At 44.8% G+C, this 72089-nt stretch overlaps 1 protein-coding gene across 1 annotated transcript; it reads left to right on the top strand.

Annotated features, from left to right (window-relative positions):
* Positions 1-28834: 28834 nt before the first annotated feature.
* On the top strand, positions 28835-57795 carry LOC118785725 (Krueppel-like factor 7). The gene is made up of 4 exons (XM_036540624.1): positions 28835-29321; positions 50938-51520; positions 55034-55157; positions 57352-57795. Exons 1-4 carry the CDS (start codon positions 29220-29222, stop codon positions 57401-57403), a joined length of 861 nt encoding a protein of 286 aa, XP_036396517.1. The 5' UTR covers positions 28835-29219; the 3' UTR covers positions 57404-57795.
* The last annotated feature ends 14294 nt before the right edge of the window (positions 57796-72089 follow it).

Below are 72089 nucleotides of genomic sequence, written 5' to 3'. Positions count from 1 at the left end.
GAGTGTGGTGCATCACTGGGAAAATTAGGTCAGGAGAGTGGGCTCCCTAGAAGGGGATGTGAACTTCTCACCTTGGATTCCATTAGAGCTGCCGAGCCTGAGGCGTGTGTGTAGGGGGGGGTGGTCTGAGGGGTGGTACTGCGGGTGGGGGGGGGTCCATGGGAGCTCTGGGCACAAGGCCCTCCAAAACAGTCTGACCCACAACACTCCCCATATCTGTGTGAGGAAAACAGAACTCACACACAGACAGAGCCTCAGACACACCAGCCTGCTGTGATCTACCTGCTATCATGTTTTATTGCTCTCTACACTTTTGCAGCACACAGTTATGCCAAATAACTTCATTGAAGTTAAAATAAGGTAAATTAAAGTAAGAGGGGTGGCAGCATTTCTTATTTATGCTGAAGACTGTTGTGCCTGTTCTGTGGCTTATGGTTGTGCTTGTGCTTAAGTATTGCTAAGTATTTTGTCAATTGTCAGTCCAGGATCCCCCCACAATGGAGTTCTTAATTGTAGCGGGGTTCTTATATTGCAGGTTCTTATTCTGCCACTGGAGTCAGACGTCACACCAGATCATAGCTCTTTTGCAGCTCAGTGGGAAATTCCAGTTAACTCAACACTATTGTTATTATTATGTTATTATCATGTATATTAACATTGTGTAGCAGATTAACATTAGCAGATAACATTATCCACTGTGATGTAGGGCATGATTCACTCAACACTTCCTCCCTTTACCACTGTGGTTTTGGAATTGCCGGTTGCGCATTTGTATGCACAAGGGTGTGTGTTGCACTTCAGCTGAAAAGCTTCGCAATCTGGCCCACCCTTATTCTCTGCATTTTCTCTTCTCTTGGATAGTGACACCTTTTGACATCTCATAATCCAACTACCTGCTCCTTGGAACCAAGCCACTCTCCTTTTCTCCAGTCTCAACCAACTTTATCCCATTCATTACAACTCTGATCATCCCCTCCTTGACTACCACCTATGTCCTGTTTGTGTTCAAGCAGGCCCATTTCACAGCCTTGATCAAGGCATGAATGGTTGACTAGTCTGCCGTACAGTACTACTCCCCCTTTACCCTCCAAACCCTTGAATACCCTATTTTTAATCAGTTGTCCCATTTTCTTACTTAGAATAACCAGCAAGCAAGACCCCAAAATGTCTAGCTGCAAGGCTACTCACTCTACCAAAACAGCTCCTCTCTCCATGACAGATGCACCTCACTCTGCAAGACCTACCACCGACTCTGCTGCCCTGATTCTTCTTGACCTCTCTGTGGCCTTTGATACAGTAAACCATCATGTCCTTCTGTCAAACCTGGCAGTGATGGACGTCACTGGCACTGTTTTTATCTGGGTCTCATTCTACCTCTCTGGGTGTTTCTCCTCGGTGGCTTGGAAAGGGGCCATATCAACCCTTTGTAAACTTTCAACAGGAGTTCCCCCAGGGCTCGGTTCTCAGGTCCATTCTGTTGTCACTGTACATAAGATCATTTAATGCCATTATTTCTTCCCATGGTTTCTTATAACACGGTTATGCTGATCACACTCAGCTGTTTCTTTCTTTTCCCAAATCTGAAACTAAGGGCTCACCACACATCTTGGCTTTCCTAGCTGATGTCTCCTCATGCATGCCATTACCTGTGGCTAAACTTGCTCAGCTAAGATTGACCTTCGCCACACTTTACATCCCTGTCTTCTCCCCTTTATGACGTCAACATCACACAAGAAAAAAACATAGTGTCAGCCTTCCAGACTGCCAAGAGTCTTGAGGTGACACTTGAGAATGGACTTGAGCTCCTGCTCAAGGCTCTGGACTTCCCCTGCCTACACTACTGCAAGTCCCTACTTTTTGGCCTCCCTGTATGTGTCATCAGACCGCTGCAGCTCATCCAGAATGTCTGAGCACAATCTTCCCAAAATCTCTGATGGCTCACCCCTCCTGATCACCCTCCTCTGACTAGCAGTATTGGGTCACATCCATTTCAATGAATTGGTATTATTCCACCAGGCAGCCAAGAGAAGGGATTCCCCTTGTCTTCAATCCAACATTAGACCAGACAAACCAGCTAAGTTGCTCCGGTCTGGAACAGCACAATGCCTGGCTGTCCCACCCTTTCATAGTTAGACAAAAGGAGCTTCACACAGCAGTCTAGACAGTGGAGTTTCTAGCCATCTTGAATGACAGATTGAAGACCCACCTTTTCAGACTGCACCTTCACATCCCTACATATGACACACCTTCTTTGTGTAGTTTTATAGTAGGGTATGCTGTACTGCTGCTATTGCATACGTGCTATAAGCACGTATGCAATATTTATCACAACTGGGTATAAGGGGATGATACATGTTCGCACACGATCAGTTGCATCTTGTATGTACAATGTACATGCAATGTACATTTTCATGCACTTTGTACTTACCCTTTAAAACAGTGTTTCTCAAACCTCTCCTGGAGTACCCCTTGTCCTGCATGTTTTACATCTCTCCCTGCTCCAACACAGCTGATTCAAATGATCAGTTTGTTATTAAGCAGCTTCAGGAGTTCATAACGAGTTGATCATTTGAATCAGCTGTGTTGGAGCAGGGAGAAATCTAAAACATGCAGGACAAGGGGTACTCCAGGAGAGGTTTGAGAAACACTGCTTTAAAAGATGCTTTGAATAAGAGTGTCTGCTAAATAACAAAATGCAAATGCAAGTTCATAAAGCTCACTTTGCCATCAGATGGCAATTGGAGGATAAGCACATCTCTCATTAATATCACCTGATCATCTCATAGGCACCTTTTGAATTGCTAGAGGGTGCTGATGGGTAGTGTGACAAGGGAACCTTGACTGGGGAAACCCATCTTACGCTCGTGAAATACATCCAGCTATGTTACATCTATGTGGATTCCAAGTCATTGTCAGCTAATGAGGTTGTAGGGCTGTTGGAATGAATGCCTTAACCAACAGAATCATTTAGGAGGCATCAGACAATATTAGTCCCCTACTTTGACTCAGTTAAATGCAAGTGGCAATCTTCCTCACAAAAACTGTTCGGCAAGCTCAACAAAAATAAAGAATTTGTTGACTATTGGAAAAAAACTTATATTTGCAAGACCATAACTTCAATGGTAAACAAAATCTGAACATATATTATATATCAATCCTATAGGGTTCAGTACATAACCCAGGGCACAGAATGGGCAACGGCAAAGTGTAAAGCGGGAACCCAGGAAAATCCCCCCACCCCCAACCTCATCCCGCCCTCCGGCCACCACCACCCATTCACCAAGTAGACATTAGTGCAGGCCTGTACAAATGCAGAAATGCACACTTTTCCCTTCATTTTCATATCCTCTCAGATAGGACAATGAATCAGAACCCATGTGGGCCCCACAAAGGGAAATGTAATCCCTGCATGTTCAGTAGAAATGTTAACATGCTTTTTAGTTCTACTCTACAGCTCTACAGGGCATCATCACTCAGACGGTTTCATACGGAGCTGAGGGAAGGTTTCGTCATGCACAGCCATATGCATTATCGTAGTGAATATATTTTCAGTCCAGGAGAAAATGCACACAGTCTCATGGATGAAACCAGAATGAGATTTTATGGATTTCCAGCCTGGAACAGGAATTTCGGTTGGCTGCAAAAAGATGTGATCATGAGGTGGGGCAAGGATGGTGGAGAAGAAGGAACTGGATGCCTGTTGTTGGATGTTTTTGATATAGTCCCCACAGAAGGGTGGGTCAAGGAGAACAGGGAATGTTAGGGAGAGGCTCCATTAGCTGTCTAATGGATCACAGCAAATGCTGCCACATAAGCACTAGTAATGAGCCAGCTACAACTTAACGAGCCAGGAGTCAAGCAATCACACATATGTCCTGCCTTCCATTGAGCTATATGAGGTTAACATTTTCAGCCAGCTGACAACAGTGTACAACAGTGTGGAGTATATATACAATTGATTAATTGATTAATGTACATAGAAGCCTGTCCCTTAAAACTTGCACCGACCACATTCACTTACATGCAGTTACTTTAATTTGTCAGAGGATGCTGCTGTGGAGGAGGAGGCATTTCTAATAATACTGCATGGAACATATCCCTAACCAAATCTCTTTTTTTTTCTTATATATTACCCCAAGCAGGTCCAAACAGCGAGATTGGTGACAGTATCTCACCAAGAGGGATATTCCAATGACGCTGCACAATCATAATAAGGTACCGTAAGCTGTAATGTTCAGCTATGGTTCACACACTCTTACATTTTCATTTCCACCATATAAAAGGTATGCTGGATTTCATCAAGAAGAGGGCAACCAGCGCAGGGACGCTGTACCCTTCTGTCTTCCATTTGATTAAGCTACTTTGACCCTCGGACTGCAGAATGATAGCAACCAATGTCATCAGAAAGATTAGGCAAGGATAGAATTCATTACTGCACTCTGAAGTTGTGGTTATTACTTTGATTGTTCTGGCTATCAAAACAGACAGCAGTTGGTGGAAAAAAGTTACCTAAATGTCATGGAATAAGTAGGCTCAAGCCACTAGAAAGGACATGGTATCCTCTCTGACAATACACACACATTGAAAAGCTCATTTAAGCCATCAGGGTTGACTGAGACAAGCTAGAGCGATTATTCCAGGCAACTGTCCAACCATGTATCACACTGACATTAGATGCCTGATTAAATGCATAAACCTTCCAGCTGAAGACCTGAAAGTCTTTCTGATGAAGTTCTTTTGAAGTGAAGCCGCTGTGCACAGGCTCAAAGGCAAGTAGTGACCAAAGTTCAAAATTGTATGTGAACTGCTGGAGAAAACTGTCACTCTCCTGTCACCTTTCAGCCTCACTGTGCCTTGGACAAAGCTGTCCCAGAGATTCTGGAGCACTCTAATAGCTAGGGTGCAGGTCGAAGGCGCTGACATAGCATGTCCGAATGCATCACCTGGAGCTGATAGGGACCGAAAGAGAGAAAGAAGGAGAGAGCTGACATTCAGTTTGCTGGAAGTGAGGCAAGAGAGCAGAGAGCTGACATTCAGTTACTGGAAGGAAGGAGAGCGAGAGAGAGAGAGAGAGAGAGAGAGAGAGAGAGAGAGAGAGCAGGTGTCTGAATTTCTTAGTGTCGAGTGAGTTGTACGCTGGGTAAGCTCCAACTGCATCTTCAGTTCCTCTAGGAATGACACTGCAGACAGTAACAGCTGGTGATTTACCATCTCGCACAGCAAATGTTTCTGTCAGAATCAGCAGAAGAGAGTTATGTAACCCTTTGAACCCTGTGCTAAGTGGCACTGCCATTCCCTGCTGATATTCCCCACTATTTCAAACCCTAGAAGGACCATTCCCTTTACTCTGGCAGACAGTGATGTTAATTACAATTTGAAATGCTCCTCTGCCTTAAGTCTTATACACATTTGCATTGATTTTTACTTCTGTTGTCAACAAAAATATGAAATTATATTTGTATGTACAGTTTTGTATTTGTATGTATGTATGTGATTTGCAGTTTTATGTAAATTTTGCAGATTATGTACGTATGTACTGAATAACATCACAGTTAGTGATAACTCCTTAAATGAAATTTGTTATGGGTTCTTTATACACCTTGAAATTTATATTTCAAATTGTTTTATAAGCTGAAGCAACCTTTGAATGCACATTTTAAAAAAATAATTTTTCATTATATTGTATTTGTTTTTTTAAGTTGGTCAGTATAATCATTCCTTTCAGCTAATTCAAATCATAGCAAAACATAACTGTTGGGGTTGTGTGCAAGGCTACAAAGGACAATCTGTAAAAAGGTAATAAAAAAGAGTTAACACAGTGAGATTTTTTTCTCTTCTTTTTTCTGGTCTTGTAAAGCAGTCTTGTAACCATTGCATTTTTATACACATGTCAGTGATTATTCTATCAAAGCACTGTCCTTGGAAATTTTTTTGTCACTGTTAAATGTATTCGTTTTATTTATTTGTTGCTCCTCTATTTCTTTTATGTTTGTTATAAGGCCTGAAGTTGTTGACATTTATGATTAAGAATGTTACTGACTTGTAACTTATTAAATACTGCATGTCACAATTCTTCACTGTCACAGTGTTTGTCAAAATATAATTGCATACAAATGTTTTTATATGTTTCCAATAAACTCAATTGCTGCTGTTGACTTGAAAATAATTGGGCTGACAAAAAAACTAATTTATTCAGATTGTTACAAAAGGCTGCCCTGGATAAACTCAAGGTTTTTTCAATTACCTGTGATTTTTCTCAAACATTGAAGGCAAAACATTATGGGTTTAGAACTATATTTTTGAAAAACAAAAACAGCTTTGGTGAGAGATGGCTGGTTAGGGCTAAAAGAAAACCCAACCCAATACAAACCAATCATACAACTTAAAGATAGTTATGTTCAGTTATGTTCAAACACCCAGTAACTACTCATTAATCACCAACCTGATGTCAGAACAAGTTTTTTCTTTCAGTCTAGCCCCAGATTCAGTGGGATGTGTTACAAATCGAGCATACAGCTGCAAGAAGTCTCTTACTGTCACCCAAAACCCCCCAGGAGGTGTCTGAAGGTGAGGGCTTGTATGGATGCATAGTGGGCATGATGACTCATTCAGATCAGTAAGTCTCTGTTCCACAGGCCCGTGCAATGCAGATTACTCAATCAACTCCTGAGTGGATCAGAGTTCAGAAAGGTCCTGTTTGTGCTGGGAAGGCTCTTTGCATCAGCAAATGGCCTCTAATTACATACCTTTTGTAATGCTCTAGTGTTGTCACTTAACCTTTAAACACAGGCCACAGCCATCCTGAAGTGTCTCAAATCCATAGTGACTAATATCTCTCAGACCCTTTTGTCACTGATGTTAAAAGCTGCAACCTGATAGCCTTTGATCCTGTCACTTCCTGGAGTTCTCCAACAATAATCTTCACAATCTCCTACCAAATAAGTCCTTATCTAAGCAGCTGCAGGTGTTTTTTTACCTGGTTCCCACTGAATCATTGCCAAGTCATCAACCACTGTGCTACACCTCTGAAGCGTGTGAATGTAAGCATGGCTCCCCTCATGGAAAAAAGTACTGTCAGCTGTATGAGGACACCCATTGTTTCACTTCAAAAGAAAGAAGATGTTTACAGGTATGAGAACCATTCATTTCCATTCCAAAATAAGCTGTCAGTCTGTGTATGAAGGGTACTGTATTTAGGGTAGTTCTGCGAGATGTTATCAATACTTCCTTTAATCAATGTGTTTTTTCTTTTAATTTTGCCAAGTAGGCTCTTTAAATTACTTTTACATTTCAGTTTCATCCAGAAAAAGGACTTAGCACATTTCCCTTACAAAGTGGTTCTCATATATGCTTGGCAAGTGCAAATAAATACTTCCCCAACTTCCCTATGTCCTTAAGAAAAAACCCTTTATAAGTGGCATGGAAATGAGTGACTCCATTCTACTGGAAATGAGGGGAGATGGCCTGAAGCCATACCCTTCTATAAGTGAATTGTTGATGATATGAATTTAATGAGTTTGCCACTGTTCACTAAGTGGGGTGACATTACCTCCTCGCCAAAACTTTTTACTGTCTATACAGTAGAAAACTGTATCCCACTGGAAGACTCATTACTCTATAATGATGCGCATTCTGCACTATGGAAAAAAAAAAAAAAGATGTGAGGTGAATGTAGAGGTGGAAGCAACGCTCACTCTCCCCACCTTCCCAATATGTGAGAATAAAAGAGGAACAAAACAAATTTGCTCCCTTCTCGTCTTGCTCTGATATTCGCTGAGAGTCCTTTTGACAGATTCCTCTGACAGAAGGCTGTCACGTTCCATCGCTCCAGACCTGGCAGATCCTTCCGTCTGATTCTGAGGAGGCGCTTTATATGGAAGCCAAGGCAGACGCCTCAGCCACACTGCAAACACACTGATAAGTGTGACATCTGCGCTATGTTATTTGGAAAGTGGTGGTGGTGGTGGTGATGTGAGGCTCCCTCTCTGTCTCCCCTCTCTCTCTGACTCGCTGTCAATTCACTTCAGCTCAGTGGTTCTTTATTGGCAGGACAAACCAAAGCAGTGTTGCCAAATCAGTCACATGCAATATGGAACAGTGCCGTGTAAAACAAAAACGGTTGTATACATACATATATGTATACATACATTTACTGTATGTATGAGCAAAATATAAAAAAGAATGATATTAATGATATGTGAAAACCATGGAAATTCCATGTCATTAAAGGTCAACAACCATTATGCTACTCATTATCATGCTGACCCCTTCCGAACCTCCTGTTCCAGCAGAGAAGAAATCTTCACTGTGTGTTCCCAGGACTATAGCAAGTGGCTAATACTGGACTGCTTTGGGTCCCTCTGAAAACATGACTGACATGATGTTCTCTGCATTAGCCATGCTTGAACAATGGGGAAAGATAATAGTAATCCGTGTAAATATTTACCTTCTCATCAGTATGTGTTATGAGGTATTAGAAAGGCCTCTATTTCTAATACCAGCTGCTGTTGCTATGCCATAATGACAGAGCCTGTCTACCCTAGATAGCTTATTCTTTATTTTTCCAACAGTACTCAACTTTATTTTGTATTTTAAGCTTTGTATTGCAATAGCCCAGATTGGAGAACGTTGGAGATGTTACATTATTTGCTTTACTCTAATTGGAAGTGCTCTGGCAGTGCTGTCCTGAAGCTTGATAATTTCAAAATGGTTTTGCAGAATTCTACACACAGTTATTTCTCGGGGTTATGTTAGAAGTGCAGCACCTACCCCTGGGCCTGGAACTTACAAATCTCTGTATGGAGATATTGAAAAAAAATGTATCTCTGTAATAAAGGGAGTCAGTATTGGAATGTATTTTGCACAAGGGAAAATTATGATATGGAGTTGCTGTATTTCCCCCATCACAGAACATGCTAGGCTCCTTGATTTTGCTCTGACAGCATCACAGCTCTGCTAGATTGGGTGTATTTGGCTGAGCTGTACTGTGCTGGTTTGGGTTCCGTTCCGGCTGGGGAGGTGTGGAAGGACGCTGTGTGTGCTGTCTTTGTCTTGGCTCTGGAGACTGGTTACTTAGGCGGGGCTCCCCTGACTTTGGGAGGTGCGGGTGGGGTCTCAGCCAAGTTCCGTTCTTCAAGTTTCTGGTAAATACCCTGACGCTGTCTTGGTCCAGTTGCACATGTGAGTACAAGTGGGTCAAGTAGGGGAAGTGTGCCAGGTACACAGTGTAGAGGTGGGCACAGTTTCGGGTGAAGTCATTTTCTTTTTTATTTTGTTGATATTGTCTAGGAGACGTCCTCTCTCGGCAAGCGGGGTGGAGATTGTGTTCTTGGCCCTCCCAAAACCTCTTGTGGCCTTGTGCTGCCCTCCTTACTGAGTCACAAGCATCCCTCTGTGATCACAGGTTATTGGTCCCTGTGCGGACGTGGATTTCCTTTCACACTCTCTCTCTCTTTTCTCTTTTTCTCTCTCTCTCGTCCCTATAATTCTTTTCACTCCCTCTGTCAGTGGAGCTTCCTAATGCAGAAGAAGTGGAGTCTACGAAGTGACGCTCATTATTCATGATGTGCTGTAGAGGTCCTCTGGGCACGGGGGCAAGTGAGATGATGGAAGCGACGAACAATTTAATCAGTTGAAATTTATGAACCGCCCCCCCTCCCCCCAACTCTCCCATCTCTCCTTAACCCCCTATAGGGAGTGCAGAGACAGGAGGGTGGTGTCGCCGTGGGGGTTAAGAGTAGCAATTACATCTTTAATGGCTTCGATGATGTCATGTGGAGACACTTCTGAAAGGCCTTGGGGGTGGAGGAGATACGAGGGGGGCTTTTGATCTTGGGATGTGATCCCATGATGCTCATGTTCTCTGCTCGCAAGAAATGAGGGGCTGCATTTGACACTCAGTCTCTTCAGTCTTGAACCGCCTAAAGGGTTAAACTCAGTTTGCAGGCGCATATTCAATTTTTAAAAGGCGAGTCCACCTGGGACCACCTGAGCACTCTGCAAAAACAGACTGAAACTGGAACAAGGCAGTTGTTACATGTAGTTTTATTGTGCCAGCACTATAGCTTTACTTTTTTCTATAATCTTGCCACATTCCATTCATTGTCATCATGGTTTCCCCCATATATAGTTCCACTACAACCTTTCTGCTGTGTTTCAACATTGTAGCAAAATGGGATACGGTGTGTGACAACAGTTTTGTGAGGCCAGTTTTGCATCATCAGGAGATGCATCTGTGGTTCATCTGCATAATGCAGGATTCGGAGGGGGTTTTCAGAGGGACTAAGGTCTGAAAGGGCAGAGGGTGTCCCTTCCTATACCACTATGATAAGTGATGGCTGTTCCTGATGTGTCAGTTCATACGCCTGTCAGCCATTCAGTACTAATTTCTGCCGTATTCATCTGTGGGAATCTGACGCTATTAAAGCAGCGGGGGGTTTATCCCTCTGGCCTTTAATCCACATCTTCTCCAGCTGGGCTCCGGGTTTTATTTCCACTTTAAAGGCATTAACTTCCCTAATTTGAATGGCTTTAACATATTGCTTCACAAGCTTGCCCTCATCAGCTTTCATTGTAGAGCCATGCGGTATTGTGTACATTGACTCACGATGCAGAGAGGAATTTAATAGGCAGAATTAGCATTCTCCCAGGGAAAGCAAGCTGTGAAACGTATTTTACTCTGACAGGTGGGTAAATTCGTCAAGAGGGGAAGTATGTTGTGGTGGTTTCATATAGATTTTATCCTTGAAAGGCAGCGAGCATTGAAAGTAGATGGTCTTGATAATCAGCAGTTTATCCTTTGGTCTCATCAGTACTACCAGAGGAAGACCAGAGAAATGTTAACGATTAAATAGCAGTTTCTGATCTGGATCATACATGTTAGATTATGTTGATCCTGATCAAAACTATGTGGATACAATCTGACAGTTAAATGTTCCTGTTCATCTGTATTCCATGGCTGTATAGACTCTGTTTGAGTCAATGGCCTGATGGGAAACTTGAGCCCAATGGCCATCCGTAATCAGGATCCAAATACATTATGATGTCATGTTGCTGCAGAGCTGATCAGGATCCAAATGCATTGTGATGTCACCCTTCTGTGGATTTTATCAGGGTCAAAATGCAGTATGATATCATCTACTTAAATCAGCAGTCGAAAGAAATTCAATTTCCCTGACCTAATGTTACTACAATAAAGAGCATGTTAAAATTGGACAGCATTCATTCACAATGTATGTTACTCTCTCCCTTTTGTTTTTAATATAGTATCACAATTCCAAATGAATTTTGACAGCTGTATGTGCTTTCTTTAGTGTGAACATGAATTATGCATTATGTATAGAGTCTGATCTGCATTTTGCAGACCTGATTAGCAGACGTGTGTCTACTTCGGCACAGAATGATGAATCCAATATGCGAATGGGCCCAGATTAAATCTAACTGCAATGCCCTTTAATTTAACTTCATTTATTTAATTATTTTTGGTCATGTTTTTACATTATTAGTTTTGGCAGTTGCCGAAGTGAAAATAAAACCCCAGAGATGAGTGAAGGACTGAGGTCTAATTTTAAAGCTGCACTCCTTTTCCAGCAGAGAGCGGGGCAGGGAGCAGCTCTCTGTCACACTGCAGGGGGCGTCGGCTGACCTTGATCCTTTTTTTGGAGAATGGCAGGTTTGGGGGGGTAGCACCCGGGTAGGGGAGTGTTGGGGGGGGTGTTCATGATACATCTATGTGCATTTTTGTGACCCATATTTATCTGGCCTGGGGTGAGAAACTAAAGTAAAGAATTACCAGCCCATCCTCATCCCAACCCCACCCCGGTGGGCTCCTGTCTATCAGTGTTGTCCTCTTTCCGCCTGGCTTCACCCTAGTAGCAGGGAGCTTCGGTGGAATAAATTATTCAGGAGGAGTTGTTTTTCCTTTCCTTTGCAGGTCTGGTGGAGAGACAGAGGCGAATGGAAAGTTAAGGAGGGGGGTGAGGGGGGTCCCAGAATCCTCCGTACCTCCTGTCCGATATGTCTTTGTTTCTTGCCCTGTTTCTCGCTAAGCTTACCGGGGCTCCCTCTCTCTCTTCCTCTGTCCTGTCTTCATCCTTTCATCTTCATCCCTCTCATTCTCTTTCTCTCTCTCTCTCCCTCTCTTTCTCTTATTCTTTCTGTCTCTCTCTTGCTCTGCCCTTATCTCTCTCTTTCCCTTTCATTCTCCTTTTCATTCTCTCTTTCCGAGCTCAGTTCACAGATATGGTTCACTGGAATCACTGTGCACAGTAAAGTGTTATGAAAGCAACAGAAAGTTATTAAAACAAAAAGACTGCAATAATAATATTACAACAACAATGTTAATAACAATAATAACTCTATCTCTCTCTACAAGCCCCCTGTGGTTCTGCTTTCCCCAGAGAGCCCTTGTTATTTCAGTGTGTGTTGCCTCCTGGGTGAGACTGAGCCGTCTGTCCCTGGGTACAGACGACAGACTTGTGTCTGGTCAGGACTCCACATGTCAGGTGATCCTACAGCATGTCCAGGCCATTTCCACATAAGTAAAGAAAAACAGGTAATGCCAAGAATTGTATAACATATAGTATTTTTTACTGCTTGCTGCTTCCTCTCTCCAGCAGGGTTGATCCGACCATGGGTACCACCACAGAAATCCATTAAACCCAAATCTCTGTTCTATGGAATAATCTGATTAATACTTACTATCATATGGGCTGGAAACACCTTTGGCACACACAGAAGGCTCAGACTGGTCTTCAATTGTGCTATTAAATGTGTGGGTGTGCCAAGTGCTATTCTTTAATGGCAATAATCAGGAGCAAAATGAACTTTTTTTTCAGATCACCTCATTATTTGAAAAGTAACATTTAAAATTGCTTGTTTAAATTTCCAAAAACAGTCAATTTATTTGTAAATGAATAACTGACTGTAAATGGCACGTTAAATGACTTTCAGATATGATCAGATCTATTGTGGTGCGAGCTTTATGTTGCAGGCAATACAAATTCCCTGCAATCCTGAGTCACCGTGTGTTCAGACGGACAGGTAAACACTGATAACCTGTGCCTTCAGACTTCCTCCAGGCCATAACATTTCTCACGTGTTTACTCTCGGAAAAAAACAGCCCCGGATTGTGTTCCGACATGCCCAGATCAGCTCTCTCAACTCCTCCAGCCACACCAGGAGAGATAGGATCTGGACAAAGACAATGCCCTCAGCCACAGAATTTATATTAAAAAACAGAGATAACAGATGAATGAGAAGGACTCAGAGGGGAGGGAGAGGAGAAGTCGGGGTGTGGGAATGGCCTGATGGACAGAGAGGTAAAACATTGTAAGAAACTCTGTGGCTGAGGCTGGGGCTGTTAGAAGTAGGGATCATAGGGGCCATACACACACACACACACACACACACACACACACGCGCGCACACACACACACACACACACACACACACACATTAAAGACTACTGCGTTTGTTCCTCATGCTGTTCCTCCTTCCTCCAATAACAGGAAAGCTGAGCAGTATTTAAAGCTGCACTCTAACATGCAGACACACACACACACACACAAATGCACATGCGCGTACACAACCTCCAAATCTCTGTCCGCCTCCTCACCGCCTGCTCTGTGCATTTCTGTGCTACTGGTGGAGAATAAGAAATTGCTACTGAATCTCTCCTGGGAGCTGAAAGTTGTGAGAATCTTTCTGTCGGCCCTGGAGAAGAGAGAGACGAACAGACTGGGAGCCTGTGAGCTGTTCAAAGCTGCCAGAAGCAGGGAGGAGGGACAGAAGCCCAAACTGGCCCCTGCCGGTTCGGGTTGGTGTATGGTATGATTGCACTTAAACATGTGTTACAAGCCCCTCACGCTGGTTGTGGAAACAGCAGGGAGAGAGAATGGGACCTTGTGATCTGTGATCTGTGCTCCATTTGGTGTTTCCCCGTGGGACACTTCAGACTACCTGCCCTTCCAAAATGTAGTACACCACCCGTACACACACCTGCTGGTCAAACTGACAAGCAAAACATAGTTCACTCTTGGTACTCCTGGTGTTTGATAGTGATTTCATGGCCAGGTGTTCAGCAATGATCTGTTCTGTGGACCATGTGGTTAGTATCAGTAGATTCACTGAGCTGGGTGTCTGGTAACAATCGATTTTTTGGTTGGGCGTTTCATATTGATCAGTTCAGAGAATCAGAATTCTGTTTCCAGGCAGGTCATAAGGTCAGTCATTTCTTGGCATCGTGCAAATGTATATTGGTGGGACACATATCTCTATTCTGTCCTAATACTCATTGGTGGGACACTTGCCTCTAGTCTGTCCTAATGCTGATTGGTGGAACACATGTGTTTAGTTTGTCCTAATGCTGATTGGTGGAATACACATCTCTAGTCTGTCCTAATGCTGATTGGTGGAACACACATCTCTACTCTGTCCTAACACTGATTAGCAGGACAGCAGGACAGTGCCACCTGCCTGGCCATCCCACCCTGGAATGAGACGCAGGGATGGAAATTTAGAGAGAGGGAGAGGAGGGAGATTTGGACAAGTCTGTCAAAGTCAGCGGGGTTATGACATCTGTGTAATCTGAAGATGCAGTAAGCATGCAAATGCATTGTTGTCTTTCTGCTTTTATTGTATTTTCTTCCCATAATGGTCATTTTTTTCCATCTGTTGTTCCAACTCAACACAAAATATGTGCTGTGAAATTGCTTTGCAGCTTGTTAATACCGAGCGCTCCAGTGGCAAAATGTTATTAAGGAACACACAGTGGCATACAGGGTGATGTTTAGCACGATGTCATCCTGTACCATCAGTCATTCTTCCGACATTGATCTGTGTGTGAACACAAGCTAACATTGTCTGATACCTGCGGTGCACAGCACGCAATAAGGACACAGTACGACAAATGGATTGAGCCATTCTGGGCGGTGATATTGCGGTAATGATAATGTCTCTGAGCAAGCACTTTCTCTTATGATTTGAAATCAATAGCGGGCTGATCTGAAGATGAGAGCATTTCAGATAAGTGACCCGCACGCAAGCTCAATCCATTTCTATAATTGTAACGTCAAAGTAAAATATTGAAACACTGAAGATGTGCATTGCTTTGATCCTGGGGGACCACAATATGCTGATAAGGGTTTTGTGGGAAGACAGTAAGAGTCATATTGGTCTTTCTTTGGATCCTCTGGCTATGACTCTCTGTGAAGATTGGATCCAAGCTGGCTTCATCCTTAATAGTGCATGAGAAGTGAAGATTTGTTTCAACCTGTTTTTTTTTTCTTTCATATTTTTAAAAATTCTAACATAAGAAATAAAAATGTTTTTGGAGAACTACATGGTACAGGCAATCAGAGAATTTTTCAACATCTGAAAAATCACATATGTTTCTTATTGTAGGAGAAATAATCCTAAAATGTGAAACATGTGCCAGAAATGAGTGTGCCTTTGGGCACTTGTGGTCCATGGTGGAGTATGTGGTTTTATCTGTCAGAGACAGTGAAAACGAATGGCAACAGCTTCTGAGAAGATCCTATTCAAACCAAGGTTAAACTGTTATTGTTCCATCAACATAGTTCACTTTCTGTGTTCGCGTGATTAAAGGCACCTTAAATGACCTAGTCGGATATTACCATGATGAATGGACTGGAACACAGTGATTATTTAAAAATCTTTCTAAACTGAGGAGGGGTTACTAGGCTATGCTAGGGGAATATATACTTTTGTATTAACAGCTGTGAAAATGTACATAAATCAACCTTCTGCTCACAGCAGTCTGTTTACTCTGTATATTATGAGTGGGTAAGAAGAACCGCCTGCTCCAAAGTGAGCGGAGTTCAGATTAAGGTTAGACCCATTCTTCAAAGATGCAATGGGATTTTTTTTTTTCCTGGAGACGTTTTCCTTCGCTGTGTCTTTTGTCAATGTGACATGTGAGTTCCTGGTAAATGTGTCAAGGTAAGACATTAAGTTTCAACAGCAGCGAAGCTTTGAAGACACAACAGTGTTGTTGCAGTTTCTTTTCATGGTGGTGACTTAAGTTTAAATGTCCATGAGATTAGTGTCCTTAGAATCCTGACCGTGTGAACCAACCTACTATGTCTTTTTCCTGTTTGTGCCACATTCTTTTAATAACAAATGAATTATGACAGGATACAGGGAAAATTTGCATCACTGCTTAAACAAATGTCTCTGGATTGAGGACATGGTCACAGCTGGAGTGTTCCAAAAGGATTGTCAGAAACACATAACAGGAAACATCTATCCAATAAGTTGTTGAAAAAAGTCTACAATTTAACAGATATTAAGAACTTCAGGAACCTAAGAAGAAAAATCCACAATAGGAAATCATCTCATTTACAAAATGTCCTCTAAGATGACTGAAAATCCTACCTTACCTTGGCCTCTTAATATTATAAAGAACTGATCTAACCCTACAGTCAAATAGTTTCTCCCACCTGGGGATTTTTTATGCATTTTAGTCATCTAACACTAGGGTGAAAGTGCTATGCTCTGGAGAGGTAAAAAACAACATTTGTTTTATAAGTTCTAGCTATGCTTGGCACAGTCGACTCCTGAAGTTGCTTGCAGGAGCCCTGACTGTGGAAGTGCCTATGTAAGTCTTTCTAGATAAGAGCATCTGTTAAATGACAATAATGTAACGTAATGTAATGTAACCAGTGGAGTTGCAATGCTAAGAGGACTCCCTGGTGACCATGGTGACATCCGTGGACTCCTGTGGTTCCAGTCCTGATTAGGTCACTGACTGGCAAGACTCAAAAGTCATCAGGGTCAATACCAAAGAAGCTGGCGAGAATGACATCACACCCCCCATCATGCCACTGAAGAAAGACCCCACCCCTGTCTGTTCTTGTGGCTGGTGTGTCTTTCAGTGTGTGTAATGTCAAGCTTCCCAATGTTTCAATGACTGTGTTCACAGCGAACACAATCACATTGACTGTCCACTTGTCAAGTGAAAATAGTCAATTAATAATGGAGGATATTAGCAAGGGTTATGTCCATATAGGACACCATCCGCTAAAAAGGCTGTATGCACTCAGAATTGCTCCAGCCTCATGCACTTAACCAGAGTATGCTCATAAAAGGAAGAAGTAAAGTCAGTGGGATTAAAATGGAACCAGAAGCATTTTGTGTCTCTTACTCTCATTTACGCTGTTGTGAGCTCTGACCACATACATCATCCATACTTTCCAAGATAGCAGAATGTGGGGGTGCCTCTGTGCCAATCACATATCGGCCTGCTTTTCAGGCCTGTTCCAGGCAGTCATACCCAGAGTTCCCTCCACCACCCAAGCATTGTGCATCATACCTTGCTGCCAGGATTGATTTGTTTCCCACTTCACCAGTTCATCTCATTCTCCCAGCTAGACTGCTCACCTGATAGGTATGCACAGGTAGCTACTGAGTCAGATGAAGCCATGCTGTCGGCCTGGAACAGAGCGACCGCTGGAGCCCTCTCATGCCAGGGAAGGGGTGTTAGAATAGGCTGCCATTCACCTGACAGACAAGCAGTAGACATGACGCTAACTGAATTCTTATAGCATTAATAAGTGATGCGTGGCCACAGGCAAATTTATACTCCCTCAGGTCTGAGAGAGTATTATTCATGAACACACTGTGGGCAATTATTAGAAATCTGTTTAGTTTAATAAAGACTGATATTATGAATATATATTACACAAATAATGAAATGCACTTATTTTTTCTCAATATAGAAAATACACAAAACTGTATAGGGAGGAATACACTGCAAAAGCCTATGTTACAAAAGAAAGCATTTGTTTAGCAACTAAGAATAAGAATATATTAGATTGATTATGGCTGTTTGGTAAGAAAAATGGGCTCTTATGAAAAAATTTGAGCTGTGAAAGGCAGTTCATTTTTTATGATTGCAGAATTATAATGAAGATCAAGCTATTCTCAAGCCAAGATAAATAGCAGTCAATAATGTTCAAGGACTTTGCAGGCTTGTTAAAAATGAACCCACAAACATATGGTCTGACCATGTTTTTATTAAAGGCGTGTTTTATTTAACAGCTTTTTGGAAAAGCTCAATAAGTTGGTGCTCAGCAGGAAGTAATTTGTTAGAGTTCTCCTCAGTGCTGTACACCCCTGCAGTAGAATCCAGCACGCAGTCCCAGGATGGGCCGTAAATGAATAAGTAAAGAAGTAAACAGCTGCTTGCTCGTCTGTGAACAATCAGGCAGCCATAAAGCCCTGCTGAAGGATCTACAGCATCCATATGGTTAGCCTGTCAGTGCAATCTCTGCTCCTCAGCAACCTTCAACAGTTCTCACAGTCATTAGGTGCCAGTGCGGAAAATAAACAGCATACATATCACCAGTACAGCACCTGCCCTCTGTGTGGTGCACCCTGTGTGAGTCAATGCAGTTTCTGTAGCGAAGACCAAAGAGAGGGGTAGAAAATGGGTCAGAACTCAGAACACGGGGTGTGAAGAATAGACCCCGAAAGGCAGCCTCTGTTCATTCACCCTGCCCTCAGCGTGTCATGAGGACACACAAAGGCACTGCTGGGGCTATCACAGCCTTTCCACGACACATCTCTCTAACAATGACCGCCACTTCAGCCTGAGTGCTAGTCAACACTCAGGCTCCCCCCCCCCCCAGCAGGGCTGGACAGATAAATCTCTCACTTAGCAGGCACACTGATTCCAGGCACTTCCAGCTCATGAGGTTAACAGCAGTAAATAGGGTGAAGCAAGTAATGAGGCAGAGCACTGTACACTACGTGAGTCACATGAAGCAAAGCAGCCAATCTCATGGACTTAAGATGGTGCAATCAGGTGGTCGGTAGTCCTGTGGAGAGAAGTGCCGGAGTAGTGGTCCTGAGAGTGTAACGTATTCATCGATCAAAAGAAAACTTTATTAGAGGCATCAGTTTATTAGAAAACAGGAGCAGTGCTCCCAGCTGACCCTCTGTGAATCAACCGTGGAATGAAATCACTCATCATAATGATGGCCCTTCATCATCCCCCATAATGCACTGGGATTGTGACTGCAGGATCTCTGTGACCACTGGAAGAGTCAATAATATAAGGAAGCAGCACCTGTTTCACCATTATTGCATGCACACACAAGCGTGCACGCGCGTGCACACACACACACACACACACACACACAAGCACACACACAACATACTCAAGGTTCATCATCTTAGATCTTCCTCTGTCCCTGTGTTCACTGGGCTGGATCATACATGCGTCACGAACACGGAATTTTAATAGAACTCTGCTCCTCGATCCCCTACAGCTCTGACAACAGGGCTTTTTTAATCTAAAGGGATAAACACTGCTGTGGGGAGGCTGGAGTCTGGCGGGGACCGGGAGGTTGTGAGGGGCGTGTATGGTTGTGACGCGTGGCAGGCACAGCGAGCGAGGAGTGTGATTTTCCCTGTCTTCTCTGCCTCTCTTTCCTGGGGAGCTGTTTATCCGCCCAGCGCGCGCTTTGATCCCCCGGGGCCCTGTGTAGTTCTGAGACGCGCGCTGTCTCCAGCTAATGTCAATGCTAATGATACCAGTGCCGTTCCCTGACTGCTGCTGCACTTACGGAGAGCAGCAAAGGAGTCGGTGGCGGTTGGTTGGGGAGCATTCGACAGGGTGGGGGGTTCGGGGTGGGGAGGGGGGACGGGGCTCCGGAGACAATAGCTTTTATTATTTTCTGTGTCTCTGTGCGCATGTATGAATATATTCATGACAAGGAGAAGGGAAAACAAAAAGAATCTTAAAAAACTTAAAATAAACCCAGCCATTGTGACGTTCTGGAGTCTGTGAGAAGTCGCAGCATCTTCCTTTGTCTAATGGGCCTCTAATTCTGCTCAGCTGCTCTGAGATTCCCCCTCCTGACACATACCATGAGATGGCGCATGGGGGTCACATGACAGAGGCAGACCAAGTCAGTTGGAGGTCATGTAATCAGCAGTCTCATGATATGAGATGATTTTGTAACCTACTCTGGCCACTTCTCATTGAAGAAAGCCACAGATCTGCCTGTTTTCTGAGCCTTGCATCCAGTTAGTATATAAAGGAACAGTTACCAGACCTCTACTCCACTCTTCCTCTCTCTACAGTTTTTGTACAAGGCTGTTCAAAGAGCAGGGCCAGTCATTTAAGTCAAGCACATTATATCAGTAACACTGATATGTTTAGGAAATAGGGCTTACAACCAGAGGGCTTTAGTTTTGAATTCTGGTTGGATCAGCTGTGCAAATGAATATGCAAAATGCAGATTATGTAAAATGCCCTGGATAAGGTGGTCTCCTATGCAAATACAACAATATAATGGTAATTTCGGGCACAGTCTTGTGCACAAATTAATGGATGATGTTATAGTTGATGTTTGAGTAGTCAGTAGTCATTAGCAATGGTTCCTACAATGAATAACTGTTGCAACACAAACATTCCGACATGGATCACAACTTGGAAGCCTGTGGCACTTCAGTGGTTTTGATCTAAACCCCTGTTGGCATCTTTGTCAGTTCCGTGTAATTTTCTTACATTCCCCGTGGCTGAGAAAACCAGAGGAACAAGGTGACATCTCGTTGCTTACCTCCTTATTCTCTTCCCTGTACCGCATTGTATGGTTATTAACAACACTAAAAAGAACCATTATGGAAATAACATAAATCCCCCATTATGGTTTAAGTACTGCCTGCTTTCTTTGTACACACATATAAACAAATGTCACTCTTTTTTCTCAAGCGAGTAATTTTTTTCACTCTTCAGACACAATAATAATTTACAATGAAAGCAGCTGCAAGAAATATGAAAAAAAAAATTCTGTAAACCATTTTAAAAGAGGAGCAGTTTTTGCCTTTTTCTTCACATTCTCCATGCCCACAACAGGAACATTTCCTTACCCTAAAAGCGTGCTGTTTATACAGGCATTGTGCTTTCGATAAGAGTAGCATGCTGTCGATACAAGCTGTGTGCTGTAAACACGGGCTGCATGCTGTCGATATAAGCAGCACTCTGTCAATATAAGCAGCACACTGCCTGTATAGGCAACATGCTGTCAATATAAGCGGCATGCTGCCTTTATAAGCAATGTGCTGTCAATATAAGGTGCACACTGTCTATATAGGCAACATGCTGTCAATAGAAGCAGTACGCTGCCTATATAAGCAATATGCTGTTAATATAAGCAGCATGATGTCTATATAGGCAACATGATGTCAATATAAGCAACATGCTGCCTATATAAGCAATGTGCTGTCAATATAAGCTGCATACTTTCTATATAAGCAATGTGCTGTCAATATAAGCTGCATACTTTCTATATAGGCAATGTGCTGTTGATGAGAGCAGTGTGCTGTCAGTGTACCAGCTCAGCTGCAGGTCTGTGAAGCTCCACTCATATGGATCATATGAGCAGACTGGAGCTACTGTAGAATAGTTCCACATTTTCCCCTGAAACTGATTCAAATTAATCTCTCTGCAGTGGAGCTATCCAGGCTGGAAACTGTTGTGCCTGTAGGTTTAAAAGAATCACGCCTCTGTACTGCACTGCTTTGGGTTTTCTCCGTCTCTGATGGAGCGGCTGCAGTAACCAGGGGCGATACATGACAGCTGTCACACTAGGTGCTGTTGCCATGGTTCCCTAGAAACTGTCTCAGCAGCCCCTTGACCTCTCCTCTTGATTTCCTGATACAGGCCAGTTCCACAGGCCTGGGTCTGATTTCCCCATCGCTCGCCTTGACAGGATCACCAGGCAGTGATTGATATATTGTAGAGTATATCCACTATGTTTCTGAAGTATACTGACAACATATTAATAATGTAACTTATGTTTTGGTATGGGAGGATGCTGAGGAAACATGATAGAATGGGTTTGCAGGATTTAATCACCATTCATGGCACAATGGAGACTGCATTAGCATCAAATTAACCTTTCAGAAAGGCATGGGGGCCAGAGGAGAGGAGGTCAAACTCTGTCTCTGTTCTCCCTCTCTCAGGCCCATTTAATTCCCTTTAAACGGCTGCCCTCCTGGGCCCTACTTATGCTGTTTGCTCTGTTTATTGGCACAGGAAGCACCAACACAGCATTTAAACTGACCGAGCCGACAGCGCGCTTCTCTCTCTCTCTCTCTCTCTCTCTCTCTCTCTCTCTCTCTCTCCCTCTCTCTCTCTCTCTCCCTCTCTCTTCCTCATATCTCTCACTCCTCCTCATCTCTCTCTGGATCTCTTTCTCTCTCTTCCCCTGTCTTGCTTTATTGGCATTATAAACACACATTGATTCTGTCAAAGCATATACATGTCAATCAGAGAAAACAATATTATACACTATCGCAAGAAACCAATAGCAATAACTATAAATAAACATATATATGTTCTATATATAGATATAAAAAATATACACTATAACTCTAAATCTCTCTCCCTCTTTTTCTCTTCCTCATTTCTCTCTGCCCCTCCTTGTTTCTGTCCCTCATTATGCCTCTTTATGCCCCCCTTCATTCACACAGAAAGCCATATGCTCAAAAAATATACATGTAGTCGTTTAAGATAAAGAATCAGTGCATGTTTTATGCCTATATACACACACTACCAACATGCAGGCTTTTGTGGATTCTATGCACACTTTTGGGTTGCTGTAACAGCTGTAAATGTATGTTAGTGCTATGTAATACCCATGTAGAGTGTTCACAATATCATTCCTTTATCGGTAAAGAGTACAGCTTCTTAGTATTCACTCTAATTTGCTACTGAGTTATGCAATTACGTTTTATTAAAATTTAAACATTGAATCAAATTAGCAGGAATGCAGTTGACCTGCCTCATCCTTCCATAGCAATAGGATGCATTGCCTGTGTTCCATTATTAATAAGAGTGCTATCAGTCAGAGGTATAGTGAGGTCAGGGTTATGCTGTGAGGGAATGAGGAGTCACGAGGTGAGAGGTGTGTGTTCTTCTTGTTGGTACCCACTCCCACAGATGCACGAGCTTCCTGCTCACTGGGGAACCAGAGTTCTGATCTGGGGCAAGGCGGGGTGGGGGGGGATAGGGTGTCGGGGGGGGGGGGGGGGGGGGGGGGGGGTGTTGGGGGGGGGTTGGGAGGGGCCATCACAGTGCTTTAAGAAACCTGTGAACGTTTCTGCTCAGTGTTGTGAAATTTAACTTGAATTAAATTTGGCAGAGACAGAGAGGGAATGACTAAGTACAGTCTAAATGACCACAGCCTGGCCTTAGAGAAACGCCAGCATAAGAAAACACAGCTACCAAAAAACAGAAGGCTATATAATTGCTGCAAGATAGGTGAGGTGGAAACAGAGATGCACTTCCTCCTTCATTGTAATAAATTCCAACTAAATTCCAACTTAAATATACTTACATACATACACACACACATACACACACACAAATAATGTATATTTGTCCTTGGCAGTACTGTACACTAGTGTGATCTTGCTAATAAACCTCATTTCAATTTCAATTTGATAGAAAGAGAGGGGGGTGGAGAGGGGAGGCCTGGATGTGTCAGATGGATGGATGTCTGCGGGTACTGCATCAGCAGCCAAACTCCCACTTCCTGACTGCCATGTGCGCGGCGCACAGTGAGGCCTGGCGGCCAGAGAGGGATAATGAGATTACAGCTCTCCGTGTCGCTGCGCCCGAGAGCAGACATCGAGCCCCGAGCAGACTTACGCACTGGGAGCGAGTCAGGCCGCGTTACGCGCCCTGAATGGGGGGGAAAGACTTGTACTCTCAGATTAGGGCAGCCTCCGCTGGAGCGCTTATCCTGCGCATTCGTTCAGCGGGGGGAAACCCCGGCTAACTTCGATTTACAGCGGATTTCCCCTCATTCTGTGAAATCACTCTTTCCAGCGGCAGGGGATGTGACATTTGTAAAGCCTGGAGATTAAAGGGAAAATGTTTTGGGGTTTTTTTTTCAGCATTTCTTAAGCATGCGGCGAACCCGAAGGAACAGATATGAAGGCAGGCCCATTGAAGCATTTCTCCTTTTTTTCTCTCTCTTTTCACTCGATTTTTAATTCCTCAAATTCTCCACATAGCCGTTTCCTGAGCCATGCACGCAAAGAGGGAGATCGTAGATGTTAGGGGAAAAAAAGACAGATGTATTCCCTTTGTCATTCAAAGAATTCTTTGTAGCGCTAAATTAAAAAATCATTCTCTTCTGCTGACTTCCTAATCCTCCAGTACTTTTCCGCAGAATATTTTGCCTTTTAATGCCCTCCTCTGAGTTTAAAGAATCGTCTTGTCACAGCAAGCCAAAACGTCAGGAGGTCAGGGGTCAGGGGTCAGGGGTCATTCTTAAGATGTCAGCCCCGAGGATGTCATAAATTATGACCACGTATTTGGCTCCTGAATTTCTTCTCTCCTCCACCCTTCCTTGTCTAACAGGTTCTGGTTGCCAGTAGGAGGCTCCAATGCTGTCTGCATTGCTGTGTTAGCTATGGATGTTCTGTTTTGTTCACAACCATCCTACAAATCATGTAACTCCAACAATGGCAGAGACAGAGCCTTCAACATTAAGCACAGAGTTGACTACCTGGTCAATATATAGAATATCTGCTGTTGCCCCGGAGATGAGTTGCACCCTGCATCTGCCAGGCACATACCCTGATCCCATCAGTCAAAGCTCTGGTGAGCTGCGCCCTGCTCCAGAGTAACTAGGCCAGCTCCCAATTGGAATATGATATCATTCTTACCTCAGCGTGATTTTATGATCTCATCCCATCCTCCGACCACCGCCCCCCCCCCCCCCCCATAACTCACTCCCACCCCTCCACTGGTGCAACGCCCTCCGAAGGAGAATTCCCCCCAGTTGCAAAACAAGGGCTCTTACCCAGCACAGAGGCACTGATGTGGAAATGCACATGCACTGCACACATCCCTATTGGTTTCCTATTATGCCAGCGTGTCAGACGTGACTGTGTGGCTTCGGGATGTGCAGGTCGGTCGGAGCGTCAAAGGACCCGAGGGGCGGCGTAACCCACAGGGGAGGTGTATTTCCCTGAGTCGTGGGACGTGCTGCATAAGTATTGACGTGTTGGGTAGGCAGATGTCGCTGGTGTGACAAGTCGTGTGTTTGCGGACCGCGTCAGATGCAGATCAGTATTCCATTAGCCGCTCAGTCAAGACTGATTGATTGAGAGGCCAGCTGGAATGAAAGCCGGCAGAGCGGGTCCCCTGAGAGAATCGGTGCTGTTGATGTGTGCATCTTTTTGGGGGTGCTTGTGCGTTTGTTTAGAGTGTTTGTGTGTGTCCATATGGGGTGTTTTTATGTCTGTATGGGGTGATGGTGTGTGTCTGTTTGGGGTGTTTGTCAATCCATGTTTCTGATACACTCTGTGGGATGATGGGATGAATTACAGCATGTGCAAATGTTGCAAATATGTTTGAATATTACCTTATATGCAAATGCTATAGATACACATAAATGGTACTTGTGTGTGAATGATATTGAGATGTTTGAACATTACATGCATGAATGGTACCTATGTGATTAATCATTACTTGTGTGTAAATGACAGAGATGTGTGTGAACATTACTAATGTTTGTACTCATTGCAAGGCTTGGAAGAAGATCCCCGAGTGACCACTTGCTTTAGCTACAACTATTCAGATAAGACTACTTTGTGTCATACTCAAACTGATAAACTGATGATAGCTATCAGTGTCATAGCAATGTCTCCCTGCTGATTGGATGAGACCCAGCATTACAGACAACTAAATGTGCAATTCCACAATCATGCTTTTAATCAAAGGTACTGCAATGCATGTGTCAGTATGATGACAGCAAACCAAACAGGAAAACATAATCTCTATCTACTACACCATTCCTTCAGCATACTCCACCCTTCCCTTCTCTGTAATGCAATCCCCTGTTATCTACAGTGACTCTGGTATGTCAATGCCATCTCCGAACGTATTGTACTTTTGTCTGTTCCCATTATAAACAATAACAAAACTAATAATATTACTATTTGCAGTTAAAGAATTAGTAAATACTGTGAAGGCATCCAGTATCAGAAAAGATTGGGTGTTCTGGGTATGAAAGAACCTTTTGTCAGTTTGGTGGCCACACCTGCCCTTTACTCCCTACCTGAATCACCTTACCTCCCCTCCTCCTTTTAGGTATTCCCCCTACAAATATACATATGAAAACGCTACTGCAAGGTAACTCACCAAAACAAAGAAGAGAGCACATATCACCCCAATACTCAAGCCTATCCACTGGTTACCCATATGTTTTGGAATAGATTTTTAAACCCTTTTTAAGCCCTAGTTATTTTTAAAGCACAAAATGAGCAAATGCCACAATACTATTCCCACAAAATAAAAGCCAAGATGAACCCTTACATCCTCAGAGGATGGTCCGCTCTTAATACCCAAAGTTAATTTTAAAAGAAAGATGCCTTTAGTTTTTATGCCCACAGACACTGGAATTTATTACCACAAGCTATCAGTTCCTATCAATTGAATTTTTAAAAAGTTTTAAAATTATTTTTTGAATAGCATATTGTTGAGTCCTTTTACATTCCATTTTAAGTAACAAGTACAATGTAAATATTAAAAACAAGTAACAATACACTGGTAATGAGTAACCTGAAAAAAGAACATTGTAGATATTATTGCAGTTTGCCTTCTATTACCTTTTTCGCATTATTTACTGTTTTACATTTACATTTACATATGTTTAACTCTGCATTTATTTATTTTATTCATACTTGTGCTGTGTTTGTTCAAACTGCCTTCTTACTCTATTTACATTGAACATTTCATACACATACAGTACAGCAGGGTGTAATGTACAGCGCTTTGGGTTACAATCCACGGTATCAAATGTGCTATGTAAATAACTAAAGTTTTTTTTTTTTATGTCAGACAGCAAAAGGCTTATTTACCATTCAAAATCACCTCCCCCTACCCACTACTCCTGTCATGCATAATTCTCTTCACCAGAAAGACCTGCAAAAGTCAATAGGAGAAATGTCCTGAAAAAGGCAATCTAGCAGCCATCTGCTCCTGTAATCTCCCTGGATAAGAACCATGGAAGTAATAAAGGACCAATATGACCATGACGCCATGCATAATTTAAAAGAATGTAAAGCTATAAGAATATTACACCATTGGTAATACAGTTTTCCTCAACTGTTAACACTAATTTCTTGAAATGATATCTCATGTTCTCAAAACTATTATCTCAATGTTCAGCACAGTTTGTTGACTCAACAAAACCTCACAAAATCTGTGCAAGATGAAACACTCGTCCAAAATCAAAAACAAAACAGAATGTTACATGTTTGTTCTATTCTTCTTCAGGATGTGTTCAGATTGCAGTCTCTTGCACACTGGAGAGACTAGCACAAGTGGTTTACCATTTTCATACATGAGCTTTAACTTTTGATCTTAGTGCATATACTTGTGTGTAAGCAGTTGAGGGGGGAAAAACTCTGTACACTGATATCAATGTAAGAAGTGATGCAAACAATTATAAATATATATTGTTTGTATAAATATATATTCTAAATATTATTGGTTATAAATAGTTCTAGTTGTAGCATCAGTACTATATTGATTTTTTACCATTGCTGTATGAACATCAACTAGGCAGTTTACATATTACTATCTTTGCTACATTACTTTAGCAAACCCTTAGCTAGTCCAGGGAAACTTACATGGTTTACAGATCATTTACAGAGGCAATTTGGGGGAAGTAGGCCTACCTTGCTCAAAGATGCAACAGCACTGCTCCACCTGGCAAATGAGCCAGTACCTTCACCACCATACCACGTGTTGCAATTTTTAGGACTTTTATCCTTTAACCCTGCCACAGATGAGCTACATGAAGCTAGCAACAGTTAAGTTGGATTGGCTTTTATTCAATGATACAAAGGAAAAAATCTGTCTAAATAAAAAGAATGAATACACAATGCTTGATAGTAAAAGCTAAAATAAATACATGTTAGAGTTTTGGTTTTTGTCAGGATGTAAAAAATACTTTTTCCTTCCAGCTCATATAATCAAATGCTGCGTTGAACTAATTTGTCCAGCAAATCATCAGGAGAGAAGCATCCAATGCTGTTGCTTCATGAAAGCTGGAAATTTTACGTCACGAAAGCTATCCGTGCTCCTCTCAAAGCTGGCTATTACCTCTGACTACGCTCCATGGTCTGGTTACCATGGCACTGTCGGGTAAACAGCTCTTGGCAGCAGCATGTGTTTACGTTTCTGTTTCGTTCTTGATAGAGGGGGATTTCAGGGAGTCATGGCAAAGACCGTAATGGACATTTCCGTCAGCGTAGTGCCAAACATCCCTTACATGCGGTCAGTTTATACAATAACTGACTATGCAGAATTCGTGTGCGTCACACCACAGCAATTAAACTTTTCTGTTACAACTACATGTTGACTGAAGTTGTAGGCTGCAGCAATGGTGACAAAAATAGACAATAACTCAAACGCTTTTCAATATTTGCTTCTTTGACCAGAGCTCCAGATACTGTCTCCATTCTCGTGAACTTCTCTTCTGAAACTGTGCTAGAGCGCGTCCGCACGGTTTATATAGCCCTCTAAAAATAGCTCACCTTTCACTGCCATGTACAGTTAGAGTGACAGCTACAAGCAGCCAATCGTGTTCATTTATTCATTGTATCTCCTCCCCCAAGGTCCATTTTAGCACCGCCCTAGTTGGTCGCTTACGAGATCCTCAACCCTATTTACCTTATATGGAAACGCATCGAATTGATTGACAAACACTTCCACACCCCCCTTTTCCCTCCTTTCCCCCGCCCCTTGGCTCCCTGCGCTCAGTAGACAGCTAGTCCAACTACTCGCTTGCTGTTGCAAAGCAGCCAAAGAAAAAAACCAACCTGGAATTTAAAGAGCAAAGATTTCAGTCTTGCAATGCGGATATAGATGGACGTTTCATGCCGTCAAACTTGCATCTTAGTTCTGGGCTGAAGACCTAATCGTTCACAGCAGAGAGAGGGCTTGCACTTTAGTGACACAAGCTTTAAATGTTGTTTTCTTCCTCTTTACGCTCATATCTGTCTATTTTGGTACACATGCATATATCTTTCCTTCAGAGAGCACAACGCACTCGGATCTGAAGGGTATCGCGTTGTTGTTCCCGACAGTGAAATAAAGTGGCATTTTTTGCTTTTCTTTTTTCCCTTGGTGGATCAAAGTAAATTGTTTCATACGAAGCATCAACATGGACGTGTTGGCAAATTACAGTATTTTTCAGGAACTCCAGCTCGTACATGACACCGGCTACTTCTCTGCGATGCCCTCCCTGGAAGAGAACTGGCAGCAGGTGACTAGTTTTACATTACTCTAATCGTGCTACTGTAATAAATATTGTGGGTCACAGACGGGTTCGAGCTGGCGCTGCTAACACATGCTGCTCTGCTGTCAAACCAAAACAGTATCAACTCCACGCTACTGTGGAGGCAGCGCTGGTAGTCTGACACCCTCGGCTGCAAGGAAGCGCACTTTTCGTCAAAAAGCTCATTAGTTCATCTTACTTTTTTACAGTTTTCGCGCACTTATTTCTATGGTGACGACAGCACTGGGACTCTTAAATAGAATTTAGTTGTAAATAACTCAGGAGTGTCTTACATATGGTTGGCTAGCAGCTTATATTTTTAGATACGAAGGAGAAGTAACATATAATCGGTTTCTGTAGAAGAGAACATTTATTTGTACGTAATTGCTAAGATGAATAAACGAGTGGTGTTGCGTTGATTACTGATTGCAGAGCGAAGATCGATCCGCCGTCCGTCAGTCGTTCTGTTTTGCGTCAGTTTTAAAGAACGGAAAATCTGACCGCGTGGTCTAATTGGGATATTCTGTCTGTGGCACTTTTGACAAAGCGCAAAGTAATTTAGGCAGAGAAGATGATGGCATGACAAATAACAACAGACTAGCTCTTAAATAATACATCCTCATCTGTCTTGTTACTTGGTGTTTCCAGCTTCGCGGTACGAAGAGCTGCTCCCAGTTCTAATGCATTATGTATCAACGCCGATGCCAGGATGAAAACGTTAAGCGGCGCTGAAAGAAGTGTTCCGAATTGGAACAAAGCTGGATCACAAATAATAGTTGTGTTAATTAAGCTTTAAGACTGTGTGTCATACCAGAAACGTAAAAAAAAACTCCATCCCCTCTGTCCGACTGCACACAGCGAGAGGGCACTTTCGCCAAGCACCCATTCATTAAAATGAAAGTTGTCCGCAGGGATGGCAGACAGAAGCACGCGGGCATGCACATGGCCAAACAAATCTTCACTCTGTCGAGGCTGCGGCTGGCATATTCCCTGTAATGCCAGTGGCTCGCGTCTAAAAGGAGCAATTTGCGATTAATATTTTATGGCGTGTGTTTTTCCAACGATGTCGCTAAGCTCTCGGAATTATTTTGAGAGATGCGAGTCAGAGCTGCTGCGTAGGTCCGATTCGGTGCGCAGGGAGTGAGTAGCGCAGCGCAGCGCAGCTCTGCACCCCGCACGTACGCCGCTGTGCGCACGTACCAGCTCATTGCTATTCCATGTGCTCGCGTGCGGGTAAGTGCGCGTCGGGCAGTTATTTAACGGTGGTGTGCAAAGTGCAGAGGTTCCAGTACCCAGCACCCCCCCCCCCCTTCCCCGCCCCAGCCTGGCGTCCACTAATGGAAATCTGGGGTCTGGCGGGGTTTATCTCCGCCACAGCCACTTTTCGCAGTAATTGGCCTCTCGCTGTCAGAGACAGCCAGACCACTGCCTTAAGCTCCATCCATCTTTCCTGGCCATGCCTCATTCATTCCACCTCTCTGTGGTCTGAAATTATGTAGTGTTTTTTTTTTTCTTTAATCTGTCCTGTTTTGGTTTGCACTCGTACACATCTGAGCATTGTGTTTTATAAGGGGGTTGGGGGGGGGGGGGGGGGGTCTGTAGCCTCAAATGTGTTTGTTGGGGGGTGTGGCACATCTCACTGTTTCTGCTGGCTTGTGAGTTTAACCCTTTCTGTTTGCCCAGCCACCTGCCATGGTGGCACGCTGTTGCCCTGTTTTGGTAATGGTCGTTAAATTCACCCCCTTACGGGTCTGTGGAAAATAAAGTCTGGGGAACTGGAGCTGAGATGCAGCTTTTTTTCAAGAACATATTCTCCATATTTAAGTGCCTGAGCATGCACCCTTCATCTCAAAACCCCAAGCAAGCGTTCTCCATCTCAGAGCCCCCAGGCAAGCATCCCCCATTTCAAAGCCCCAAGCACACATCCTCTGTCGTAGAGCCCTCAAGCATGCATCCCCCCATCTCAACGTTTCGAGCACACATTCTCCATCTCGAAGCTCCTATATGCACATCCAGCAGCACAAGGCACAGGAAGTGGAGAAGAGGGGTAGGGAGCGTTATAAATTAAAGGGAAATGTTTGCTGAGGACCAGAAGGTTGTCATGTTATTGAATACTATTTCTTACAGGAAAAGGACTGGACAGGAAAATGGTAATGCTGGGGCCTGGGGAAAATGTTGTTAGTTAAGGACCATTTTGACAAGTGAGAACAGGTAAAAGTAGAGGTTTTTGTTCAGGAGTATGGCAATAAAGTTGTTTTTTTGTTCTGCTCCCCAGCATGTGTATGTGTGTCTGTGGCAGGAAGGGAGTCTCTGCTGAGTCTCTAACCATAGGTCACGGTTGTGTGTGCGCCCCTCTTTTCTGCCTGCCTCTGTCGTCTCGGTTTACTGAACAGCCTATGTCAAAAAATGGGTCACTCTGCACCTCTTTGTTCTGCCAGTCCCTGCATTCTGGTCATGCTTTCTGTCCACCACAGGTTTTTAAGTTGTTTTTTTTTTTTTTGTATTTTTAAGGGTTTATTCTGGGACTTTGTGGAAGCTGAGGCGTCCTCTCTTACCGACTTCTCTTTTTAGCAGAGTTTAAATTTAGATCGCAGGCAGCGCCAGGCTGAATCTTGGGTCACTGCCATGGTAACTGAGGGGCATCAGGAAGGACGGGGCAGTGAGGGCAGTTTTGAGGGGGGCAAGGGTACACGTGCTCTTTGTTTAGAAAGATGGAGAAAACCGCTAACTGAGCCCGCAGAAATTATGTCCCAGCTGAGGGGAGTGACAGGCAGGTGTCCTGTCGTCTTTGTCTTGGTTCCCGGTTCTGGCTAGCATTGCACACGCCCACGCAGCACTTCACATTGATTAATAGGAAGGTGTTGGATGCAAGCATCTCACAGGTGGAAGGGCTCCGTATGGGAGAGAGTTGAAAGAGTTTATCAGCTTGTGTCTAGGATATGTGAATAGTATATGTCTTCACCTGCAGCTCCTTGCCCCCACACTCCCAAGGGTGTGATACTAAACCCCCAGTCATGCAGTACTACTCCCCAGTCATATAGTACTACACCCTCAGGGGTGAGATACTACACCATCAGTCATGCAGAACTATACCTCCAGGGCTGCAGAGTCACCCAGAGACTGCACCCAGGTCCAGCTCTGACTGCTGCACCAGCTGCCAGTGGACATAGCATGCACAGGGGGCTCCATCCTCTCTGGGGTTTGAGGGGGAGAGCCATGGATGCTCACTCTGTGCCGTGGCACTCCAGATTTCACAGCCCAGTTGCCTCAGAATAAAAGAGGTGGCAGGAGGAGGGAAAGAAAGGCACCGCATCATTAATAATGGAGACGCGTTTGCATATCTGGGCTGTGTTGAAGTCCTTGCTCCAGAATAGCCCCTGTGCCCCACAAGCTATGAACTTCACAGCAGCCTGCTCCAGATTTAAGGCGCTGGTGTACACCTTTGTCGTCGCCCCCCCCCCCATCAGTGTGGAGCTATATCCAGCCGAACGCGGCTTCTGTTACTGTGATGGCCGCGCCTCTTATGTAATCTTCAGTGAAGTGCAGCGGCGGCTGGTTACTCACACAGCAGTGTCTGGCTGCAGAGCCCTGAATGCACTGTGAGAAAATATCGGATGCGGAGATCGGACAGTATCACATGCACATGAGGAGATAGAGGGAGAGAGGGAGGGAGGATGGAAATCTCACAGAGTCCCAGAGGAGAGTGAGAGAGTGAGGCAGAGGGATATAAAGAGAGAATAAGAGTGTAAGAGTAAGTATGAGAGAGAGGAAGAATGAATGTATTTCCATGTATGTATAAATGTATGTTTAGTAGCTTTACATATATATACATACATACTGTACTGTATCTGTTTGGTCAAGTTTGTTTGAAATTGAATGTGAGAGGAGAAAACAAGAGAAGGAGAGACACAGAGTCAGATGGAACATACCTGGTTGGTTTCGTGTGAAACCCTCTCTCTTTTCCTTTGTGGTCATGTAGTTCGTTGTGTCTCTAGGGGGTTACAGTCTGTTGTCTCTTGTGGATTATGTCTCATTTTCATTCTGCCACTGCCACTGCCACCCCTCCACCCACCTCTGCATTCTCTAGCAGAATCCAGGCTGAAGCTGTCTTGAGAAACTAGCATTGTGGCCAGCTCACAGTCTGCACAAAACCAGTTGAACAAGTTTCACTCCTTGAAATGAAAACACCGCTGTTACAGGCCCAATGATAAGACTCCCAAACATGACATGTATTCCAACATGAGACATCCCCTAAATCTGCCTACCCCCCAAATCTACCATCAACAATTTTGGCATAGTGTAACTTTCCACATCTATGGTAAGACAGTATGGCATTACTGAACCAAGCACTTGCCAGCTTTTGGCTGTGATTTTGGGCCTGACCTTTCTAGAGCGTCCCTGCACACACCCATAGTTTCCTGGGAAAATGCAGTCTCTTCCACTGTGTTTCTCATCCCAAGCCAGGGAACTCAATTACGTTTTACTGAGCTGTTAAATCACTGGATACTGATATTTATTTGACTCTCTATATCCAATCCACTTTTGAATGTGTTTTTGTACTAATATAAAGGAAATAGAAATGTTTATTTAAGATATTTTTGTTAATATCTGCCTCTCAAACAAGTATTGTTCTGCTGTCTCAGTTGAATTGAACTAGTTGTTAAATTGATTTGTTATAGCCATACATTAAGGTTTTTACATCCTTTTTATCCTTGCTACACAGCAATAATAACAATATACATCTGTTGTCTGTTATAAATCTGTCATCTATCTATTATAAATTTGGATTAATTAAGAAATTCAAATCAATAGCAATAAATTACAGGCACACTTGCTTGTATCCCTCTGTTTAAACAGACACATTTCCAACAACTGATATTTTGTAACTAACAGCAGATAGTGAACTGAAATCACATTCAAATCAGGATTCAATTAAAGCTGCAGTCAAACCTGATTGAACTGATGGGAACACGGATAGGGGCTACATACTGTTCTCTCAAAGCTGTTCTTTCAGTGATGCTCACTGTTCTTCCCTCAGTGTTGTTTTTGAGGTATTGTGTCTACTTCAGCTGTGCAGGAGAGACAGATGCGCAGCCTTAATGGTGCAAAAGGCTGAAATGCGCATGTGAATAAAAGCCTGATTCTTCGCAACAGAGGTGCAGAATCCTGGGTGCTTTGATACGGTTCTACGGTAGCAGTCAATTTGCTGCCCAAATATGTTACATGAAGCAACTGTAAACCAAATCAATGTTGACAGCTGTTTTTTTGGCAGCTGGGCCTTTTCCGCGCCCGCTGCTATACTCCAGAGGTATAAAGCATCATAATCCATAAGCATGGCCACAGTGCGTAGGAAAGTCAGAGCGAACATGTGCAGCAGCTCCCATAAGGCTGGGGTTTTCATTGTTGCTTGTGATAAACAGACGGATGCAGCATGTAGACTCCTGTGGCCTTTGCCCTCCCTCCTGGGCATCAGCAGATGTGAGTTTGTGTTCTGCTTGACTGTCTGCATTTTGGCACTGATGCCCATTATGGAGTCAGCGAAACCTGAATGAAATGTGCCGTAGAGGCCATGCGACCTGCAGTAGTGGTTAGAGGACAAAGCACGCAGACGCGGTCGTATCTGAGCTGGCAGCTTAGCCAAGTAAAGACTGCAGACCACAGACTTTAGCTGGGGCATCAGAAGTGCAGTCAGGCAGGGGCCATCATAGCGGCGACCGGCCTCTCCAGATTCCAGCCCGGAGCGATTGGTCAAAGCTTGGTGACCTGCTCATGAAAGGGGCTTGACTCTGGGAAACACAAGAGTGGCCCAGGCAATGACGGCGAAGCAGCAGTGTCATCATCATATCTCAGATGCTTTGAGAAGGAGGAGGGGGGAGGAGGGGGTGTTATCTGTCAGTGACTTCTCCAGTCGCTGTTGGCTCTGCGCCTGAGAGAGCAGGGCAAGAGCTCTGAGACCCAAATCTTTATGCATGAGGCTGTCTCTGGAGGCTCTGACACTCAAGACTTTGATTAACAGGGCCCGTCGTTTTCTGTTGCACGGCGGCGGTGGCACACACATGACTTGGCAATAACTCGCGCGTCATTTGAGAGGCGATAGAGAGCCGTCGCAATGCTTTACAGCGCTAGAACATGCCGTAGCTGCTGATATTTGCCACGGAAATGGTGGCTTTTGATGGCTCTGAAAATATTTGGAATTTGCCTTTGGCCTTTCTCAGTATCTCTCTCGCCCCTCTCTCTTTCTCTTTCGTTCTTCCCTGCTGCATCTCTTTGCTGGTTTGCTTTAATATCTTTTTTGCCCTGCTTTTTTATAGACAAGCATGTGCTGTTCAAACAGTAATAATAATCATCCCTCATAAATAAAAGATGGTGTGATTATTGTGGTCTTATTTGGCTCAGGGAGGCTGTCTGTAAAAAGCCTCAGGAGGTGGTTTCCATGAGCAGGGCCCAGCGGGTAAAGAAGTGAAGTATCTCTGTATGGAGAGGAATTATCTTTATTTAACAGCTCCTGGGCTTCCGCAGAATGAAGTGACTCCCACACTGGATAAACCTTATTGAAATTCCCTCACAAAGCCGTCTAAATCTAATCTATCTAAAACAACTTCAACACGTCTTCAGCGCCTTAGGGAAAGTATGTACGAAACAGAGGGGATTAGTGGATTCAGGCCTTTTCAGCATTTTATTCAAAGGGCCTTGGCTACAAAGACAAATGTTGACCTCAGACTGCTTAAATAAAAGGTCAAAAAGATTGCTCTGTCTTCAGAGCAGTTTCTACTCTCTGCCTTGTACTGTGGTCTATGGTGAAGAGCGATCTGGTGGTGTTCATTTCGATCACATATATGCACATGCACATTCCATACTACAAGGTTTCAGCAGGGCTGCCACCGATACCTGTTGCTAGGCAGCAAGGCTGACAGCCAGACAGGTGTGACCTCACCTGTTTGTTTTGTGTCAGTTGAGAATGGTAAATACAGATAGGGGGATGGTACACAATGTCAGTGATTATGCTGGTTTTCCCAGGCAGAATGACCCTCAGAGAGAGAGACAGCTTCCTCTCTTAGTCTGTGGGAGAATATATGAAGGTTATTCATCCATCACACTCATTCATCATCTTTATACCCTTACAGAGGCAGTAGGACACAGTGACCAGAGGGGGACAATGGAGTACAGGGCCTGTAAAGTCACACATGCACACACACGTATGCACACACACACACACGCACACACACACACACACACTCTCTCTCTCTCTCTCTCTCTCTCTCTCTCTCTCCCTCTTTCTCTCTCTCTCTTGTTCTGTTTCTCTGTCACACACACAGAAACAGACAGTCTGGCTGCGCTGGTCTGCTCTCTCAGGTATTGCCAGCAACATCACTGATTAAAATAGCTCCCGACCCACATAGCTCTGCCAAGTCTCCGCATCTACTTCCGACTCCTTACCCGCCTCTGCGCCCAGCACTGGCACTGTGGACTTCAGGCCAGAGCCAGGGTACACACATGATCCTTGGATCACTTTAGTCCAATGGCTGAGACATGCTCTTGGGTCAGGTTATGTGGATCAGTTGAAGGAAAGAGAGTTGAAAAGATTAGTTGCAACACTCATGTTCCTGGACTGATTACAGTTACCAAATTCTGTCTGAGGGAAGTGAGGAGAGTCTGATGTGCAATCTGATGTGTGTGTGTGTGTGTGTGTGTACATGTGAGTATGACTGTATGGCATAGTGGTAAGGATCAGGGCTTGTAACCAAAAGGTTGCTGGTTCAGTTACCCACAGGAGTACTGCTGCTGTACCCTTGGGCAAGGTAGTTAACCTAGAATTGCCTCAGTAAATATGCAGCTGTATAAATGGGTAACGTAAAAACTGTAATCTACATAAGTTGCTCTGGATAAGAGTGTCCGCTAAGTGACAATAATGTAATATAATATAATGTGACTGTGTTTCTGTGTGTGTGTGTGTGTGTGTGTGTGTGTGTGTGTGTGTAGATTAGTTCCTGGTGGTGTGCTGTGTTTGTTGGAGGTTCAGTAGAGCAGGCCATGTGTACGCACGAATTTGCAACCTGTCTGAATTATTTAAGCCTGAACTGCAGGGATAGAGAAACTCCAGGTGGATGTTTGGTTTTTTCAGCCTTACACTAAACAGCCGTCTCCTGATTTCCAGTCAGTGACAGAATAACTCAGTACGCTTCTCACCAGCTGTAATTCATGCACTTAAGTTATTCAGCACAGCAAGTGAGATGGGAGTAAAGAAAATTGGTCTGTACTTACTATGAGCTGGTGAGCTGTATGTGCCTGTATGTGCGTGTGAGTGCACATGCGGTGTGCCTGTGTGTGTGAGTGCTTGTGACTGTGTATGTGTGTGTGTGTGTGTGTGTGTGCGTGTGTGCATGTGCCAGTGTGTGTGTCTGTCTTTCTGTGTGTCTGTGTATCTGTATGCGTGAGTGCATGTGTGTGTGTGTGTGTCTGTCTGTCTGTCTGTGTGTCTTTATGTGTGTGTCTCAGCCTTGGCTAGTCTCTTGATGCAGTGTTGCAGCTGAGCGCTGATACGTTGTGTCACCTTGTCAAACCGACATGATCAGGGTCAGACAGGAGGCCGGACCAGGTGTGCGGGCAGCAGGGGTCTGCCCAGAGCAGCCCACCTTGACGGCTTGTGTGTGGGAAGGTGGACAGGACAGATTCAGCTTCTGCTGTTGAGCACAACAGTTTAGACAATGTCACATTATCAATCACGATTCAGCTGTGAGGATCTCAAAAGCAGATGTACCTAGCAGTATCCTGGGTTGCTGCAGGAGCTCTCTGTTAATTCTTCCTTTTGAGCTGCAGTGTGTTGTGGGCTGCACGAGTGGGGTTTTGGTGCCTTTTCCAGGTCAGTGATAAGAGTGCAGTGAGAGGATGAGGGAGTGACTCAGGACAAGCGGGCCAGACACTGCCTCTGATGGGTCTGTCCTCAGTGACCTCATGCTCTCAGACAGCTGCCTTAGAGAGAGAGAGAGAGAGAGAGAGGCAGAGAGGCATAGAGAGGCAGAGAGAGATGAGGTCACTGTCTCATTGACAATATGCAGGAGGGATGGAGACTATGTGTGTGTGTGTGTGTGTGTGTGTGTGTGTGTGTGTGTGTGTGTGTGTGTGTGTGTGTGCGCATGCGTGCGTGTGTGTGTGTGAGAGAGAGAGAGATAGAGAGAGAAAGAGGGATAGAGATAGAGGTGTGTGTGTGTGTGTTTGCAAGTGAGAGAGAGAGAAAGAGACCCACAGACAGGGTTAGAGATAGCAAGACTGTGTGCATGTAAATATTCAATTCAGTTCATTGGTGCTTTATTGGCAGGATAAACAAGTGCTCTGTTGCAAAAGCAGTAATATGAACATTAAAATAAATCAGTGAAATACAACAATATAAAGTCAGAGAAAATATATGTACATACAAGGTAAATTGATGCGTAACCAACAATACTTACTAAAATACTTTGTGTATGTTGCGTATATGTGTTTGTGTCAGTGAGAGATTGAGGGAGGTCGAGTGATGGTGGTGATTCACAGCTGTGTGTTCCCTTAACCATCAGACTTTATTTGGGTTGGTGTTTAGTGCATGACTTGAGTCAGAGAAGGCCTTTGTGTTTCACTGAAAGCACCCCCCCACACACACACACACACCCACACACCCCACCCCAGCCTCCACCTCAGAGGCACAGTGTACAGGGCCAGACTCACTGTGTATGAGATGTACGGGGCCAGTCTCAGTGTGCCAGTGAGCTGTATTTGTAGTTTGAAAGATGAGCCGGGCAGATATCCTGTGAGTGAGTAAAGGACAGAGTGTGCAGCTTGAATTGGCCACTGTAACCACAGCAAACGTGACCTAACTGGAGCTCTGCTTGGCTCAGCACTTGCCTTGTTCTTTCCCACCTGGAGTCGAAGTTTTTCTAGTAAACACGGACATGTGGACCCATGGTAACCAGCCAAATGTCAGGGTGCCCTGTTAAAGCTGTAAGGTCCTAATGGTACCAGTGTGGAAATCTACACAGGCCCTCTGAGAACTGTCCAAAATGAATCCATACCATAAAAATGTACCCATACAGTGGAAATGGACCTGTATGACAGGAATGCACCTATTCCACAGAAATTCACACATGTCATAGAAATACACCCTATACCATACTTTGCTGGAAGTCGCTCTGGATAAGAGCGTCTGCTAAATGAATGCAATGTAATGTGTAGCCACACAATGGGCAGGCCCCTTTGAATCCTGGTCTCATTAGACCACTGATGTGTAGCCTGGCTTTTGACAATGGCCATATAGGTATGATAGGTACGAAAACCTCCAATAAAGGCTCACTGGAGGCTGAAATATTTTGGGATGCTTCCTCGTTTCTGTTAACTGCATTTGTCAGGCGCTCGGATTTCTGTCGTGATCCTTGCAGGCCCCCCCCCCCCCCGGAGTCACTGCTGCGGTTTTGTGTGGGGTGTACTGTGGCTCTGCGTGTGCAGACAGATAAGAAAGGAACAGAAACAGCTGTGCGCAAGTGATCAGGTGCGCCTTTGTTCCTCCATCGCTCGCGGGCGAAATCGGGAGGCGGGCGAAATCGGGAGCCGGGGTCTAAAGGTTTCACTCCGCCGCCGCTCGGGCTTCCGTGACCGTCTCCTGTTATGCCCTCGGGCGCTGGACTGGGAGCCACCTGCTGAGCAAGAACAAAGATCAGGTGGCGGTATTCCATGTTATGATTCACGCTTCCTATTGTTCGCGTAGGTATGGTGCCTGTGGTAGCCGCGCAGACACGCAGCGTAAATGCGGCCTCCCTGCAGACGCCCGTCTCACAGAAACGCACAGCGTAAGTGCGGTGTCTTTGCAGAAAGCCTCTTTAAGCGTCTTTACGGAGAGCCGTCTCACAGAAATGCAGCGCCACTATGACGTGCACAGATAGCCAGTACACGGAAACCCAGTACAGGTGTGACGTCTCTGCAGACGGCGAGCTCACAGAAACTGAGAGAGGAATGTGAAGCATGTTACGCCAGACAACTGAGAACGCTTCAGGGCGAGGAATTCAGAGCAGACTGTTTTCTGCAGCCTTTCCACAGCAGTGCTTACCTCCGTAAAGCAGAAACAAAACAGGTGGAAGGAGCGAGTGAGAGTGCTTACTAGCCGGAGACCAGCAGCTGTAGCCCCTGTAATTACCGCGCCAGAGGATAATTGAAGGGGACGGAGAAAGGATAAAAAAGCCACACTTGAGCTGCAGTGCTGGTTCAACCGAGGAGAAACGGGCCAGCTCAAGAACGCTCCTATCGCGCGGAACAGAAACAGCGAGTCTCTCCTATCTCGCGCCCGTGGAGCAGCAGGCTCAGGTTGTTTAAGTTTTAAGCGGCTTTGCTAATCTGCTCTCCGTTCTGTTGTGAGAAGTTTCAGGTCTGAATGACCCATACACAAAGAATGGGGGGGTGGGGGGTGCAGGGCAGCAGGTGGGAGTGGTGGTGGTGGGGGGCGGGGGGGGTTCTGTTTTTGTTCACATCCTGTCCACCAAAGGAGGACATATGAGATGGGAAATGCATGGAATCTGCTGCCCATTCCTCAGTCTCCCTCTGGAGGCTCTCTCGTCTAATCTCACCCCTTCCCAGAATTCTCTGCCGCCTATCTTTGTTTTCACATTCGAGTGATAAATCAGAATGGGGCTTTGTGGAGTTGCGCAACTTGGAAACGTTAACACTGAGACCAAGGTGTTAAAACAGGCACCATGATACAAAACTGCAGACGTTTCAGCTTTTATCAGTGTGTTTCACTGTAACATTGCTGTGTCCTGAATCGGTGTGCCGAATGGCGCTGTTCTGAGGTAACATGTTGTGCTGTCAGGGAGCTGGAATTCTGACTGTCAGGCAGGGAGCTCTCGCTTCCTGTCTGTCCAGCCTGTCTGCAGTTTCCTGTCCCATTTCCTGCCAGCAGCGGGGTGAGGAGCTCCAGTTGGGTCAGATGGGAGGGCGCAGGAAAGACACGCAGAGCAGGGGAATGCATTTGGTCACACTCATCCTGAGGTCATTATTGTCACTCTGGACTGGGTGCTTTGGAAACTCACTTCCTGCTCTGAGCGGAAAGGACAAGGGGGGATTTTGGGGGCATTTCCAGTGGAGGGGCACTGCAGTTAAACAAAATAACTCCTCTACCCCTGCCATTCAACACACGCTCACTGTTAAAGTAAGAGTGCCGATACCTTTTGCTTTCCCTTTCAGTCAAGACTTTAGATGTAGGATTTGCTCCGTAGGTCTCCCTGTTCAATAGGGACAGGACACCCTGAGGACTCACACTGTGGGGAGGTCTAGCTCCTGCAGACACTGAGGGGGTGGCGGGGAGCAGTGCTGGGAGAGTGAGCAGGGGAGGAGTAGGCAGGCAGAGCCTCTGACAGGCCACACACCGACCAGCAGGCCTTGTAATCTGAGCCCTTTGTGCAGGCACTGTGTGATGACATAACAGAGTGCGGGAATGCTGCCCCCCCCCCCCCCCCCCCCCCCCCCTACCCCTGTCATCACGGCAGAGTAACTTTAGGACCTCACGTCCCTTCCCACATCTGATGCAGAGAGTGAAAGGGGAGACATCTGAAGAGAAGCAGGGAGGGGGTTGTCAGAGGGTCGGGCAGGCTGTTCCCGACACCGCTTTGAATGAAACACTGCCTGAGTCTCAGACCTTGAGCGCTAAAGCAGAACTGAGAGGAATCCATGGGTTCTGTGATCCCCTCCAGACCACACAGTAAATGTACCTCCACAGCCTTAAAACCTGACTCTCTGACACAGTATCTGCAGTGCAAGCTGTATGATATTAAAACTTGCTGTTCATCTCACGATCTGGCAGCATACAAAAATAATTAATATGTGAACAAAAGCAGAAGCTGTGGTTATGAAGATTGCCATGGTGGGTGAGCGGGAGGCTGTTTGCCCAGAGAGAAAAAGCTGTCTGAGAAGGAGCTGACAGGGGTGCAGAGCCAGGGGAGGACACAGTTCATATGCATTGTGCTTATCCAGGTGTGTCTCCCTGCTGTACAAGAGGCCTGTCTCTCTTTTCCTTTCACTTTCTCCCTCTCACCCCAGTTCTTACTGTCATCCCACCATCTCTCTTACTCCTCCAGCATTCTGTTTAGTGTGGCCTCTCGCCTCGGCCGACCTAACCTCTGTTCATGACCAGCAAAGAACAGGCGGGCGCATGTCACAAAGTATCACCGTTATTCCTCTCCCAGATCACGTAAGGAGATGACCCGTGTAAAAAAATGTTACCTTCCTGCCGCCTTGTGCAGGGGAGAAGTTCCTGACCAGGGGACTCAGCAAAAACACTTGCCAGCTGAATTGGTTTTCCAGGGCTGTCATTTGCCTGCTGCTGGTCATCAGTAGCCAGTCCCTGTGGGTCGACAAAAATCTTATTTGGGGGAGATGGGATCCTCTCTCTGAAACATGTTGTGCTGCCTCTATCAAATTTATGCTCGGAAACATTGCAGCTTAAATTTTGAAAAGTAGCAATTACTTAAATGTTGATTTTGAAGCTAGCGGTCGATTCAAAATGACCCAAGAGACAAAGAGAGCACTGATTGGGGGGGAAGGTTTTTGCTCTGTTTTTGCTCTCTCCGAAGCAGAAAAAGACTAGCGGGACACAGGGTGACGGAGTCAGCAGGGTCATTCGTGGTCCCGTATCCTCAGAGCCACATCAGTTTTGCACTCTCTCTCCCAAACCGCGGCTCTCGGGAATGAGGGGCAGAGTGGGGAGGGAGGGGTGGGGTGCAGCCCACTGCAGGCCAAAGGGGGCATTGTGCACTTGACACCCGCCTGCTGATTAAGCGTCTGTGTGGAGTTAACGGTCAGTGCTCGCCTCAGTCCAGCTCTCTGTCCTTGCGCTGACCTCTGACACATGCCGATTTAGCAGCCCCAGGCAGAATCAAGCGCCCCCCTGGCACTCAAAACAGCAGGCCAATGCGCCCCTCGGCCAACCCCATCCCCCCCTCAAGTGCCTAGTGGCCAAGTGACACAATCCTCTGGACTTAGTTTATTCATTAGCAGCAGCTGCACAGCCATCATCAAGGATAAAGTCACCACAGACAGAGTTCAGAAGGCAGGATTAAAGACAATGAGGGTCCTGTTCCGTCTTCATTTCCACTTGTGTGTGTGCTCTTGGCTGGTCTGGTTGTCTGTCCCTGATGTTAGATATCAGGACGAAGGAGGCAGGGCCTAGAGGTCACTAAGAAAGGTTCAGATTGACTGTTGGGCTTACAGTGAATGAATGCTTCTCACAGGGCCCAACTGCAGGCACACTGTTTCACAGGTGTTTATTAAAGGAACGCTGCTTTATATCTCATTATGAATATGCATAATGTGTTCTTCCACAGGTTATCACTAGGCAGTATTCTGTGGAGAGGTATGACCACGTGGATTTTTTTATTGAGTTCAGCACGTATAGATCTGCAAATACGAATGTGATTCTGTTTAGCTGCCGTAGCTGCTGCAGAGCTACGTAATGTCCAGTTCTGTATGCATACATACACTGTATGATAAAGAAGAGAGCAGTTCTCCTAAATAGTGGACTGAATGGCATGGGTTGCTGACAGCTCTAGAAGAATGACCAGGTCCTTATATCGATGACTCCACCACGCGTTTTGTTGCCTGCATCATTTAAGCCCATTTCTGCTTTGTTTTCGCTTGCACTGCAGGGCAGGTGCAAGGCTGTGTAAGTGCTTATGTCATAATAAACCTTGCTGACTTTATGTCATGTAGCTGAGCACTGGCCAAATGTTCTTTTTAAACGTGCCACGGGACAGTTTATGCTGAGCAAACCTCTACTCCATTTTTCTACCGCGCGAGAAGTGCTAGCTTTTATTTTGTTGTTTTTCTCCCAGATCAAAATAGCCATGAGCAGCACAGAACTCCATAAAAATATACAATAATATCCTCTAAAATGTTAAATGCACTTCATAAGAAATATAGATGTAAAATATTTTAAAATGGATGGGGTCTATTACTAAATAATATTTGTATATTATATTATATTATATTATACAATACGTGTCTCACTTTCATTCAGACCACATCAATCAATGCTGTTATGTCTCATAACTTAGTTATGAATACATTCTAAGTCTTTTTCTAATCTATTTCCAGGGTCTTGAGAACTCCCTTTACATTTTGAGGGAGGCTCCATTTTGGAGGCCTCGAGTAGTCAATACCGTATTAACCCTGTTCAAAAGAGGCGCAGAATTAGATGTCTCAGAACCATGGCCAGAAAATGGAAAAAAGAGTGAATGTCTCTCTGTCTGAGACACAGTCTGGACTTGTCTGTGTTTCGAATGCAACTGCAATAATGATGCTGCCATAGAAACAGCCCGCAAGCACTGGGACAGTCCAGGCAAGCTGTGTGTCTCATTTCTGTCTGATTTCATGACTGCTAAAGTCCTGGACTCTTTTGGTGCTGCTGAGCACAAGGTGGCATAGAGGATGGGAAGAGGAAGTCAAGAGTATACAAGTGTATGCTGGGACATAAATGTGAGGGAGGTCATTTTGGTGTAGCTGATGTGGTGGGTGATGGTGTGTGGGGGAGGGCTGAAATAATGCCTCACAGTTAACAGTAGATGGGAAATTGTCACTGCACAACCTGTTCAGTGTCCCTTGAATGAAGAGCAGACACAGAAACAACAGTCGAATGAGACTTAATGTTTTGTGTAATTACACACCGTCTTGAACTTGAAATTTTATCTCGACACAAACCTTCACTGATTGTGAGAGTGAGTCAGATTCAGTGGTGTTACTGCTCTTTTTGAAGTCAGAACTCTGAGGCGTGACCCTTAGCAAACCTTTTCCTCTCCTTGTGCTAAAGTCAATGCTGCTTCTTCACACCTGATTTATCTCCTTTGAGCCATTTTCCCTCAATTTCCTCCTTCAGCACAATAAAATAGCTGGTAAAGGCAAGCAGACCACCTGATGTTAAGGAGACTTCATCCGATCACATAAAGCGCAGCGGGGCAGTGGGAACAGATCAGCCGATTCCAGACACATCTAAGCATCTTTTTCAACCTCACCACACCGTGTAGAAGGTATCTATTCTGTATATAATGGATAAACAGTCACAAACTACATAACTGAAATCTTACCGTGTAAATGGTGGTCCCACTGTGTACTGCTTGCAGTTAGAGAGCCCTTATTCACTGTGTACTTACTGGTCAATGCACTCACAGACATGCAGCGCATTTGCTCGTAGCCTTGCTGTGTATGTTTGGTTCACTTACTGTGTGTTTTTAGTGCGACTAAGCAAGGATTGGTAATATGCCCCCCTCAGGGCAGGAATGTTCTTCTCTGTGAGTCAGGAGGAAAATTGGAATCCCCTGCAGAACTACTGTCTACTGTGTGATTCCCCGTACAGAGCAGACATGTTAGCACACTGTCGGCACAGCAGAACAGAGCTGGGGTGCAGACACTGAACAGACGTAATAGAGCTGGTGTACAGACAGCCTTCTTCAGCTCTTTTAAATCAAGCGCCTTCAAGACTGAAAACTGGGTATTTTCAGTCCCTAATACTCGGCACTGTCATTTGAAGTGTTGGGTAACAGGCCTACGTCCTCATAACGCCTGTGGCCTTCATCTTCTCAGGGATCAGGTGTTTTGAGATGAATGACTGTATTTATAGTCTTGGGTCGCATTTTTGAATGTCACCCCTTGAGGTCATGAAATTCCTGCCTCTCCCGGTAGCAAATTAAACAAACAATCAGGCCATTCTTCAGATCTCCTTCCTGTTCCTCTTCCTGTTCCCCATCTTCTTCTTCCTGTTCTCCATCTGCAGTTCTTCTTCAGCGAACAACAGCGGGACAGATGCTTCAAACAAAGTGTGGCTGTGAGGTGGCTTTGTCTCACCTGAATAGGCCACAGCGTCTACAGGCTTTTGCTCCAGCCAAGCACTTGACCTGAAACACCCGATTCAATCAATTGTTGATTCAACTAATTTATCTTCCTTCCTCATTTCTGAGAGAGCTGACAACTTAGAAAGAGTAGGTATAGCAGGATAGCCTGTATCACTTCAGGACCTGGCCTGGGGACCCTTGGCTTATTGCAGAGCGAAGGGCAAATGGGCACTGTAAGAGTCAACCCCCCTCCTTCTGTGTGTCAACATGTGAGGGTGTCTGCATATTTGCATACCGTTCTTACACTTCAAGGGCGCATAGATACACAGCAACATAAACATACATCAACTGAAGGGCATAAGAGGCTGGCATACAATGCAGTCTGTGTGAGCAGCAAAAACATGCTTTATGAGGTGCTCCAGCATTCAGGTCAGGGAATCACTACACACATATCCTCAGCACAGAGATGGAACAGAGACAGACTTGTCTGACGTGCTTCAGCAGTTAGCTCTTCAGCACAGAGATGGATCATGGACAACCAGAGCTTTATTTATCACCATTGATGGGTACTGCATGTTTGGAGAGCAGGCACCAGGCTTGACAAATAACCCCACCGTGTCTTCTCTTTTCCGAGGCATTGCCACTCACTGCCAAGGGAAGCGGAATTAAATCATCTCAAAATTAAAAGGCCATATTTGCCTTGTCTCTGCTAACAGCTGTTTGCATTTTTATGCAGTGTTTATTGCGCCGTTCATTTATGTTTATAACCTGATTTTATTGGCCTGGACGGGTGGCAGGTGGATGAGTTTAGGGGGGCAGGCGGTGTTTTGGTGCTAATTGCTTTGCTATGTGAGGGAGGTGTACCGGGCTGAGAAGGGGGTGGTGGCCTACTGTAATGGGAGGAGGCGGAGGGGAGGAGGCAGAGAGACTGGGGGGGGGGGGGGGGGGAGAGAGGGGAAATTGCGCAGCAGGAGTAGCAGAGTGCGGCTGCTTTATCACAGGCTGATTATGAAAATTTTATCAGAGAGGGACGGAGTACGAGGGGAAGGGTGGAGGGGTGCACTTTCTAATTAACCTCATAGAGTCTCTGAAAATGTGTGTGTGTGTGTGTGTGTGTGTGTATGTGTGAGTGTGAGTGTGTGTGTGTATGTAATACATACTCCCTCTCTCTCACATGGTTGAACTCAGTATTTTTAATATCACAGGTATGTGCTGTTCAAACAGTAAAAATAATCATCTCTCATAAATAAAAGATGGTGTGATTATTGTGGTCTTCAGGAGGTGGTTTCCATGAGCAGGGCCCAGCGGGTAAAGAAGTGAGGTATCTCTGTATGGAGAGGAATTACCTTTATTTAACAGCTCCCGGGCTTCCGCATAATGAAGCGACTCCCTCTCTGAAAAATCTCTTTCTCTCTCAATCCTCTGTGATTGGCTCTTGTACAGCCACAGTAATTGTTGTGTCATTTTTGAGCTGATGATGCAGCAGGTAGTGGTTACCCCTAACTGATTTTACAATCCTGCAGAAAGCATGGACACCCCAAAGCAGAGGGGTGAGGATATGAGGATAACTTATCTCTTATATAAATGATGGGTATGGTCCTAATTTTATAAGGCGACAGTTATGGTCCTGTGAATGTGCCAGAGATGATAAGCCCGAGTGAGTTCCAGAAGTCTGGGCGATTTTTATGAGCGCCAGAGCATCTTTATTCAGATGCATCAGTGGTTTCAGTGACTCTGTGAACCAGGCATGCTATCATTTCATGCGACCCATCAATCTGTGCTACTAGACAAGCATACCTGAGAAGAACAGCAAAGCGTCACTCCAAGTTATTCTTTGCAATTAAAAATTTTCCACATATGCTGTATATTAAGTCAACAAACCATTATAATAAATATTCTCAGTATGTTATAATATTAATACAAATGGTATTTTGAAAAAGAAGCAAAATTTAATGAAGTAGCAAAAGGCTCTCTTGTTCTCTCTCTCTCTCTCTGTCTCACACACACACCCATACACATACACACAAAGGCTTCCTCAACAACAAATTAGCTGGAAAAAAGAGTCTCTCTTTACCCGGTTGTTTGAGTGGCTAATTACTCTTCCTTGCATGCCAGGCCTAGAGAGAAAGAGAGAGAGAGAGATCAGTTTTGTAGCAAGAGGTGGAGTTTAAAACAAGCCTGTGGTGTATGCCAAAGCACTTTAATTATAGCCAATTTCAGGATTTAAAAAAATAATAATCTGAACCCTTAAATGGGAAAAAGCACACATAGCTTTATGGAGATGGGGGTGGAGATGTAGGCGGGGATGTCAGTTCATTATTTTGGATAACAAGCTGACTTAAGCGTCCGATGCAGAATGCGGAGAATAGTACAGAGTAAGCGTCTGGGTTACATTTTTGCGCCACAGCCCTGTTTGCTCCAATTACCATTTTGTGATTTTCCCTGTCATCATGTCTTTATCCGTCCTCTGGCCTCTTACAGCTTAAGTTAAATTCTAAGCTTTTCTGACAACCCCTGAGGACCTGCATTTGTTATTGTTAGAATTCAGGACACACAATATGGGAAATGACCAGGGCCTTAATCACACAAGAAGGGAAATGACCAGGACCTTAATTACGCAGGATGGGAAATGACCAGGAACGGGTCATGTCTCACCCTTCACTGAGCTAATTTACAGCAGAGTTCCCAGAGTTGCAGTGAAAAGTCCCTGCCTGCAGCTCGCCCACCTCTCTGTCTGTCTCTGTCTCTCTGTCTCTGTCTCTGTCTCTGTCTCTCTCTCTCCCTCTGTCTCTTTCTCTCTCTCTGTCTCTCTCTCTCTCTCTCACACACACACAGAGTCTCTCTCTTTCTCTCGCACTCTCTCCTGCTTCCTCTGTCTCTTTGTCTCTCTGTCTCTCTCCCTCTCTTGCTCTCTCTGTCTCTCTCTCTCTCCACACAGTTTAGTGCTGGGTCACTAAACATTGTGGAGGGTCACAAGCCAACACATTTTCCAATTCTCTTCAAACCACTGACACTCAGAACTAATTCCAACTCTTTTTTTCCTGTGTTAAACTCACACTTACTTCAGAGGAAGCCATTTCTTGTGAAATGTACAAGTTCTGAAATATCATAAACTGACGATGCAATAAATGTTAGTAAGGGCACAGGAGAAGTGGAGTCATTGACAAACATGCCTGCTGCACAGCTAATGAGCGGCACACAGTTTTTAGGAAAGAAGGCAAGAAGAAGACTCAAACAAGGGTACCATAGCAATGATCAACTTGATATCAGGGGATGAATTATTGATTTCCTTTGTTCACACTATCACAAAAGTGTATATTGTAATGCGTAAGTTGTTCGTTGAAATTAACTCATGAATTCAGGCGTTCACGTGTCACACCATCGACTCAGACAGCAACAACGCCAGGGGCCTCCGTTTGCAAAAATGCCGTTGTTATAAAAGACTTCCTTGTTTGCGTATTGTGCTTTATTTCACCAATGCTTATCGACAGTGTTTATTTGAAACAGCGGCCTGCAGAAAGCTTCTGATTTACGGTCATATGCAAATGATTTTCTCCGTGGGGGGGGGGGGGGGGGGGGGAGGCAGACGTTATTTTAAAAATGAAATGCAAAGCTTATCGCCGGGCGACAGATGGTGCGCTAAGTGTTCGCTACTTATTTCCTTGGGAATAACGAGGGAGGAGACGGAGCCGGGTAAGTGCTCGAGATGCATTCTGCCGTGTTTAAAGTTGCGGCCAAACTGCGGTGGCTTCGGTTTACACCGACGGAGTGGATAAGCAGGCCAGGGGCAGTTCGGTTCCACTCTGTGCTATGGCTGCCACTGTGTCAGAGTCAGCAGGTCCAAACCATGCCAACGTGACAAAAGAGACAACCTTATCGGGTCTGTAAAGAAAGTGCTGAGATGCCATTTAGTGAATGCTGTTTGGCTTTATAGTGAAGCATTCCTCAGACTAAACTGCAGCACCTGCCATACAGAAGAGAGCCCCTATCTGATGTTTCTATAATGACGGTGATGCTTATATACAGGACGGCTTTTTTATCGCTTGAGAAGTAAGGTGATTTAGAGGATGAGAGACCGTCACAAATGAAATAATCTATAGTGTCCCTATCGGAGCATAAATAAAGCCGGTGGATGGTTTTATTTTGCCGTCTCGAGAAGCAGGGAGGAGCTAAATTCAGGCCAGCTCAGTTTGCAGCTCTCTGCTGATCTCAGAACAGCAGGTGTGATAAATCACTTTGTTCTTCTTCTTCCTCACAGAAGGCCTGGGGTGGCGGGTAGCTCGGTCCAGGTGGCTTGTCTTGAGTCATGTGGTCTTTACACAGAGGGCCTTTTAAAGTGCAATACAGGGATGGAATTTATGAAGCCGCTGGATCAGAGCTTTTGGATGGGTGGCAAATCTCTCCAGGCTCCTTGTAATGCCCTTCTCCAATGGTGGAGGCCATTACTAAAGGGACAGGATTGTGGTGCATTTGGCAACATTTAAATTGTTGATTGTTCATTTAAATTCATTGGTCATCCTTTACTATTGCTATTGTTATTATTCATGATATTACATTACATTACATTCATTTAGCAGATGCTCTTATCCAGAACGACTTCCAGCACAATAGAACATAAATGTATCCATTCAAGTTGAATGAGCAACACTCCCAGACCAGTGAGTCTGAGCATCATGGATATGTCAGCATTGATATGTCATTAAATGAACATAAAAAAAAAATAAGTAGGTTTATTCAAATGTTGAACCCCACTTTTCCCTTTTCCACAGACGTGTCTGGAGTTGGAGCGATACCTGCAGACGGAACCCAGGCGGCTGTCAGACCTCTTCGACGAGGAACTGGACTGTCTCCTCACGCCGGCCTTCCTCCATGTGGACAGCGAGGAGGATGACCTGGCTGACCCCTTGCTGCCCCACCTCACAGACCGGCCCAGCACCACCCTCCAGCCCCTGCTGTCCGCATCTTCCGCCAAGCCCCCGCCTGCCGCCGCCAAGACGCCCGAACCCGGGGCCAACGCCGCCCAGCTGAGCGCTGCCGTCACCTCCCTGACCCCACCCTCATCCCCGGAGCTGGGGCGTCACCTGGTCAAGCCCCCCGTGCAGACATTGACCACGGGCACCCTCACACTTAAGCTCGTGGCCAGGAAGACAGGGGGGCTGGCGGCCGCGTATGCGTTGCCCTCACTGCCCTGCAGGGGGCAGCAGAGTGACGGGGAGCAGGGGAGCGGGGGGGCGCTCGCTGGGGCAGACATCCCTGAGAACAAGAAGAGGGTCCACCGTTGCCAGTTTAATGGCTGTAGGAAGGTCTACACCAAGAGCTCACACCTGAAGGCACACCAGAGGACACACACAGGTAAGGTGACTCCCAGCCAAACTGGGGTCCAAGGGTTATGGGTTCAAATTCCAGTCCAATGCGGAACTTTACAAAAGTACCTGATTTCTATAATGCTCCAGATATATAAGTGGGGTATATTGTGAGCCAAATAGAAATGTGATCTGTTGTATGGGTCAAGCATGTACTGGAAGTTGATCTGCCTTGCGAGGACTTTTTGAGTTTCAGTATCAGTTCAATTCAGTTCATCTGGGGTTATTTTCAAATGCTTACCGACTTTTTCCAGAAAACGTCAAACTCATTTTTCTCAACAATAATGGGTAATAGCTTAATGGTAACTGGAAGCCAAACTGTTTGCTATTACATAGAAAATTGAGAAACATTTTATGTAATACCTATTACATAGAAAATAGCCCTAAGTCATCCTTTAAGGGTGAGTTGAATCTGTGTATATATACTATAGTCCTAGTTCCTTAGGCAGGTCTCCTTTAAGTTCTGGCGGGCAGTGAGTTTTTCCAGGAAAAGAGAAACACAGACTGTCAGTCTGTCCTCCAAAGATGTGGACCCACAAGTCCCCCTGTCTGGACCCCATCCTGTGGAGCACAGAGAGTTCCCAGAAGAACAGAACTTGGCTCTGACCTCAGTCCAAACCCACTGAGCCCATTAAAGGAGAACAATTCCCAGATGATTGATAAGATGAATGGAATGTCTTCTGTTTTCTGTTATTTTAGTAATCTCCTGTTTTAAATGCCTTTGAGTCCCTAACCACTACACCCCACCTGTGGTGAAAGCACGCCATGTCTTAATATGACCTTTTGAACCTGTGGTGACATGCCCAGGTGCTCTCTCCAGTGGCTCCAAGTTGTCGTGACGGACGCCAGTAAACAGCATTAGCAGTATGGATTGCTTCTGCGCTGACGCAAACGCTCAGACAGGGCCCCGCTTCTGAGCAGAGACACCCCCCGAAGACGTAGCTCCTGTTCGTTTGATGACGAGACCACTTCAGAGATGTAATTAGTGTAATCCTCTTTTTTGGTTGTTATTTCCGTAATTTACTGACACAGTAAGATTAAGATTAGCGCAAGACTTAAGCAGTCTGTGCGTGGAAATGACATGGTCCTGCCTGGTTTTATGAATGGCATTTTACAGCAGATAAGAATGTGTACTTTTTTTCATTTTGGAGGGGTGGGGAGGGGAGAGTAGAGGATGTGCTCTGTCTGTCTTTCTCTGTTTTCCATATTCACCCAAAATGGTATAACTCTGGGACCTATAATGGGCATGAGCATGACTTTTAACTCACAATTTGAACAGTCACAGAGATTAGACTGCTTAGTTCTGTCTCCAGTTTAACTGTTTCCCAGATACTGGTGAGGCAGGATGGCAGGGGGAGGGGCAGTTGCTAAGAGACCACACCAGCACCAGGGGACAGCCAGTAATTAGGTGATTATTTGCTGCTTCGCTTGGTACCAGCCAGCATCACCGGTGTTCAGTTTGACCAGTCCCACACCCCCTCCCCAATTCAAAACAGGCTGCGTTGACTTTGGTTGCCAGACAACAGCATCACAGTCAGCCAGTGTGCACCGTAATTGGCTGCTGGCGCTGCACTGCCGTCGCATCTCTCTCTCTCTCTCTCTCTCTCTCTCTCTCTCTCTCTCTCTCTCGCAGTGGTTGCTAGGTGGCCACATCATGCATTCCTGCCTAGCCAAAGCATTTTGGCAAGCAGTTGGCCGCAGCAGAGCAAATCCCATCACCGGTGTTGCACACACAGATGAAAGACTTGCACTGTATCTGCTGTAGGTTTACAAAGAGTAGGACCCAAAATACCAGGCAATGAAACCTGGCCATAGCCTCTCCCTCTTCCTTCCTCCAGGTAGCCACATGTTTCAGGCATTATGCCGAAGGTAGCTGCTCCTGTCTCCCCCAAAAGAGTGCAAAAGAGGGTAACAACACAGGATTCTATTTCTAATTTCGGGTCGAAACGAACAAAGTGAAGCCGAAATCCTTTACCTTAACTGCCAGAGAGAGACTGTAGGGTATCTTGTCACTGTGCAGCTACCCTATACCTTGAGAGCAGCATGCACACCAATTGCCCATCTTTTTAAAAGCGGACTGTTATCAAAGCATTTCCACTCTGCTAAGAAACAACCATCCATCTCAAAGTAGCGATGGGCATTTTTGGTGCTCTGTGCCTTCACAGCATCGTGGCCTGTCCCATCTTTGCCACATGGTGCCACATCTTGCAGGTTAAACCCACCCCACTGTAGCACAGCTTACTCAGACTCAAGGCCTCTCTGCTGGAATCTATCAACATTTGTCCATCATTTTTGATGTATGAGCAAGTGAGAGCATTACATTTTTGCCGTACACCCAATTTAATAAATTAATTGTGGTGATCGCCAGCAGCACAAATCTGTGTTTGCACAGAGCAAAAGTAACACATGTATTTACTTGTAGTTAAGGATGAAATATTGATCGAATCTGGTCCTCAGTCCGATTGCAGGGCAGAGAGATATCTGGAGGCAGGCTGGGGTGAGGATCTCAGTGTTACACTCACACCCCAGTGTGTGAACATCTGTCACAGCTGGAGTGACAGAGGGAACAAACCTGCCAAGACCCACAGCAACACCCACAATCCAACGGGTTTACTGTGAGAAAAGAGCACCGGAACAAATCACAGAATTTACAATCAACTGATCTTACATTTCACAGCACATTTGTCTAATTAGGTTTGTTGTTGTTGCTGAATTAAGGGTTTGCCATCTTGGTTACCACTTTTGCAAAAATGCACTTGATTGTATGGTCAATTAAGCATTTCCACCTGTGAAGGATTATTTTCCCCCTAGACGAGAGGAGAGGACCCTTTTATCAGAAAATCTCAGGACCCATTCACACTCTCTAAGTACGGCAGACATTATTAGATGGCTGCCTTGTTAAATGGGTCACCTCCATGCTGCTCCCACATCGCAACACCCTCTTCGCTGCACCATTTGTCGCCCTGTAGTTTCAGGTGGACTTGTTTGATTGCTGTCTAACGAGGCTTTGGTGTCATTAGGGAGATTGGTGGACAAAGCAATCAGGAGAGACAGAGGCAGCTGGCCCACTGTAAGCAAGGTAGCACTGCCCATTAAGTATAATTATCATCCTAATTACTATTTCCTTCTCCTCCCCCTGTTTCACATCCACTCTGGAAAATCAGGAAAGCAACAAGCTGATGCAGAACAATAGATATCTCCTCCCCATCTGTTTAAGTGGTGCAACATACTCTATTTGATTTGCAGACTTCACTTTAATTGGATGGCTAATTCAAGATGGTGAAGTGAATGGGTCAATTAAGTCAGACGGTGTGTGTTCTGTGTGCCCAAACAGCTTTTGGATGGCAGATTATCAACCAGTGTTGTTTTGAAACAAGCATCTTAAAGGAGTGATAGCTGTTAGAGATAAAATGAGTGTGACGTTTTAGAGCGCTGGAAGACCGTAGTCGTGGGTGCGATCGGTGGATCTGCGGTGACGCTGATGGGGTGCGTCTCTTCTCAGGTGAGAAGCCCTACAAATGTTCGTGGGAGGGCTGCGAGTGGCGCTTCGCCCGGAGCGACGAGCTGACCAGGCACTACCGCAAACACACCGGCGCCAAGCCCTTCAAGTGCAACCATTGTGACAGGTGAGAAACACACACGAGCATGCACATACAACACATACACACACACACGGGCATGCAGTAGCTGTAGCTGTAAACAAAGAGACACTGGCACAAACACACACGTTCACAAAATACACATACAACACGCATACTAATCCACTACCGCACACACCTGCACGCAATACACAAACACACATGCACAGACATGCACGCGCTAGCACGCTCAGACTGCACACACATACAGCGCAAACTTACACCCACAAATACTAATGGGACACAAAGCCCCTCTATTGTGTGAGGAGGGAACAGCAGTGACAGGGCAGGATGCGCAGTTGTGTGACAGCCCCCTGCCTCGAACATTGGGCAGCAGTTACACTGCAGCGCTCAGACACACACTGAGTACGCTCCAGGCGGGCTCAAGCTGCACACAATGGAGGAGCTTCCCTGATCCACTACCGCCTCACTGAATGCATTTTACGATAATCCACTACCACCGCAAGTACGAATACAGTATATTTTGCAATACACAAATAGATTGGGAGGTATCTGGACAAGCCCAGGTGTGGCATTTGGTCATGTGCCGTTCTTGTCTAACAGTCTCATTTACACCCAGAAAGATGCACAGGTGAAGAAGACCCTTTCGGTGTCCTCAAAGAGTTAGTGTTTCACTGTGGGGAGAGGGACAGAGAGAGAAAGATTAAGAGAGAGAGAGAGAGAGGGAGACGCTGATTCATTCAGTCATTTGAAACAGAGATCTGCATCTGGCCTGCTTTATTCTGAATGAGTCTGGAACAGAGAGAGAGAGAGACAGACAGAAAGGGGACAGCGTGGAGAGAGAGTGTGTGTGTCTGTGTGTGTGTGTGTCTGTGTGAGAGAGAGAGAGAGACAAGAGAGGGGGAGAGAGACAGAAAGGGGACAAGACATCCTTGAGTTTGAGAGAGAGATACAGTATTAAAGAAAGAGAGAAAGCCAGGGGGGAAAAAAGAGACGCATAGAGAGAGACATAGAAAGGGGAGAGGGTGAGAGGAAGAGAGTGTGGATAGAGCGAGGAAGAGAAAGAAAGTGATAGTGAGTGAGAGAGAGATAGAGAGAGGAAGGAGGAAGATGACGGAAGAGTGAGGAGTGCTGGACAGCTTTTGTAAAGCCCACTTTCTTTTCGTGTATAATTCTGTTCAGAGATGTTACAGAGCTTTTATTGGGGCAAAAACTACAAAGGATTTCCATTTTCCACTTTGACCAATTAATAATGCATATAGCCTCAGGCAAAAGAATTTTCAAAAAGCTTTTCTCATTTGGTTTCTACAAATTTTGTTTTCTTTGGCCTTATTCATTACAAACATGATCCATTTTATTATATTATATAAATATTATATATATTATAATATATGATAAAATAATGCATTCCTGTAGATGGTAAGAGTAAAATGTGCACTGAATTTCGGTTCCAGATATTTTCTCATTGATCTATTTTACATTTCCATTGCTCACAGTAACTGAGTGAAATTGTGAACGTTCCTAAGTCAGTCTAGTCTGGCTGCAAAGATTTGTATTGTTGCGTAACCAATTAATGCTCACGTTCAGAAGTACTTCAGCTCTGGCTCTAATATGAGATGTCTGCTCTGTCAGGTGTGTTTTGATCGTTGTTATGGTCTCAGAGATCATAGCTTGTTTTATCCTTTCTAAACGATCCACTCCCCTGACAGTGTCAGCTAAAACCGCGTGCTCGCGCTTTCTGCAAAATAAGCAGCTCACACAAGAACTTCTGAAACAAATGTGTTTTTTTTTATTATTCATTTCAGGAACAAATGTTGTTTGTGTTCTGACACCCAGTGAATGCCTCCATCTGTGCTGTCAGGCAGGCTCTGCTTGACAGTTGAACCACTGTGAGCAGAAGCGCAGTCTGCAAACACTGCTTTTCAGTATTCATCAAAAAGCACAAACATGGATTATTTAGTCTTTATCAAAATGATATTTGCGATAAGGCTGCTTTTCTTTTTTTGTTATTGTGTGTGTATGTGGGTGGGTGGATATGTGTGTATACAGAACATATTGGTATATTTATATACTTAATATATTTTTTAAATACAATTTTAGATATATTACCTTTTATATGCATACAAATGGCTATATCTGATTCAGTCGTATTCTCTGTATGCAAATAATAATGCACTAACCCTCTCTGTTACCCCCATCATCCCCTCCCTCCCAATTTCAGGTGCTTCTCCCGTTCAGATCACTTGGCCCTGCACATGAAGAGGCACATGTGAGACTGAGAGAGAGAGAGGGGGAGAGAGAGAGAGAGGAGAGAAGGAGACAGAGACAGCAAAAATGAGAGAAGGAGCACGGATGGAGACATACATGACGGCCAGAAAACTCCCAGCTGGGAACTGAGTGGGCGGTCGGCATGGCCGTGAGGAGGGATTCAGTGGGAGAGAGACAGTGGCACGGAGGAGAGGAGGAATTCGGCCATTTCGTTTGCGGAAGCACACTTTCTGTAGACTCCACCGTACTCATTTATCATCAGCAGATTTGTCATGCCTTACCTGGCTGGGGTGCGGGAGTCAGACACTGCCCAACGGTTCTGCCAATCCCCGTTGGACCCCGTGCTCCATTTTTACTTTCCACAAGGGTCCATGGGAGGTTTTGAAGGGAAAAGCACACACACTTAAAAGTTGGGGGGGTGGGGGGGATGGTGGGGCACAGCTGCAGCTTTGTTAAAATACTCCCACCCACCCCACTCCCCTACCATACACACACACACACACACACACACACACTTTCCTTTGGTGTGCATTCCCTCCTCTGTCTGTCTCTCTAGGGTCATATCATAATCCACAAAACTGTCGATAATGTCCACCACAGAATATACAGCGCAGACAAGCCATCTTAAGAAGGACCAGTAGAGCTGGTGGATGAAGACGACGCCCATCACCCCGGATGCTGGTCAGACAAAGTCTCCACCAGGGCGGCGCTCTCCTCTCTCAGCCTCACGTCTACCACACCAGACAGCCCAGCAGCTGCGCAGTGACACTTTCTTGTCTTTTTCAGAAGTTTTTTTTCTTTTCTCTGAGCTCAAATGTCTTAACACTCACCAAACATTTCTTTGACGCAAGTGAGTGAGGATACGCACATTGACAAAAAAAAAAAAAAAAAAACGTGTCATATGTATGCACAAGGAAAACCTCAGCTGCTGCTACTAAGACAGCAAAGGAGATGAAAAAAATGAAATGGGATAGAAAAGACTTTATGATTGCTGGCCCAGGATGAAAAGGAAGGCCTCTTCTGTTTCTCATTTTTTCAGGGCTCATGTTTTTTCTGGACAGAATGATCCAGTACAAAGTGAACTCTGGAGTAAACCCCTGCAGCCTCTTTCCCGACTGAGGCCCATGAATCCTGGTGTGCTCTTTGGCAGCACCATGACCCTCCCTCTGCTAAGACAGCCAATAAGAGGAGTTCCCCTGGAAGTGTCCCCACCCTGGGAGGTAGGGCCACTGGTGGGCGGGAAATGGGACTTTCTCTAACACCCATCACTCAACCCTGCTGGACCTTTATTGGTTCATACTTGTCTGCACTGACTTTTTCCAGTGTTGTCTGTGCTTTTTTCAAACCGGGAAAATTAAGGACAAAGAAATGCTAAAAATGTAAAATTAAAAAAAAAACTGAGAACACCTACACACATCAAAAAGGAGTTGGAAGGGAAACGTGCAGATCCAGTTGTTTTACATACATGATTGTACATACACATACAGACACACATGCACACACACACACACATGCGTGCACAGACACAAACACACACACACACACATGCGTGCACAGACACAAACACACACACACACACACACACACACACACAAAGACACACATTCACATACACAGTCTCACACACAAACACACACAATATTCTCTTTGCTCATGGCTCTTCTCATGGACATAACACATGGAAAAGACTGATTATGAAATGAATACAGTTCAGAACAGAACCCTGCATGGCAGAGTAAATCACACCCAGATTGCTTCCTGGTATTACTTCTTCTGCTCCACAGTTTTCACCGTAGTATCTTAGAAACTGCTGTTTCCCACAAACACTTCAGACCACCGGGAACCAGGCTCTGAAGTGAGAAATGAATGCAACACCTATTCAGGACCCCCACCACCACAGCGTGTAGAGGAACATGTCTGCTGAACTACAGTGGGGAGGCAGGTTCATTTTGTTATCGGTAATTATAGACCTGCATTTAGATGTGCTAGACCCTATTAGACGATCACGGAGCGACCCTCAGGGGAATGGTGCCACTTAACACAACCAATACCAAAAACCCTCTAGCTTGCAACTGCCCTAGAATGGGGGCAGAGCCAGAGAGTGATGGGTAGGGTCTGGCACATAGCCACACCCTAAGAGCTAGGCAAGGCTAATTAGCATCTGCTCTGTCTCTAGAAACAGGAAGAGCCATTTCTCTACTCCAACAAGCAGTTGAGCTGAGTCTGAATCTATTCTTTTTTGTCTTTTTTTATTTTTTACATATGTAATTATTCTCTACAATGTGAAAAATGAATCGCACCAAATTTTCATTCATATTTTCAGGGAGGAATTCAGCCCTGGTTACGTACAATCATGCTGGGGTCTGTGGCCCTTTCAGCGCGAGGCAGTGGGTTTCTGTGTGTGTGTGCGCGCGTGTGTGTGTGTAGGACTCTGTGCCCTAGCTGTTTCATAGATAGCATGAAATACATCCCCACGTTGCTGCAGTGTTACAGCAACATCATTATGAGGTCATAGGGAAGCTTGGTGAGAAAACACACACCTGTGGTTCAGTGTACAGAGAGCGGCGAGTCCTTCTGAGCATGCTTGAGAGGCTGAGGGAGGTTGTGCATATTTCGTGTGTTTGCCTGTAATGGACACTCTGCTTAGTGAGAACAATCAGACCACTTTATTAATCAGCACTCTTTGTGTTGCCTTGTTTTTTTTTAACTGCCCAGTTCATTGGTACCTTGCCCATGATTTCTTGGTGTGATAGATTTGAATCTACTGGTATCAGAACCATTCCTTTACTGGCAAGAGAAGGATCTAGAGAGTTCACTTTGGACGTCACTGCCATACCATTGTACTCCATTATCAGTACTCTTTCTCTACACTCTGAGCCTGTTGGAGCACTCCCCTATTAAAGTGTCTGCTTAATATGTTTTGACTTCCAAGATGCTCTGTCCCCCAGAACCTAGAACCTGAACTGTGATTGAGCTAGACCCCGCTAGATTTCAATTTGACCTCTGTTGTTCCGACAAGCCATAAGATCAAACCGAGGTTAAGCCCAAAGCATGAAACATGCAGCACCTATCACCATGCTGATTGGCTAAACAGCGTCTTAAACTGGATATTGCAGGCCTGCGGTCTGGTCTGCCAATTAATACTTTTTGACTAAAAAAGGAAAAAAATAAAGAAGTCATGTGCTATGGTTTATTGTAGGCTAACCAATTGCATGTTGGACCCCAGGATTTTGGGTGTAATGCATCTTGGAGGGCATTTCTATCGGCATATGTCTGTGCTTAGTGTGTCAACATGTGAAATTCTTATCAAGCCTCCACTTCTGTCCCTGTAAAACATGCCTCCTACCCTGGCCCAGCCTCGGTCTCAGGCCAAGGGGCCCCAGGGCACTGCGTTCTGTGAGTTTAGCTGACGTTTTGCACCTCCACTGCCTCTGGACTCAGGGGATCATGGGCTTTGTATCTGAATCTTCCCCCGTCCCCCCCAGAACTACATTGTTTAGTGTCCATTCTTCACAGACAATTTCATTCCCAATATTTGTTGAGACGCAGGACGTAGCACTTGCTCCTCGATCAGACCTGGAGGCTGAGACTTGCCACTGTTCCATCGTTGAGGTCACACCCACAACAATCACGTTTCTGCTCGCCTGCCATTCCTGCAAGTGCTTTTTTTTCCTTCCTGTCTGGGGACCAGCTGCTGTCCCTTGGCTTGGTGAAAGCAAAGCAGAGTACATGGCATTCAGAGACATCTCCAAGGGCACCACGTCTGTTTTCACTCTCAAAGACTCTTTAGGCAGAAACCTGCCCCCGAATTCCCCTTCTTCCATCCCTCCCTCCCTTTCTACTGCCTAGCATTAACACTCTCACTTCTTTTTAGTTCTTTTCTTCTGTTTCTTTTTTTCTTTTTTGCTGTAAAAAGTGTTTGAAATATTATGATTTGTATTATATGATGTTAGTACGGTAATGTTCTTTATTAAGGAAGAAGAAAAATTTATTTTTGTTACTGGTCTGTTTCATAATTCTTTTTTAAATTGGTATTGTAAGATATCTATGCAAGAGCTGTTCAGTGGAGCATTTTTATTTAAGAATGTAATATGTGTAATAAATGGTAGAACCTGCTTGGCTTAGCTTTGCATTTCCTTTTTCTGTGTCTGTTACTGAAAACAAATTACCAAATTTGTCACAGAGGAAAGATTCTGTCACTAGGCTTTTTGTGGGAGGGCAGACTCCTGGCATGTCCTCTTCACAGTGCTGGAGCTTTGCCATATTATATAAGAATGAGCAATGATGGCCAAAAGTAGATTGCCACAGCACTGCATGAAGTGACTTCCATTGTACACCATTCCGCTACACAGAGCCTTCTGTGCTAAACGCATCCACAGTCTGAGAAACATCACCGGGCAGATATGACAGGCATGCAAATCACTCCAATCTCTGCACGCGAAAACTGATCCAACTGCTGCTTTCCACGTGTGGTTAGTAACTGACTAGCTTGCTCAGTAGACAGTTATATAGTAGAGGATACTTACCTCTCAGTGCATAAATTATCAGCCCGCTTCACTTTCAGAAACTGGATCATGGTGGTTCGGTCACAGGGTGTTCCTTACCTGTGACAGGATGAACTTTCTCAGCCACAGTCCAAGCAGCCACATTCCATCATGTTTGTGCCACCCCCCATCAATACCTGGAAGTGATTGACAGGACAACAACCAATCAATCACCTCCTACTGATTACAACTGCAGAGTGCAGAAGACTACATGATTCAGCAAGACCCACTCCAGATGGAGATATCCTGACATGATACATAACAGCAACATAGGCTAGTAATTTAGCCCTTATATGACACATGATCCTCAAAGTCTTTTCTCCCTTAAAATACTGTCTCACTTTCTCTGGCTCTCACTGTGTGCTACACAGACATTCAACTGGGGCTCATTAAACTCCACAGTGACTTATTCAGCATTCATGAAGCTATTGGCCATGTCTAACGGATTAACGGGGATAATCAAATAACTAACAGCCAATTACAAAGCAATAATATAGAGAAGAACGGGCCCTGAACAGTGCATTGACTTAGTGAGCGTTTCCCAGAGGGCTTCTCTTTTACTAACTACTGTGTCTAATTGTAATGAATATTGTCATCAGCCTGGCTACATGTGTCTTCATTTTATATCTGACACCTCAGACAACGTTATTAGGCTTGCATTAAATCTATTCTATGTCTCACTTCATGGATAAAAGGCACATTCAACATGTCTGCATATTTAGTTAATGTTATTTGTTACAAATAAAGTTTATCTACTTTTAGCTTTTCATAACAGTGTTGCAGCTACATGTAAATAAAAATGAAACACACAGTAAGACAGCGAGGAAGTTATTTAAAATTAACTTAATTTTGAAAAGACAGAGCACAACCAGAATTTGCACATACATTATTGTCATTTAGCAGATGCTCTTACCCAAAGTGACTTACATATCTTACAATTTTTGAATGCTACCCATTTATACAGGTGGATATTTATTGAGGCAAATGTGAGTTAAGCACCTTGCCCAAGGATACAGCAGCAGTGTCCCAGCAGGGAATCGAATTGGCAACCTTTTGGTTACAAGGCCTGCACCTTACCAGTATACTACGCTGCCTCCCTACATATAGATGCAAACGGGCTGAGTTTGGCGTCTCCTCTGGCAGTGGGCCAGAGTTACCAGTGCCTGGTCAGCTCGGCCTCACGGATTGAGAAAGGTAAGCAGTGATTAATCTTATTTTATGCACACGGCGTGCATGTGTCAGTGAATATTTAATAACCTCAACTGACTCATGAACTCGGCCTCCCAAAAAAGGGATGAGTTTGCCCACAGCATATTTTTCCTGATCTCTCTGGAGGACTTTGTCAGCGCATTTGCGCTCAGCACGTGCCCTCCATTCGCTCCGTCTGCTCTTTCCCTCTCGCTGCGGGAAGGAGACCGGACCGCACCACAACACCAGCACATCAAAGAAAGCTGTTACTGTAGTGCGTCTTCCCCTCGCCTAATATGGTGGAAGAATTCTGATTAAATCAATGTGCTCATTAAAGCGGATTGCCTGCACAGATTCGATTCATCTTTGTAAATTACCTAAATCCATTGCAGGTGCAAATTAGAAGCTTGGTTGTTCTGAGCTAAATCTTCCCCGGCAAAGTTACAGCTGAAGCTCATATCAAGCTCAATTAAGGGTGATTGCCAGATTACCTATATCCTTTCCCATAGATTGCTATTACCGTTCAATCAATCTTGGAAATTAACATTTAAACAACTTTTTAAAACAAATAAGAGAACAATTGGTTTATTCAACTTTAAGATGAATAAATCGAATGACTAAATCTGGTGAAACAAAAAAATGTGCATACAATAAAAGATCCAGAGAAGACCAAAAGTCAATGTGCAAAGCTGCACAGCTTTGGATCTAAGATATAGCTATACATGCTGACCTCTCCCCTTCTTTTTGGCCTCGAAAAGTAAATATTATCATATGCTCAAGTTATGGCATGCGCTGAATTATTCGCTTCAAACAAGAGAGGTCTCCAGGGGAAATATTTACCACAGGAAAGGAGAAAGGTCATTGGAGGTAAGGGGTTGGCGGGGGGAGGGGGGGGGGGGTTGCCCTGGCTGTCTTAACTCAGGAAGGGTTCTTCTTCCCTGGACTGTAGGGGCAATGAAGGAAGTATGTTACTTCAATTAGTGCCCCCAAACACACACAAGCGCACACACACACACACACACGCACAAGCACACTCACACACGCACACACACACACACACACACACATGCACACAGACATACTAAATCTTACACCCACCCACACACACAGACATACTAAATCTCACTCCCACACACACACTCACACACACACACACACACACACACAGACATACTAAATCTTACACCCACCCACACACACAGACATACTAAATCTCACCCCCCCCCCCCCCCCCCCACACACACACACACACTTCCTCTTATTACAGGATATGTTTTTCTCCCTGAGCTGCCTCATCAGCCTTCAGTTAGAAGATTCAAAGCCGACATATGTGGACGTACCATGCATGGAGCAGGGACCTATTTGTGTTTCATTTGTTTTTCATCTCAAGGGAACAGCAACTGAGTGACGTCTCAGTCTGAGCAATTCCTCTGTGTCTCTCTGCCCTGGATTGCAGAGGGTCAGTTGTTCTATTTCACAGGTTTTAACTTGTTATTACATGTCTTATCAGAGAAAATAAATGGCTTGCTGAGTTCTGTAATAATCAGGATTTTTCTTTCATGCCACTCCATTTTCTAATAATGATAATAAGGAAAAAAAACCTTATGGAAATGTTTTAAAAAATAATATCTGATTTTGGAGGAAAATGGGAGCCATGAAAAATGACTATTCTCACAAAAATAAATTGCTGAGGAATATCCATCAACATTGTTTCGGGTAAGTTGCCTTGAAATGAGAAAAAAAAATCTATGCAATGGCAGAGACTGAGTGTGTTACTCTGAGAGCTCTCATGTGATAGGAGTGTCACTTGGAACAATATGGCTTTATCCTCTGTACCAGCCCCACCCCCACCCTCAACACAGACGCATACACACACACACACACACATTGTTCTTGTTCTCAGAGAAGGCAGAAAAAAACAGAGCCTCATCAGGCCTCACCATGCCATGCACTGCATCCTGCATCCTGTATCCTGCGCTTCAACCAGCGTCCCAACAGGAAGGGGAAGTCTGTTGTAAAATCAGTGCTGTCCACAAACACATCTGCTTCCCCCTTCTCAAGATCTGCTCAGCCAAGAGAACTGCCCTCTTAATGCAGGTGTGGATATTGTTCAGCAACCAGAGAAAGCCCCACTTAATGGTGTAGACTGTTGTGTGGGAGAAACAGTTTCTACCTCTTCCTGACTCCAACAAAAACACTATAACACAGCTGTAGACCCAAGAGATGAGAAAAAGACATTGCAGGAACTGCCCTACGCTGTTCCCACAGTTCATGAACTGTATCATCCCCATCCCTAGACCTGTTAAAATGTTACAAAACACTACTACAGCGATAATGAATTTAGCATTCCATTCTATCACACACTCATACTGCGGTCTCTGGCAATAGCAGCTACCAGTGTGCGAAATACCCAGTGACAGTCAGGGGGTCCCCCCTACCCATACCTGCCAACATTTAGGTTTCAAAATATGGGAGGTTTTTTCAGCGGGGGGGTTGTGGATAGTAAATAAATAAGTAAATGAATAATTTGCATGTAGTGTGTGGACTGTGGGTGTAGATTGTGTTTCATACACAATCTGGCAACTTGGGTAACGTCAGACAAACATACAAAACTTATGGATCCATGTATGACAATTATTCATAATAAAGTTTGCCATGCAAATTACAGGAGTTTCCAACTAGTATTATCGGAAAGGGTAAGTTCTGCTGTTTATTTTGATATGTGGTACGTTGTGAAGCGATAAGGACTCCATGACTTATTCAACCGAGAAGCAGGTGTGTGAAAGTGGGTAAAGAAATTACTTTGCAGAAGTTTGATCTGTCTTCATGACATGATTACTTCGGTATGTACAAAATAATACAAATATGTGATTAGCGTCATTACAGAGCTCCGGTTCCGCTCTTTCTTGTGATATGTGATCCATATCTATGCAATGACAAGTTCATGAGTAATTCAAACAAGAGTAATGGGTGTGGAGATGGATGCAGAGCTGTATGCAGATTGTAACTATGACTTTTTCTCGCCAACACTTTGTCGTATAGGCAAGCAGCTAGCATCGTTGGCGATGAATACTTCGTGAGCAATTCAACTGGGAAGAAGGGATGTGAATTTGGATGCAGGCTGCGTCTGTTGGGTTTTAAGGGTTAAAAGACATTTTTAGTGACAATTGCAAGTGACAAATAATTTTTTAAAGATTTTTCCAGAGACCCCCCAAAATTTTGATGTTGAGGCTTTCAGGGGGTCTCAAGTGTCAATCAAGGGGTCTCGGACCCCCCTAGACCCCCCGTATTTCGCACCCTGGCGGGCTACCTTTCTTGTGAACATCTACACTCCATATTCTTAGGAAGATCTGAGATGTACTTCCCCTCCCTGTGAGAGCTGGAGCAGATGGCTGGCGAGGTGCACGTGGGCGATTGCACAGGGACGGGAGGGGGGAGTGGGTGTGGTCAAGCCATTCCAAGTTCGAAAAAGAAGGGGAGGAGTAACAGCAGGACCTGCTATGAGGGCGGGGGCAGGGGGAGCAGAGTGTAGGCGTGAAACCAGATGGACACACTTCGGTTTGCCCTTGATGGACTTGTGTGTTATGGTCACCCAGCATACTGGGAGCCAGTCCCACAGACCGAACACACTGGCAGAGCACACAGACTGAACATTCTGACTCACACTCGCTGAACATCAGCTCACACTAACAGACTTTTCAGGAGCACTGACCTGGCTTTCTCTCTCTCTGTCTGTATCCCTCATTCATTTCCTCCCTGTCTTAAAATGGGGGGGGGGACACAGACCAGCTCAAGCTTGGGAGGAAAGATCATCCATCAAAAGCAGACTATTTCCATGATCACACCACCAGAGCACTAATCGGCTGTCTCAGGCTGGGACAGCCAGGACTGTTTCTGTCTGGTATTTCCCTCTCTGCTTCTCCAGTCAAAGGCATTCTACAGCCAGCCTTTTCTGATAAAAGCCTTATGATTCATCCCTGTCCCATTCAGCAAGTGCATCGCCCACATTGAAAAAGGTTTTCTGGGTTTTTTTTCACCCTTATGAGAGCTATGGTGTGTCATCAGAAATAACCTCCCCCTGCTGACCCCCTGCCTCCCGTTTCCCGTCTCATTGGGACAATGGAAATAATGAGGTGATTAGGCAGTGATTGCTGATCTTGTTCCTGCAGCTTGTAGAAACATGCGGGTCTAATTGCGTTCAAGATTATCTGGCTCATACACCTACAACAGCAGGGTCCAGCTCCTGCTCCACATCCAGCTGCAGTAGAATGCAAAACGCAAGGTGTGAAAGACCAATGGGGCAGTAGATGGGACCACCGTCCAGGTATGACCGACGCAAACCTCTGTGTTTGGCTAGCTTACTTGGACAAACACCGTCCAGACATTCAGAAAAAGGTAACAAAAAAAGGGGAGAGGAGCAAATCAACTGTGTGTAAAACTTGATTCTCGCGCCCTGTAAAGCAGCTTACTTTCAAATGCACCAGCAAATCCAAATCTACATCGTGACTCCTGGGAAGCAGCTGCAGTGCAATCTGGGTAACGGTGGACCATAACTGCATGAAGCAATGCATGGTTTTATATGCATTGTGAAACTGTTTATTGTTAATCTTTGCTTTAAGCATATACAGGATATTTTTAGATACTTGATCGCGCTTGTTTCTTGCTAATATGTCCCCTCACTGTGGTCTGTGAGTTATATCTGGAAGGCTTTGTGGTGATGACACTGAGGCAAAAAGCTTTTTGCTCGTTTTTGGTTTGTGACACACTGTGCCATCACTGCATGGTCTCCAAAGCGCTGAAAACAGAAATAAATACATGCTTGGAGGAGGCGTCGGAGCGTGGGCTTAGCCAGGGAGTGAGGCTGGAGGTGGTTTGTCAGAGCACTGAAAAGACTTCCAGCCCACACTCCAGCGCTTTAGCGCCAGGCCAAAGGGAGGTGGGGAGAGGTGGCTGTGACCGCGTCCAATACCTCGCAGACCTTCAGGATCAGGGGATGGGGGTGTTTGCTGGCAGAGAGCTTCAGGTCTGCTATTTACGATGTCCTCCCCCGTATCAGGGGAGACGCCACAAGCAGTCTGATGTGGGGAAATAGGAGGAGGCGGTTTTTGGGTGTGAGTTTAGCCCTCCGCCTCCGACCAAAAGAGTGCGTTCTTCATGCCAGCCTGCACGCTCCAATGAGGCATGCCAACCACCCCGCACACCTACACACACACACACACACACACACACGCACCCTGCAGGTTTATTAAAACCTCCTCACATGAGACAGACAGACTCAGCTTGGACGGTGCTGATGCTTTCTCTCTACCTGACCTGCATGTCTCCCTCCCACAGCACAGTGCACAGACACACAGTAACTGTGAAATGCATCTGTCCCCCACTCCCTCTCTCTCTCCCTTAATGTCTCTGTCTCTGCTCGGCTAAACTCATCTTGCTTTATTGGCCTGGCAAGTGATAATGCAACAGCACAAGAATATAATACCTGCCAAGCTAACCCTTTACACTGATAAGAAATCTCTGCCTCTCTGTCTCTGTCCAAGACTACTCCTCTTCTCTTATTCGGCTCTTGGCCCGGGATAGGTGGACAGGTGGGGCACCGCTGACCCGCCCATGCTGGTTTCTGGCCGGGCGGGCACCTGCCCCAGGCCCTCCTGGTCACACAGATGGCAGAGGCACCTGCCTGGAATTCTGTTTTGTTTCATAAGGAGGAGGACTTCGCTCAGGAAGCAAGAACCTCATAAACACCAGCCCCCCACCCCCTCCACCATCACAATCACAACCCAGGCCCGCCTGCTCTGGCTGGATGCAGACAGATAAAAAAGACGGCAGACTGAAAGGTGAGTGACTGCTACGCGTGTGATGACTGTGATTTCGCCATCCGTCTTTTAATAATATAAATGCACCCAGCGTGAGTCCTTCTCCATCTGCGGGGGCCTGCGATCCCTGACGCTCCTGAATCTATTCTCAGAGCCTGGGCTCTGCGCATTTTTCACTCTCGCACACACACACACACACACACACACACGCTCTCGTTAGCGCGTCCTCGTTATCCATATGGAGGAGCATCCCACCGCGATAATTACTGTTTACCTGTACGCCGGACACCTCCGCTCCCCACTGCGCTCTGGTGTGACGCAGGAGCGTCACTCCTCCCTAACGCCTCCGCGTATTCATCACAGAGGCGGCACTAACGCAGACAAGTACTGCCATTCCGGCTGACCGTATTCTTCAAAGCACGGCCACATCACAGCAGCGTTGAAATAAAGTTACGGACCTGCCTCTGGCTGAGCTTGGAGAGCTACGTTGTAAATCTTAAAACAGCATGCTGCATGAAACTTGTACCTCAGTTATAATGTTGCTGTATTATAATTATACATTAAATGGTCACATCACACACAACATTGCTGCAGCATCATTTTAGGGCTTTTCAGAAAACTGTCATGATGCGACCGAGCTCTGAAATTCAGCTCCAGATAATGACATGGTAACTCATCGAGGCAGCCTGGATTAACCTATTACTTTTATGTAAGCAAAAAATAATTAAGGGCTATCAGATATTTGGCAGGCTACCAGGGGCATAATAAGGACATCCTCACCACACCAAGCCATTTCTATGTGCTCGGAGACCAGACGAATATCCCTGATTTTCCCAGTTTATATCCTTCAGTCCTGTATCTCCACTGCACCACCTATGGGATGGAGTCAGTGAGTTTCCACTGTCTGTTTCCTCTACTCTCAGGCCCCACATGGAATCAGAGGAAGTAGATTTAAGCCATCCAAGGCTAAGGGAAGAGTGAAAAAATGTTAGAGACATTGAGAGACTATTTCAATGCACTAGGAGCTCCAGAGAAAGGTTTTGCTCTTCTCCCGCAGAGAAACAGATCCTTGTTGCAATCGTTGTGTGGTTTGCTTTATCATTTACCCTAAAATAATGCCTTGACACACATACTACCAGGTTTGAAAATACAAGTAGACATTCTAGCTAGTGAGACATAATCTAATCTCATGTCTGCTCTTTTTTTCTTCAGTTCAGGAGGCAAAGATTCAAAAACATAAAACACAAAACTCTGCCGTGGGTCTGATTTTCCTCTCAACCAAAACCACAAACACTTCCATAATTCCGTAGATTCCACACCTGAGCAATACTGAGCAATCTCAAAATATGTCTACTTTATTTTTTCAGTAAATAACCATTTATCTTCCAGTAATGGTGCAATTGAAGTTGTTCAAAGTTTTTTTTTTTTTTGTAAAAATGTTCTTACTTCATGTCACTCAGAGTATTTCAAAACAGAATTTTCATTACATTCTCATAGTTAAATAAATCCTTCCCACGTACTCAGAGTGTGTCCAGTTGATCACCAATATTTATAGCTTCATCATCTCTGCAGAATCTGAACATTGACTTCATCAGCCTTTAGTTAACCACATCCACACCTGCTGCCAGCACTACTGCACCTTTGCATTCACACTGGATGCTCCTGGTGAAGTTAAAATGATCAGAGCTCCTTGGTAACTGCCTAAATGTTTCCATCTAGATTGAGCGTCTCGTTTCCAGAATCCACCATCTGGTGAGTCACATTTTCGTGTTGCAAATGACCCTTATCCTTGGCAGGTGAAAGTGTTCGGATTCAGCACAGCAGGATTCAGCTGACAGGACTGAGGCTTGGATTCAGTCAGTATTAGCCATTTACTTTGATTCACTTACTTTTTTTCAATGCAGGTGCGGTTATTCTATATCTTGACTATCACTGGATTTTGAATACTGTGTTTTTGAAAAATACAAGCACCCCCTGCGTTAATTGTGTGTCAAAATTATAGACAAATGTTGATTTTATTTAGACCAAAGTGTATAGACAAAGACAGGTAAGGCAGTGGCTACAGTATTGGCCAATAGTGAGCAATTTGGAGTGGTCCTGTATGCAATTCCAACTTCCATGCATGCCAGTTACATTGCCTAACATTGATGCAACATTCCAGGAACACTGGAGGAACGTTTTATGTGTAGGACACATCACAGAGAAAGTGGCTGCCTCCCGACTGTCACAGAGCCATCAGTCTGATGCATTTATCAACCAATGCTATACTCAGACAGAGGATGAGAAGATGTATGTAAAATAAATCAATAAAATGTGTTTGCTCAGTGAAGGACGTGAACAGCCTTACAGATCTTTATATTTTTATGAGAAAAAAATCAGTCCTCGCTGATTCTACTCAGATTATACTCTATACTGTTCTATAGTACCTAAACATGCGCATCCAATCAGACCTGGAAATTATTTTCATTTCCCCGGGGAAAACACATATGAATTATATCCAGATACAGTGGTTGGATTAATCTACGGAACTAGCGTGGACCAAGCAGTCATGCCGTTTTTCGTGAAACCATTCTGACTAAGACTGGAAAGTGGAAATGTAAATTCAAACATTGCGACTTTGATGTATTTTTTTATGCGCACCACAGGTGGATTTTAATGACTGAAGAAAAATGCAGCGGCGCGAAATGGCTTTTGGCTGACCGAGGAACACGAATGTGGAGCAGGAGCCGGAGCGAGCGCATTTACCAAAGAAGATGCGCATCAGGGGCGCATCGTAGAGCCGCGGCGACCCTCTCTGCTACTGTGGGCCGACTAGTCAAGGTCACCGAGCAACACACACACACTCTCTCTCTCTCGATAACAAGCAGGGAGCAGATGTAGTCTGGATTGCTCTGTAGCTGTAGATTTATCTATAAAGGCAATGTAATAACTCAGTAGGCGATAAATCATCCAATAATTCAAAAGACTGTTAACCTTGTAAAATTGCGGAACAAGATGAACGATTATTCACCTTAAACTCTTTTAAACATCTTTTAAAAATCTATCTTAAAGATAGATTTTTCAAGTGTGTGTTTGGGTTGGGGATTCGTGCGGATGCAGGCTATATTTGTAAAGATTATTACAAATTTCACACATTGGTCAAA

The sequence above is a fragment of the Megalops cyprinoides genome, chromosome 11 (genome assembly GCF_013368585.1).
Source record: "Megalops cyprinoides isolate fMegCyp1 chromosome 11, fMegCyp1.pri, whole genome shotgun sequence".
Taxonomy (NCBI): Eukaryota; Metazoa; Chordata; class Actinopteri; order Elopiformes; family Megalopidae; genus Megalops; species Megalops cyprinoides.
The sequence above is the reverse complement of the archived record's forward strand: the minus strand, read 5'-3'. Positions and strand labels throughout refer to the sequence as shown.

Bases quoted from the DNA above. Each gene is read 5' to 3' on its own strand.
- LOC118785725 (XM_036540624.1), top strand. From the start codon at position 29,220: ATGGACGTGTTGGCAAATTACAGTATTTTTCAGGAACTCCAGCTCGTA. The intron at 29,322-50,937 runs GTGACTAGTTTT...CCTTTTCCACAG, and splicing joins TGGAAGAGAACTGGCAGCAG to ACGTGTCTGGAGTTGGAGCG. The intron at 55,158-57,351 runs GTGAGAAACACA...TCCCAATTTCAG, and splicing joins AAGTGCAACCATTGTGACAG to GTGCTTCTCCCGTTCAGATC.